This window comes from Pseudorasbora parva, chromosome 5 (assembly GCF_024679245.1).
Source record: "Pseudorasbora parva isolate DD20220531a chromosome 5, ASM2467924v1, whole genome shotgun sequence".
NCBI lineage: Eukaryota > Metazoa > Chordata > Actinopteri > Cypriniformes > Gobionidae > Pseudorasbora > Pseudorasbora parva.
In genome coordinates this window covers 28,078,685-28,140,938 of record NC_090176.1, presented here as the reverse complement: position 1 = coordinate 28,140,938, position 62,254 = coordinate 28,078,685, and the positions used below count along the sequence as shown (strand labels likewise).

The window sequence follows — 62,254 nt, the reverse complement described above, 5'->3', positions numbered from 1 at the left end:
ATTCCTCGACTCTGAATAGCCCCAAAGTCGGGGTCGACTACAGGAATCAACTCTCGGACGCGAGGTAGCTAATACACTGATACACACCGTGTCAGAGAGCTGTCGCAAAAACTTTGTCACACACATTTATTTGCTAAAAGCTAAAAGTGTGTGGTTTTAATAAGAGGGTTTTAGGACTGTGTCAGGGGAAAATAATTTAAAGGGGTCATATAATGCCATTTTTATACAAGTTAATATGATTCTTTAGTGTCTAAATGCAAACTTTGTAATATACTTTAATTAAAAATTCTCATTAGTATTGTAAGAAAAAACTCATTTTACCTGGTCAAAAACAGCTCTTTTTTCAGCAAGCCATTCTAGTGCATCAGCTTTAAATGACAATGACCCCCCCCCCCCCACTCCTCTGTTATGTGGGGCCGTGCGAGGAGTCGATGCCCATGACAACAGAGACGACGAGTCTCAGAGAGGACAGATCATAGGCCGTAAAAAAGATCAACTCTATCAATTTTAACCGGAGTCGGACTGGGACAAGATCACAGCTCCAACGAAATTCGACGTTTAAGCTAAACAGGGCGTTTCTGAATGGTTGGTTAACGTAATGTCACTTTGATCTATCTTTATCATGTACTAGCAGGGTAATGTTAGCGTTAATGCTATGTGTTTACTGATTTATAAGATAGTTCATTGACAGATTGATGTTACACCAAATGCCAATATGTCGGTTTGTCAGTGATGCATAACATTATCTATGCATTGTAATAACTGTTACAACACGATTTATTTTTAGTAACAGACCATAGACAGTAAAAGAAATGGACAGAGCGTTGCCATAGACTTCAACGGCGGAAAGTGAGGTCGATTAGAAGCACTCACTTCCTGATGGCTGAGCGAACTGCGCAGCCTCAGACTGAGCTTGACGATGTAGATGTGACGTGAGCCTCCTGTCTGACAGCTGTAGGTCTTCTAGTAGTTGTGGAAAGTGAAAGCTGAATCACGTTGTTTAAATGTTTTGTCCCGTTGCTTTTGGCTCACTATGGGCTTCTCCCTATTCTTCCCCCTTGACTTTATCAGATTTTATGTCTCCACGTTCCCCCGACTGTCTCATAGACAGTAAAAGATTGTTTCTGAGCGTCTCCTCCTGTCTGTACGGTAATTTCTCAACTGTGCGGCGGAGTCGCGTTGGTTATGACGCAATCGTTAGCCTATTTTTACAAAAACAGCTTCTACGGGGCGATAGTGTAAGATACAAGGTAATGGAGCCTTTTATGCATTGTCGTGTTTCTTTAGAAATAAACAATGGACAAATGGAGTCTTTAAACGTCTCAGATGTAAAGTTATTCACTGTCAAAGTGACTCAAAAATGAATGGGAGTCAATGGGATGCTAACAGCAGGTGATGGCTTGGTTAGCAATGGCAGCCCCTATGGGTGGAACGCTTTCCGAGTGCTAGATTACCCCCTTGTAACAGACACCCCATCTACATAATTAACCTTAGTTACCACATCCACGTTAACTTTAAAACCAGCGTACACAGTTTGTAATAACACAACCATAAGGTGATGTTCATTATAAACGTGGGATTATGAATTATATTGAGAACATCATACATAGAAAGCATGCCGTAATTTAACGTTACCCTGTAAACTTTAGCTGCAGTTCATCGTGAAGCGTTTGAACTTCTTGTGGAGGGGCAGCATAAACACGAAGAGCTGGTACAGATCTTTATTCAGGAGCAGCTGAATTAAATGTTCGGATTTAGAAACATCAGAATGACAGCTGTGTTTAACACTACAATCGGCCAGCGTCTCTACTTATACAATGGCGGACTGTAACGACCATAGACATCAAATAGATTTGAAACCTATATTGGTAATGACGACAGCTTGAGCTCGCGCAGGGCGGGTCTGAGAGGAAACGCTGCTGTCAATCAACAGTCGTGGGAGGAGTGTCCGATCGTGTGACGTCACACACCGAACGGCTTGATTTGAGACGGGAAAACATAAGGAGATTTTTTTTTTTAAAACACTTGATGGATTTTTATCATTATAGGATGGTTGTGTACAGACACTGCCAACACACATTTCCATACAATCAGCTTGTAAAAGTGCATGTACCATTATATGACCCTTTAAGTGTGTAACAACAGCAAATTTGTCTGATTTCTAAAACTGTTTTGATATAAAGTAAATGGAGTCGAGGAGTCGATTCCATAGACTCCCACAGTGGGAGTTGGGAATCAGAGTCGACTCCAAAACTAAAACCAAAGTCAAAATCTAACTCCATTTAATCATTATTTCGAATTTAGGCTAGAATGCCAAATGGTTTGGTAATTTATATTTATTAGTTTAACCACATCACATTTAATTATTCTTTTAATTAAACCCTTGTTGAAATTATTGGCTACCCGTTCATAACCAAAATAATTCCAGAGCAAGTCAGAATCAATCAAAGTGTAACAATTTATTAACAGTCAGGTAAATGTGTAATGCCAATTACATAATCAGTTCAAAGGTAGCCTAATCCATAGCCTACATAACACTCTAAAGAGTGAAATACCTGACTTCTGAAAATTACATAATGCTGGGATATCTTAAAGGTACTTCAGCACTGGAAAGATGAATCTGTATTTAAACTGGGTCATTAATGTAGTAGAAATGTAAAATTATTTTTGAATTTGGTGCCTTCTAGACTGAGAAAAGACAGAAAATGTATTTTTGTCTCATGGGGATGAAAGACTACAATTCCCAGAATGCTTCGCTGCCCTGTGAGGCCATTCCCAAAACCACCACTACTGGATTACAGTGACTAAGTTCAGAAAGTACAATTAAATACTGAACGTGTCTGTTCAATATAACGATCGAGTTGCCGCGTGAGTCTAACAGCATTTACTCAGATTAGCAGTCAGATTACATTTAATGTCATATGAGCTGATGAGCTCTCAGGCAGAGCCGGCCCAGCCACTAAGCGACCTTTGCAATTGCAAAGGGCCCCGTGGCCTGCAGAGGGCCCCCTAGAGAGCGCACGCACCTCGCCTCATCTGTTTGGGGAGGTGTTTATTACATGGGCGTAGGTTTAGGGGGGGACGCTAGGTACTAGTCCCAATCAATATTTTAAGATGGCTAAATTGTCCCCACCAATATTTTAGCAAACTCCTTCGTGCTGCTATATGGATCGATTCCGTATCTTCCCGTATTTACAAGCAAAATGACGCGTCCCGCCGTATCAAACCAATACGGGACGCGATACACAAGATTGGGTTTTAGCAGCTTTGCTGCTGCCATAGCGACGGAGTCTCGAGAACATGCGCTGTAAACTTGCGCGCTTTTTTAAAAACATGTCGAGCTCGCGTCCACCGTTTAAACGCAAGAGGATTTCCAGATATAGGGCTGAATAGAAACAAAGGTATCAGTGAGTCTGTCCAGTAACTTACGATGACCCCAAGACAAACTGCAGCCTTTGCAGAGAAGCATTTCAGTGTCTCAGACTGTCTGACTGAAAGCAGCAGCGATGACGGACACATCCGTGCTTCTAGGTAGGCCATTTAATGGATAATATATTAATATAATATTCCATACATTATCAAAGCTTGGCAGACTTATTTTTCTAGACATTAGACCGGTTAATTAATAGATTATAGCCTAATTAATGTTATTAATTTATAATTTAGCTATAGGCTATATTAATAATAAATAATCCTGTCATATAAAGTTTGACATTTAAAAAATATTTAGATAAAAATGTGACAAATAATTGCATAATAATATAGTCATAATAGTAAATTAATAAAGAAAATGTAATTTAATGTTTGAATTTCAGAACATTTTTTTCAGTAAAGTGGTTACTGGTTCAAAATGACTGCTTAAAGAGACAGTGCACCCAAAAATGAAAAATCTGTCAATTTCCTTTTTAAACCTGTATAAATTTCTTTGTTATGTTGAATTCCTACCATGGAAGTCAATGGTGCCCCCAAAGCAGCCTGGTTACAAACTTCCTTTAAAATCTTCTTTTGTGTTCAGCAGAACAAATAAACTCATACAGGTTTGGAACATCATGAGGGCGAGTAAATGATGACAGGATTTTTATTCTTGGGTGAGCCATCCCTTTAAAGTGCACCAATATAGGCTATTAAAGAGTTCTTTAGAAATAAATAAAATAATCAAATGTAAAATAATATAAAATGTGTTCTGCTGCAAGTTTGCATACTTGATTCCATGTTTATTGTTGAGCTGTTGTACTTGATTAATTGTCACTCTTATCACTACTATCACTCTTTAAATGCCAAGTTCATAAATGATTTTCAAAAACTGATTCAAAACTGGTTTGGAAAAAAAAAACTTACAAACAAAATAACTTATTATTTTCAATATAAAAAGTGATTGTGCATGATTATATAGCATTATGGCTTTAAAATCAAAAAATGTGGTTATAATGGAAGTCAATGGGGCAAAAACAGCCACGAACAGTAAATGAGGGAGAAACAAAAACTGATCCTGTACAAAAACTAACAATGCATCAAATCTAAAGTTGTTACTAATCTTTGACATGCTCAATAATGTGATAAGAGGTAAAAAAAAAAAAAAAAATCCAGTCCAAAATCATTTTTTATATTGAAAATAAGTAATTTTGTGTGCATGTTGTGTTTTTTTTTCCAAATCAGTTTTGAAAATCATTTATGAACTTGACAATTAAAGAGTATTTTGTCTTTTATTATTATTATGGTACTGGATTGGGCTGAAAAGCCTCATAAATTAATAATCGTTCATTACCAAACTATGGTGCATTTCCATACTCAGTAATAAATAATAGACTATATAATCTGGGCAAACCTGGTGGGATGTTCCCACCAAAGCTGAGACCAAACCTACGCCCTTGGTTTATTATACTCGAAGCGCAGACTGGGTGCAGGCGTGATGAGACGTCATGCTCGGCCAGATTCGCCTCGAGCTTCTTCGGTTGCGGAGCCGCACGCAAAGTTACAAAATTTGACGTGCACACCGCCAAGCGAAATTGGGTCTCGCGCACTCCTCGTTGACGCAATTTTTGCCGCGCTCGTGCGGACGCGTCAAGTATAAACAAGGCTTAAAGCTACACTGAAGTTGGCCGTGTGATAAATGCAAGTTAATTCTTCAGTTCAATATTTGTGTCTAAAAAAGGCACATAAGTTCCTGTAGAGATAGCAATACACATTGTCCTTTTTTTTGTGCCAAATAAATGAAAGCATGTCATCAATGTCTTTCTCTTGCTGTATCAAAATCTCACCTAGCTTTCCTCAGAGATGGTCAAGTTCAGTTTGTGCATGATTACATGATCTAACAATTGTGTTAATACTGTATCCTGAATTGTGGATAAGTAAGCTATATATCATATTATGCTGAAGTAAATTTCTGGAGTCTTAACAAGTAAAAGCAAAAACAACAACAACAACCGTACAGAACTTAAAAACCGTGACCCTAAATCCGTGATACGAACCGAACCGTGGCTTTTGTGAACCGTGCCACCCCTAATGTGTACCTAAAGCAGTTTTCATCAATTTTATTTATTGCTTTTGGTATTTATTCAAGTGTATTTTTTGTTAACAGACTGAGAGTCCATTGCTTTTCTTGTTTTTGGTTGTTTTGTTAATTTATTGTGGATATTTAACAATTTTTCCGTATCAGAGTCTTTAGAGATAAAAGTTTATTGATCTTTAAAAAAGGTGTACCTGCATTATTATGCCATTATCATTCTTTTAGATGAAAATGAACGAAAAATCTTATCATTTATCGCAATAATTTCTTGACCAATTTCTTGTCCAGCAAACTTTGTTATCGTGTGCTGTTTTTGCCTTTTAAACTCTGGTGTCAATTAAAAATGTTTCTTTGATGGTCAGTGAAAATCACTTTATCAGTCTTTATTCAGCAAGTTCATCCGTGTGTGTTCATTGCACTGCACTGCCATTCAGCTCAGTGGTATCATAATTTTCCTGTTAGACATCAAACATGGAACTCAACTCAAGAACTCAAGGTCTTTTATTGACGTTCTGTATCTTATGTTGCCACATAAGAACGAAATACGTACTCAGGACCAGCAGCGTAAAAAAAGATAATTATCATACAGTAGGCTACATAGAATAATTAAAACATAATTTAATAGACTACAACATTTTAAAGTAACATAGTAGATATATGTACAGTATAGTTATAAGGTAGTCATTGCTTTTCTTTAGGCCTTACTTAAATCGGTCAAGGGCCTCCAACCAAATTTTGCTTAGGGCCCCCAAAGGTCTAGGGCCGGCTCTGCTCTCAGGTAATTGCAAACACATTCACGGCATACATTCCCAACGCGAGTTGAGTCTGGCGCATTTTCAGTTCATGCCTTTGGAAGCTAACTTTCATAGAAATTAATTTGAGAAGTCAAAACACTTACATTGCTGACCATAGCTCCGTTTAAATTAATGCCTGTAGCTGAGCTGTGCTGTAAGTGTGATCTCCCATTCCCCCATGCGCGAGTTGAAAACATGTGGAAATGGCCCCCTCTGCTGGCTGTAGTCTTTAGCCTCTGGGCAAACATTTCAATGATGACGCAAACATCGTCAACTTGCGTCTCGAGAGGAATTTTCCCAGAAATAAAATGCATAAATCTCTTGTCTCAGGGGGATATGATGGGGGAAAGCACACTCATTTGAAAATACTCCGGGGTTTCCTGATTCAAAGCCATATGCTAATCGCTGAAGTAAGACGTCCTGCATTACGGGCTGACCTGATTACTGTATCGAGCACTGATCTTTTTGCAACTTCCTGTAAATACCCAGACCAAGACAGCTTTCAAATGTAAACATGAGTTTACAATGGGAATTTTCATTAAAGAAGTACTACTTATGACGAAAGACCATGGCTGAAAGCCGCGCCCATCATACTAAGGCAAGATATCTCTAAACTCTTAAAAACCTTTATTATGTTCTGGTTTACTTCTGTGGAGATGAGATATTTGTCCCAGTCATTTCAAACGATATCAAACGCATATGCTGACGACATTTTAACAAAGAAAAATTTTTGGTGTACTTTCCAGTGATCTCATCTCAGCATGAGGGGAAGCAGGAGTTTGGGGGAAGTTTGAAGTGAAAGGAAAGGCATGTAAATTAGTGTCATTCGTAGATGATTCACTCAGTGTGACGTCGTCTCGGACGGAGGCACTAGATTGAGTTCAGATGCTTATTTCCTTTTTTCCTTGCGAGATAGGCCTAGGTCCCGTATCTTACAATATTTCACTAAAATGTTTTTGATAAAACATCTTTGTCTTTCAAAGTATTTCTCAAAGTCAGTTTGTGTACACCTATGATATCTAAGTTCATACTATAAATATAAACTATAGAACTATGAATGACGTTGCTGTGCGTAATGAACTACAGTTCCCAGCAGCAACGCGTTGTGGAAAGTACGTCAAGGACGTGAATACGTTTGTGAAAATACGTGACGCTCGCTCTCTGTTCGTTTGCTGGACGGTAATGGCGGCGTGCCGGGGATCATCGTCCAAATGGTTTTTTACCCGGGAACAGCTCGAAAACACCCCGTCCCGTCGCTGCGGAGTGGAGCCAGACAGAGAGCTGTCCGGTCGACAGCAAGCCGCGAATCTTATTCAGGACATGGGCCAGAGACTAAATGTGTATCCTTCAGACGCGCTGTTCAACTGCAGGCCCATTTCTGTCTCTCGTTGCGACTGTTTGTTTTAACACACCTTCACACCTTTTATATTTGTGATTTTTGTTTATCATGAATATCTGTAATAACTATGAACTCGGCTGAAATTACTCGAGATTGTCAGTGTTACCCTGCTATGCTAGTAGGTAACGTTAGAGCTTATCTCATGCGCAGGCTCTTGCTGATTAATGTTCTACAAATTGCTGACATACAGTTTGTTTTTATAAATGTTTGCTATAACTTAGTTTGTCTATTCGTAAACTACAACTTCAATCGTGAGCTAGTAACTCGAATAATGTTTATGTTTAAGTTGCTCATGCGCGTGACAGCAGGAAGCTCACGCGTTTATCAGTGGCACGCGAGCAGGCCGGTTAACGTCAATTTCAAAGCAGCTCTCCATTACGAAACTTGTCAAAATATGAATTATTTGTTTGTTAGAAATATGTGTTGGCTTTGCGACCAACTATCGCAACAAAAGAGGAATACGTAATTGTAAGTAAATGACTGGAGTTACGTAATCCCATGTTTTCCTTGACTCTAAACATCAGTTCTCAACTCACAATAAATACTGCCATTGTTTACATGCACAGATTTTATATGTACCACTCTTTCACCAAATTCCACAGAAATGTAAGTGGGTTTCAATCCACACTGTCGCATATACTTCTCTTTCCAACCATATGAATATTCATGAGCTTCTGTGTTTCATGTGGATTGTTAGAATGTTTCCAAAGTGCTGTCAGTGCTACTGTCAATGCAGTTTTCAAAATTAAACTGTAATGGATACATTACAGAATTCTGTGTTAACTGCAGCAGTTACAATGAAACGTGAGAGACACTGTTATTGATAGATGGTCTGGTCTACCCAGCAGTGGTGACATTTTTTACTTTTTTGAAATCGCACTGGTGATGCTGATGTCTTAAAGGATTAGTGCATCCTAAAATTAACATTTTGTCATGAGTTACTCAACCCTCATGTTGATCCAAATACTTAAGACACTTATTCATCTTCAGAACATAAATAAAGATCATCATCAAGCCTGTTGAAATGTCTCTCCCTCCATTGAAAGTCCATTCATCTAAAACACAAGAACAAACCTCATTGGTCTGGCAAGTAAAGAATGTGTTTAAGCTTCCATTTACCATATTTGATATGCGTTTATACATGTTTATGCGAATAAAAGCCTAATTTAATCCATTCATATAAAGCAATTGTGTGTCTTCAGAAAAATTAACTTCTCTGTTTATATGGATTTTTTAATTTATTTTTTTTCAGTCTTTTTATGAACATTTTAAAGCATCAAAGTTTTGAGTGAATGGACTTTTAATGGAGCGACAGAAAGAAATTAGTTTAATCAAAAATGCCTTGATTTGGTTTTTGACATTATCAGGTTGTATAGGTAAATAAAATTAGGGTTAGTAATTAACAATATCAGGGAAATAACCCTTTAAAGCTAGCATATTTTAACATGACCATGTAATTTTTTCTTTCCTCTACAGACCATCTCCCCAACAACATTATTTCTGGCTGCAAAAGTTGAAGAGCAACCACGGAAACTCGAACATGTCATTAAAGTAGCACATGCGTGTTTAAACCCACAGGAGCCTCCACTGGATACAAAGAGTAATGTAAGTCCTGGGTAATATTACTGTTTTTATTTTCTTAATAAATTTCCTCCACCTTTTCATCACAATGAATAATTTCTGCTACACTTGCCTTCATATGACCTCGATCAGACAGAACGTTTTTGTTTTTCATTGTCCAATCGAATGAATGGAGAGGCGGGCCTTCCGTTTTGGTTTGACTGGACAGCTGATTCAGGGTTGCCTATCAACATAAAAAAACCTGCAGCGTACTCTTTTCTAAATTAAAAAAAGGCAGTGAGAAGTGCCTCGGCTTTTCAAAACTGAAAACCGCGTTCTGTCTGATCGGGGCCAAAGAGTGTTTAGATTCTGTCGCTACAGAACCAGGCGTCTCACTAGTCAACTCTAAACAACTCAGGGGTTTCTTACCTGCCAAATGTTTTTTTATTTTTATATTGTTCTCTTTTGTCAACTCCACTGATTAACATTAAGGGTTAGGTAATGCAAAAAAAAAAAATGTTGTCATCATTTATGTTCATCTTCAAAAAAAGATTGTGAGTGTTTTTTCTCTTCCTTGAGTATTCACCCAAAACGTGAACGAAAATCTATGACTATCTATGATCTATTCACTTTATATGATGAACCAAATTAATGTATTATTTGATTCACATATGAAGATTAGTAAGGGCTTATAAATAGACCACATCATATATGGTCAAGAGAAGCACAAGAAACCAATGAGGTTTGATTTTTCATGTCAATCACTTTTGTGCTTCCTTTAACCATATTTGTAAGTTTGGAGCCACATAGTGTGAATGATGACAGGATTTTCATGTTTGGGTAAACTATCCCTTTAACTACTGTAACTAGCTTTTTAAGAAGGACAGATTAAACAAATGCCTCTATTTCTCTACATTCCTGTTGAGTTGAAACTCGCAGACTTCTTTTGATCCTCCAGCAATGATGTAAATGAGGCTTACGACTAAACATGGACTAGTGAGACACTAACGTTAGACATCCAGTGTGTCTGTGCTGGGATGGAAATATCCCTTGAATGAGGAAAATATTGTCTTGAGGACTTAAATTTATAAAAAAAAAATTATTATTATTTATTATTTATATTATTTATTATTATTAATTGTGCAGCAAATAATTAGTGTTGCCTGTTAATTGGAAGGGGGCAAAGGATACTGTTTATTGGTTGAAGATACAGAGACACATTACAAGCCTCATGTAATGATTGTCTATTGAACTTCAGGCATACCTCCAGCAAGCTCAAGAGCTGGTGATACTTGAAACCATAGTGCTGCAGACTTTAGGTAAGTCTATGGAAGGAGGTTCCTTTGAACTGAATATTAGAGTGATCATAGAGGCTTGCTGACAGTGGTTCACCTTAAAAAAACAGAATCTTGAATTTAAAAAGCATTTCCACTCCACTAGTTTTGACTGAAAAGTGGCATCATCATTACTAAATTTACCATAATGATGATCTTAAGCTTTGTTGCAATGAAGCTAAATTGATTTTCACTTGATCTTGGATCTTCTGATTCAGCTTATTTTGCAACAGGACACATGGGCATCAATGATTCTGCATTATTTTAAAGGCTTTGTTCTAACTAATGCATGATTCTTTCATGATCCACAGGTGTTGAAATTTGTGTGGTTCATTTAGGAATGAAATTCATGTGCTTTATATTGCAGGCTTTGAAATAACAATTGAACATCCACACACTGATGTGGTGAAATGTTCCCAGCTAGTGCGAGGTATAGACTTTCCTTCATATGCTCTCTGCAAACACCATTAGAAATAAAACAGTGCTGACTTAATCTTTGAACTATTGGCTTTTGAACTATGGCTAAGCATGCAGTTCATGGAGAGGTAAACCTCACTGTATCAAGTGTAATTAGGTCTCATTCTTACTGGCATGTAGAGTTTGACTCACTCTCACCCTTTTGCCTTTCTCTTTCTCTCTGTTTACTTTCACAGCAAGCAAGGATCTGGCACAGACTTCCTATTTCATGGCTACCAACAGGTTGTTATCCAGAACCTCATTTGTTGCACTGTGACTGCACACTATAGCTTCCTTTACTGCAGGTTACCCTACCAGTGTCCAACACCCTCCTTGCACCGGTGGCTACTGGGGCGCCCCCCCTCTCAAACATGCCCTCAGATCGGGGTGGGGAGGGGGTCTGGCGGCACCGGCCCCGGTTGCAGTGCGGTGTATTGTACGGGGGATCATTGTTGGCACAGAGGGGTTGAATGCACAATGTGAAGTGTAGTGGTGCTCTTGAACCTCACGTTTGCTCGGTTACAGAAGTGCATTTGTCTAAAAAAGACACTTTGGTAGCCTGAATAGCAGCTAAAGATTACACAGATGTAAACATTACATAGAAGTTCTCACGGTAAGTACCCAGACCCCTTTGTTTTTTCCTATGATTTTGCTATTCTCAAAGTGATAATTAAACCTTTGTTTTGGTCTTTCGAACTATTTAGACGTATTTTTATTTATTTTTATTTGTTTTTGTCATTCAGTGCCTGACTTGATTTTTGAGATGAAGACATCTTTTGTGCTTCCATTGTGATATACCTGTTTTGTTGCAAACAAACCCATTAAGGACCTGTTTGAATTTGTAAATTGAAATAGTTTCATTGGCTATGTATTTTTATATGTTTTATAATCTGTAAAAGTTGTTTATATCAGATGTGTAATGCAAGGTCCTTAAAGGGTATAGTCTACTCTTCATTGTAATTTAATCAAATGAAGTTTTGATTTTGTGTGTGTTATCCCTCATTGTTTATGTATTGTCTTCATTAAATTAGGTTAGATGTCATTAGTATTTGCCCCCTTTTTTGCATAGGGACACTGCAGCACTGTATGCGATGTCTGAACATGGGAGTAGAGCAGCCTATACTTAACACATGGTCTGCATATAACATGGACATTGAGGTTTTTTATATTACTATTTTTTGCCTTTTGTTTTTCTCTTACCCAAATGACGAGGACTTTATCTGTTTTGAAGCTGAATTGAACTGAATTAATACATCTGCCCCAGGTTCATTCAGCCAAAGACAGTTGATGGACGAGCTGATCATTTTTATTCCCTTGTGTTTTTCCTTGCAATTATTTATTCTTGTGAATAAAAGTAGAGGCTGCATTGTTTTTGTCACCTATAGCTAATGCATTTTATGAATGTTGCAGTCATAATTTGTTCGTCTTTGTTGCATTTGGATTTAAAAGCTTCTCTTACCCCATGTCCAAACATTGATTCTGTTCTGTAGCACAGGGTTACCATCCAGCTTTGACTAGCTTCAGATTATTTTTATTTATTTTCAAAAATCAGAAAAGATATATATATATATATATATATATATATATATATATATATATATATATATATATATATATATATATATATATATATATATATATATATATATATATATTGTTAGCATAAGACATTTTTGATTCCTTTTGGCTTCTTTAGGGACTATTGATGCCGTTTTTCTTCTGGCATCAGAAGTAGTGAATTCAGAAATTAAAGAATAAGCTCTTAATGAGGCCAAACACCTTTATGCCTTTCATTACATGGGTTTGCATTTCTTAAGTGGTAAATATGGATGGTAACCATATGCTTGTTTGCTTCACTGTTCCCTATGATTCTGTTGACTGCAGGTCTTTGCGACTGTTATTGAATGTATAGTTTTATGTCAGTAGTATCAAGTTTACCCTTGATTATGAGTAACAAACCTGTTATTTTTTTGCTAGCACAGTTTTAATTCCACATGGTAGAATTTCTTTTATATAATCTTTTTTAGGCTTTCTACTGATATTGTAAACAAATGTAGGTATGCTACAATCGATCAGCTGCTAATCCGAATTGGCTGACTACGCTCTGAAGTTAGGCCTTTAGACCATTTTCTCATAAGTCCGTGTATCCTTGTATGGATATGTTGAGTAGGCCTACTTTTTTTGTTTTTGTTTTCCTTCTTCTTCCTCTTTCTCTTCCAACTTATCAGTATTGGATGGAAAACAGATCTTGATCGGAGCATCCCTACTGATGTTGTCTATTGCCATTCAGATTGTACCCTTTGTAAATTACTGTCTACACTTTTGTAGAGCAAAAAAATATGAACTAGATTTGGAGAAAATGCTTTTATTGTAATGTCTAAATTGTAAAATGTGACTAAATTGCATGCTGCTATCAAGTAGTTTCCAAACTGTGCAAGCAAATTTTGGAAGTATGTTGCTCAGAATTGGGGAACATCTTAGTGGCTGTAATGCTTTCTTAACTACTTTCTAGATGTTCAACATTGCATTCCATCTCTTCAGCAATTGATCGTTTTGTGCTCTCTCTTTGTTGTCTCTTTTCTTCCTCCATGACGTGCTGCTCTTGCAGTCTGCACCTCACCACCTTCTGCTTGCAGTACAAGCCCACAGTCATCGCCTGTGTCTGCATTCACCTGGCTTGCAAGTGGTCCAACTGGGAGATCCCCGTTTCCACTGATGGAAAGCACTGGTGGGAGTATGTGGATAGCTCAGTTACACTTGAACTTCTTGATGGTAAACGGACATTCCTCTAAATTACCACGTAAGGCTCATTTTGTCCTATTTGTAAGTCACCCATGATTTATATTCATTTGAACTTTGTTGTAGAACTGACCCACGAGTTTCTGCAGATATTGGAGAAGACACCTAGCAGGTTAAAGAGGATTCGTAACTGGAGGGTAAGCAGTTAGAATAAATCAGGCACTCGGTGGCTTTACATAGTTTAATTTAGTTTAATTACTGTTTTATATTTATTTCTAGGCTACGCAAGCTGCTAAGAAGCCCAAATCAGATGGTCAGGCCTCAGATAGCAGCTCTTTAGCGGGACCCTCGTTAACCCAGGACCTGTCCTTGATGGATGCCCTTCCTGGGGTTTCCACAAATACAGCATTCTCCAAAGCCTCCACGTCTTTTCCAGTGACCATGCCAGGCAACTCAAGTAGCAGTCTTTCTCTTGATTCTATTGCCAGCATGCAGGGAACCTCTTATACTTACACCGCCCCCAGTGACTGGCCTCAGGACCAAGTACGCTCAGACCTGTATTCTGTCAAACAACTTCCCCCCCACACGTCTATGCACCCACATCGTCCTGACAAAAGTACAGAGATCAACCCTGCCAAACACGAACACAAGGCCAGTGGGGCCAAGCACCAGGCGGCGGTCTATCCACCACCTGCTGCACCCTCACAGAAAATGTCTCTGGACAAGTACAGGGAGAAACACGCTGCAGAACTGGTCCAGAAACGCAGGCAAGAACAGCAGAATGTGGAGACTGAGGTCTATCAGACTCCAACACAGACAGATTACCGCAAACACCTACCCCAACTGTCTCACGGACAGCAGGGAGCAGGAGCCACCACTGCCTCACCCCTGAAGATGAAACTGACTGTCGCTGGGCAGGACAAGCTGCAGGACAAACGTGAGAAAGGCAGCTCTTTAAAACTGCGTCTTCCAGTCCCCTCCCAGAGCGAGAAGGGGGGATCAAGTAAAGAGGAGCTAAAAATGAAAATTAAGGTGTCCTCAGAGCGGCACAGCTCCTCAGATGAGGGTGCTGCGAAGAGCAAACATTCCAGTCCGCTTGTGAGTAAGGAGAAACACAGAGACCACTCAGCCCATCGTCATCATCACAAACACGGCCACTCGCATACACATACACATAGCGGCAATGGCAGGAGCAGCCTCGAAGCACCCGCAGCTGGTTCGGCCCTTAGGAGCCCGGTAGGTTCCGTTGGTGATGGTACAAGCTCAGCATCCAGCTCCTCACGCAAGAGGGTGAACCCCGACACCAGCCACAATCACCACTCCAAAAAGAACAAAAGCTCCAAAGGCGGCGCAGGTAGTTCCTCTCATTGTTCATCTGTTCAGCAGTGTGTCTCATCTCAAAACTTTGTTCTTAACCTTCCCTTCCCCCCTCCCCCTGTCACATACCAGGTGGGCTACGGACATCTCAGCACCCTAGTGAAACTGGACAGGAAACCAGTGGAGAGCCATGGCCCTGAGGGTGCCGGCCTAGCTAATGGCCAGCACACAGACTACAAAGATACTTTTGAAATGCTTGATTCGCTGTTAAGTGCCCAAAGAATGGACTCTTGAACTGATAGGAAAAGAGGATAAAATATAAAAGAAAAATCAAGCATAGATTTCTTTATTAAGAAGAGAAAAAAACAGGAATGTGAAGATTAAGAGAAAGAAAATAAAAATGCTTCCCGATCTTCTGGCAGTTCGGTTCAGTCTCGCCATCTCTGTATAACTGCTGCTTTTTTCTCAGTATTCCCTCATGAACAGTCAGAATGAACGCTTGAGCCGGTATGTGAATTTCAGGGCCATTATAGTAAAAAAAAAAATCTTTACATGATAAAAATGAGTGATGAAAGTTTTGCCACAGGGAAAATGTATAAGACTGAAAAAACCCTCTAAAATGACTGAAACTCCTCTAATTTGTTAGTTAGAAGGAATGCAGAATCAAGATTTAAGTTCTATAGTTCCTTGAATGTTTTTTTTTTCCTGATCTTATACCCTCTATACAAGCTGCATGTTTATAATGAAAGGGACGAGTTGTTTACAGAGTGTGGAGAAACATTTACATACATTCTTGTATGTTAAGAGCTGTACCATAACTTCTCAGGTTTGGAGCTGCTTGTAAAATATATAAAAATATATGGGTGGGGGGTTTTGTGACTCAGTGTTAGAATCTATCGTTGGCATTTCTAGCGCAGCCTTCCAGTGATGTGCTCTAGAACTGGTGTTCCATGTTCCAGAAGAGGGTGAACTAGCAGGCAATCCACACCCTGCCAATTACCTGGCATGTTGTCAGAGGCCATGCAATTTGTACTTTTTTTTCTTTCTTTTTTTTGACCTTCAAGATGACCTTAAGCTGGATGCCAAAGGTTGTGCCTCAAAAAGTGTAGTTCTATAAAGTTTACATAACCTTCGCTGTGAAGTGCATTTTATATATTTCTTGGCTTGATGCAGTAGCCTATTTGTGCAACTCTGCTAGTCAATAACAAATAAGAAACATAGGTGAGTAAAAGGAGATTGTTTTCATTATCACAGTGCTGACCCAAAGATAGCTGGGCTTTCACAGGCCCTCAATATTATTTCTGAATATAGATGAATGGTTTTGATTTTCATTTTTTCAGTGTGAGGCTATTGTTAATTGAGGCCAGGATTGTACAAAGCATCATTTTACTTTTAATCACTGAATTGCAGTTGGATAAGGCAAGTGCAAACCCTGGCACTTTTTCCCCCCATTAATTTTATTTAGATTTAATAAATTACATGGTTTCCACTACCTTAACCTCAGTCTTTGTGTATTTGATCATTTGTGTTAACTTGTTGGCATGTTTGTCAAGTCACTATTTACAGGTCTTTCATTTGTTTTTATAAATTGGGTTTTACATGTCAAATAATTTTGGGTCACAATGTCAATTTGCTTTGTATCACAGATTTAAAAAAAAAAGTTACTTTTTGATTTAGTGAACATGTTTTCAGTTCACTGGTCTGTTGCAGGCTTGGCTGTGATGGGAGATGAATGGATGTCCCAACAGTTCCTCTGCGGATGGTCGTTGCCTTGGGTCTCTGCAAACAGAAAAATTGGCTCACTGTTACAAAACAAAAGAAATGTGAGAAAAACAGTCTACATATATACAGTGGACTTATATATTCAAAAAAGTCAACTAAAGAACCAGAGAAAATATTTTGTACTTTTTGAGTAGAACAGCAATGTACCTGGTTAGGCAAGCCTGGACAAAGTGCTTTGCATGTGTTGTGAAGCCATCAGACAGAGAAGGCATTAAGCCCTTTCTAGCTACAATGTAAAAAAGGGCTGCCATCTTGTTCATGTGTGCAAGGGGTGGTTTTCCTGTGGCCATTTCAAACACAGTGCAGCCAATGCTCCAGATGTCTGATTTCCGTCCGTGACCTGTCTCGCTTATGACCTCTGGTGCCATCCAGTATGGAGTGCCATGCACAGACTTCAAAAGGTCACTCTTACTTCCATTTGAAGTCTGAAGACAGCTAAGACGACGAGCACAACCAAAGTCGATTAACTTAATCACTCCGGTGGGCATAAGCATGATGTTGTTCCCCTTCAGATCTCTATGGATGACCCTGTTGGCATGAAGATAGGCAACACCTTCCAGAATCTGTTGAGTGTATAGAACAAAGACGTTCTCTGGCAAGGGTCCAAACCGGCTCAGGATATTTGAGATAGAGCCCCCTGGGACATACTCCATGAATATGCTTACAGTATTCTCACAGAGAGCTGTTCCCAAGAAGCCAATGATGTTAGTGTGATGAAGGTTCTTAAGAAGTTCCACCTCTCTCTCCAGGCGATCATATTCTTTTTCTGCCATCTCTGAAGTTGAAGCATCCAGTGCCACCTGTTTCACTGCAATCAGCTGACCTTGATTGGTTAGCCCACAATACACCTTTAAGTGGGGGTATAGAACAAAATGAGAAACAAACTTTTTGTTTATGCTAGGGGAACATTTTAGCTTTAAAAAATTATTTTAAAGCTAAAATGGTGCTTTGAAATGTTTTATAATTTAAACACCTACTGTCCCATAAGCTCCTTTACCCAGAACCTCTCCTTTTGTCCATGTGATAGCATCATGTGAGCAAGATCCGATAGTGTTATGCAGTTCACCTGAGGAAACACCCTGATGGATGAAAGAAAGTCAATGTTATGAGCCATAGAATATCGACTTGAGGAATGGGGTCGTCATCCCTGCTTTTTGGAGAGCTACTGTCCTGCAGAATTCAGCTCCAACCCCAATAAAATGCACCCAATTCAGCTAATCAAGGTCTTGAGGGTTATTTGAAATTGCAGGCAGGTGTACAGAAATATGGTCGGAGCAAGTCCGCAGGAAAGTAGCTCTTCAGGAGCAGGACTGGACATAAGTAAAATATGTTTGAATGTTACCTCATTTAAAAATTTCTTCAGTTTTGAAGGCAAGATATGTTTAAACTCTGTGCCATCTTCCTTTTCAGTCTTGAGTGTTTCAACATCTCTTCTCTCGAGTGAGATCAACTCATCTGCCAAAGAGCGCAGCAGGTCATCGGTGAGAGGTCCATTACTGGCCTCATCTAGAAACCTCTGGTTTACAGGCGATACTGTTCCATCACTTGTCCAAGTATTGATCAGAGGCTGCGTTGGCAATCTGCTCACACATGATATTTCGGGTTCACTTTTGACACCTGCATCTATTGGAGTCTGTTCTTGGTGTAGTATGTCCTTAAGGAGATTTGTTTTGGACACAGTGTTGGAAAGTACTTCTTCAATCACTGACAGTATGGAGGCACATTGCCTTTCTATGACTGAAATTTCCCTCCCATCCCCTTTAATGACGGGCATTTCAGATTTCTTCTGCTGGGCAGTTCCACAAGCAGAGGTTTCAATGACATGGCATTTATTTTCTGAAGGAGATGGGTGACTTTTCATCCCTTTGGTAACATTATCCCTCCTCTTGAGATGCCTGCACTTAGCTCGACTGGATCTCTCAGATTGCGCTTGTTTCCGTCGGTTAACCTCAGCTGTTTTTTGGCCCCTCGCTCTTGGTCTTTTAACTTGAAGAGCTGTATGAACCTGCCTGGCTCGCTCCACGGAACTGTCTACTCTAAGATTTTCATAAATTGGAGTTGCAAACATTTCATAGATTGCTGGACCTTCATCTCCATGACTGATCTTCAGAAACATGTCATTGTATGTAACATAATCGACTGCAGACTTTGCTCGCTGTGCTGCTCCCGATGCAGGCTTTTTGGATGCTCTTGCACTTCTCGGATCTCTGTGAATTTGCTTACTGTTATTGCTTACTTTCTTGTCATCACTTGACCTCATGTGCTGAAAAGGTTCAGAGATCCTTGTTGTTGGGGCTTCATCTGTATTTTTTCTGCAAGCCGTTGTAGGTGCTCTTGGCAAATATTTGTTAGTAATATCCCCTGAAATTAATAGGCTTGTGGGTTTACTGTCTCTAAGTTGCAGCTTTGATTGAATTGGTGAATTTATCCTGTTCCTTGTAGTTTTAACAATACTTTGATTTATGTGTGCCAGGACATTAAATGACTGATTTGTCTGAATAGATGTTTTGCCTTTCCTGTCATTTCCTTTTGTGGTCTTAACTGGTTTGTTTTTTTCATGTGTAGTATGTTCTACTACACTTATATCCACAGTGGTGAAGTGCTTCTCACCGGCGATAAAACAAGATCCTCTGACTGAAGGTTGTATTTCTCTGACTATGTTTTTGTGTCCTTCAGAAACGGTGGAGTCGATAGTTGGCCACTTTTTCTGAAGATCCTTTGAATTTTCAGTTGTTTTGGAAGACTTGCATCTCGTTTTAGCCTCAGCCTCCCTAACAGTCAATGCTTCGATCGCTGTATAGCCTTTATTGTTGTCTGAAATTACATTGTTTTTTTCTTTTGGGGTTTTGTTAATTACAGAACTGACTAAATCCTGAAAATCCAAATAGGTCCCTAATTCCAAATTCAGTGTCTTCTCTAAGTCCTCATGCGTCTTGTGTGCATCTTGAGGCACTGTCCCATCATCTTCCTGGCTACTACTGCTGCAGGAGTTGCTCTCTTCACTGCCCGGTCTGGTGCCTCTGGATCTTCTGGAGGATTGGCTGGAGATCCTTTCCAGTCGTCTTCTGGATTGTGATGAGATGGGCAAGATGCTGCTTTGTTTTAAGAGCAGTGGGTGCTCAAGACTAGAACGTGCAGAACCATCCTTGTATCTTTTCTCCAGCGGAGCAAGATGCTTGGGTGTCCTTGAACATAAAGTAGGTGGCGTCTGGTAATCACACAGCAATAATCAAAATCAGATCTTTAACATTTATTATTTGTATTTATTTTTAAGACTTCCCTCACCTTTTGCCTGTTATTACCATCTCCTTTGTGTTGACCTCTAAGCCCTGTGGTGAATTGAGAAGTTTTATTATATGCTTTCCTTTCATGTGACAACCTTCTCAACAATATTTTTTTACATTTGTAGATAGACACAACTTAAAAGTAGAGTTACCTTAAGCCCAATTAACTAAGCAAGTGTGTCCTCATTTTAGGTCACACACCAACCACAAGGTAGGGAATATCTTGAACATCCTAATCCTCCCCCTTATTGATTGTACAAAGTATTAGTCTAGACAAGGAGTAGTTTTAAAGTAGGCCAATGGTATTGTCCATAGCATTACCCCACCACTCACATGCTATAAAACTACTCCTCGTCTGCACTAATACTGTTGCCTGACAACAAAAGTTCCCACACTCTCAGGCAATCTTTGCAGCTGATCAGAGGAGGAGACATCAAAACTCTGCAGCCTGCTGAGATCAGGCATTGGGGGTTGCACAGCAGCTGGATCATCCTGCCACAAAATCTGAAGGATGTTTTGCAAAAGATTGGCTGCCCCAAATGTCTACAGACTAGTTGCTCTCACTAATAATTTTTTTTGAGAGGCTGGTCTTCATGCTTTACCAACTCCTACCTGGATAAATGTACCTGGATCAGGATTATGTTTCCTGAGATTGTGAGTTCTCCAGTTTCTTTTAATCCATTCTGTTTTTCTAACTGTAGGACTACCTCTGGGCAATACAAGTAAATGTCTCCTAGGTCACAGACTACCCTAATACGTATTTAGCATATTTACACGTATTTACGTATATTTAGCACTTTGGGATTGTTTTTAACTATGAAAAGGGCTTTACAAATAAAATTTATTATTATTATTATTATTAATAACACAGAAACGAATAAAACTGATACTAGTTCCCTTTTTCTTCATCATATACGCAGGGCATTTATAGTTTGTGCAACCGGTAGATGTAATATAGGATTTCTTGAGCACTGGGAAGCCGATGAAACTATGTAAGAATTCTGGTCTGTTTGGGGAGCAGCATCAGCACTCTACACCAGTGATTCTGGCTTTGAACACATCCTCTCCATAGTAGTCCATGATCTGAAGCTACCTTGTGGATTACATGCAGTTTTACTAAAGGCAGACGGCAACAAAATGATCAGTTTCTGCTTAAATCACTGCTCAGACATTCTACTTGTAATCTGTCAAACCGCTTTACAGAAAAAAAACATACGTACAAATGCATAAATACACTTCCTGGAATGGGGTTTGACAGATTTAGACCTGCAAACTCCTCAGAGTAAAAATGTGACAGTGTCCGGCGGGGGGATATATATATATATATATATATATATATATATATATATATATATATGCTGCATTTATTTAATTAAAAATGCAGTAAAAAACGTAATACAGTGAAATATTCAAGCTCAGTCAGTTGACGCTGCATGTGTGCTTCAAGATTCTGACACAAGTGAGCTAAGATTCCAATTGGCCCAGAGAAATGTCAGTTATAAGAATTATCCAATAATGTTTCACATGTCGTATACATTTTCGCACATCTTCGGTTCTACGTGATTCACGTAAATGACCCAATTGACCAAGAAAACGGCGATTGTCACCGAAAAGCGACAAGTTTGCAGGTCTGCAGAATGCATTGGGGGGAAACAAGTAGAATGTCTGTATCTATTTATCGGCTTCTGTTATTTAATTTTTTTCACAATTAACAACTGTCTATACTTACTGTTATTAATGTTCTTCCGTGCTTGCAGCAGCAAATTTGCATCAAGAAGAGGGCCTGTCAGTATTGGTGCTGACTTGCTGAGCTGAGTGCCATGAGAAGCAGGAGGAACAGGTATTGAGGAGGAAGTCAAACTGAGTGATTGATGCAAAGGCCTTATTTTGCCCCAGTCTTTTCTGCTGTTCCATAGGCTGGGTAAGGATGAAGTCAGACTGAGCGAAAAATAAAATAACTTGCATTAGCATTTTTATATTTTTCAAAACACTAAAAAAAATTAGCTTTTGAAATGTGCTGAATGATTCTGAAAGGTAACCCATCTCTCGCTCTCTCTCTCTCTCTCTCTCTCTCTCTCTCTCTCTCTCTCTCTCTCTCTCTCTCTCTCTCTCTCTCTCTCTCTCTCTCTCTCTCTCTCTCTCTCTCTCTCTCTCTCTCTCTCTCTCTCTCTCTCTCTCTCTCTCTCTCTCTCTCTGGCGCACCCTGGAACCATAGACTTATGTTGACGACGGCTTGATCCTGTAACTGTACTCCTCTGTGAGGTCTTTGTCTAGAAATGAGAGGGAGCCACTGAACGGACATGGGGTTTCATGCAGGCAGATTGTTTGTGAGGGAAGTTTGTTTGTGGAGTTTATTTAGACAGCTGCTTTTGTTGGTGTTTAAGTGTGATTTGTTGGCTTGTGATTGGCTCTATTGTTTATCTGAATGCTAATTTAGTTTGTGGAAGTGATGAATAGGTGTGTATGCAGTCAGTTGGCTAACCTGCTTCGTTTCCTCTCATCTTTGCCATCTTGTGTGATGTCCATCTTTGGCTCCGTACAGTCATCTAAGAAAATCATGTTACCTGAAGAGACATCCAAACACACTCTGGGTGAAAAGGGTCAGGATCATGTAAAATGTTCCCTGTATACTGTGGAGCTAATATAAAAACTCACTTATATTACTCAAAGAGCCACTGTCCACAGGAAGCACTATAACTACACATTTTAAAATTCAACCCATCAACAGATTAAGATCTATATCATTGTACATGTATATTAAATGAAATACATTTTTCAAAATGTCCCTAGAAGCAATAATCCTTTTATCATATACACGTAAACATCACTTTTCATGTACTTATTTGAAAACAGTTAAATAATATTCAACAAACATTTAAAAAAAAAAAAACTACTAAAAATGTAGATTTGAAAACAGGAATAAATTAAAATTTAAATATATTAAATTGAAAACAGCTCTTTTAAATTGTAATACATTACAGTGTATACTATATACCTTGTGAGCACAGCCTTGTCTTTCAAACACATTTAAAACATCACTGACCCCAAAGTGTGTGTGTGTGTGTGTGTGTGTGTGTGTGTGTGTGTGTGTGTGTGTGTGTGTGTGTGTGTGTGTGTGTGTGTGTGTGTGTGTGTGTGTGTGTGTGTGTGTGTGTGTGTGTAGAGATATATATACATACTGTATACAAAATACAAAAATTACCTTTCACAAAGTCAGTCCTCTAAAGTAGCCCAAGCCTAATTGAAAAAAAAAAAATGTTTTGCAGTTCTTCTGAGTCTTACGTAATCCTTATCTGTGAATGTCAGAAGTTCTCTGCTGATTCTCTGTAGTCGGAGTCATTTGAAACAGAGGAGCAGAGTCAGACACACCCCTCTCATTGTCATGGGTCCTCTGAGGGATGGGCTGAGTCTGAGGCTGCAGTGTTTGTGTGTGTGTGTGTGTGTGTTTCAGGGGCGGTGTTTGAAAGCCCAGTGGATAGAGAATTACTGTCCTTCTGGAATGATTTTGCAGGTGTATTCTGTATTCTAGGATGAGCATAATTGATGTTTTTCAAGTCTAGTTGTTGACTCACCTTGGTGGATGTCTGCATGGTTCTGTTGTGCAATGATCATCGCAGCTGATTCTTTCTGCAAAAAATTTAAGTTGGCATGAAACAGAAGTTGCAACAATCTTTTCTTCCGTATTTTGACGTATATCCCAGTTAACAAAACAGCTTATCAAACAAGAAAAAATGTAGAACGGGACTTGATTTTGTCTGTTGGGAATTGATTGGATCATTGGATCCTTGTGGTTTGGTATTGCTATGATCTCATATGAGTGACAGCTGGGTTCTCCTGTCCTCATGCCAAAAACAACATCAGGTAGGAGATGCCATTGCAAGAGAGAGGGGAGATTATTTTGATTAACTCGTTGGCGGAATTTTTCGACAAGCCATGTTTCACAGTTATATGGTTTTCTGAGAAAGTATAAACTTTCCAGATCAAAACACAGGCAAAAAAAGAGGTAAGGGAAAGTCTTTCAAATGACACAGCTGGTATGCAGCAAGAAACAAAACTACATAAAAGCTGTGAGGTTGACTGTCCCTTACAATAACTTCTCACAGAATCACACATGACTAATGCACCTGTTAACTACTGACCATCTGGAGGTGGTCCATTCAATCACCTAACACCATCATTAGCCAGCTGTGATGCCTCTGACTAAGGCTCAGCCAAATGGAACAAAATCCATGAAGGGCTTCATTAAAACATTTACATCTAATTGGTTTTGCCTTTATAGTCCCGCTGAGACTTATTTATTATTTTATGCGGTTAATGTCATCATATTTGTCCGCTTTTGTTTACACAGTTCAAATGCGTTTCTGCGGGAGACACTGCCGAAATTCACTGCATTAATGAGTAAGTGGTGTTAAAGCACCTTACCATCATCACATCTGAAACTGGTGTGCAACAGCCAGGTGTAGCAGAGCAGCTGGAGGGTACAGCGGGACTCGGACAATAAGGCACGTCGTCCAGACACGTGTATGTTGTTTCAAACTCTAAAATGAGTCGACACATTAAGTACATAAACAGGTTTCTAAATAATTGCACTACAAATAAATGAATCTAACACTGCATAAACAAAATTCTCATTTGAGAACTGAATAAACATTAGTGCATGTATTACTTTAGTTAAAGCTAGTATTGCTGGTACCCTTATATTCACATGCCTGATAAAGTACTTTACAGAGCAAAACATTGATTGGGGCTGGAAAATATTAAATATTATATAGAAAATATTATTAAACGATTATTGTGTAGATCTCTTCCACAATTTATGGAAAGATAAGTGTTAAAGTATGCAGCGTTTTACCTGTTTGTATTGAAGGCTCCATTATTCTGAAGAGTTCTTCCTTCTTGGTGCTTTTGATCTGGGAAGCGTACCACATAGCGTTGTGACCTCTCCGATCAAGAGTCTCCATGTCACTGGAAATCAGAGCATGTGGATCGGTGTCGATTTTACATGAAAGAGGCCTGCGAAATCACATGAACTCTCCATTTATCTTTATTGCCATTTTATGTATTTTTTATATACCTTACATTTGTATTTGACGTTTATATTTAACATTTCCATTACAGATACAAGAAGTAAAATGAACCCTATTAAAATTGGATTCCTTACACCGCAAGAGACACAAGTTCTTTCACCACTTCTACAGGTTGATAGTCCCACGGCATCTCCAGCCCTTCAAACAGATCCACATCTCTTACAGCCAGCATCAGTGGGGTCAGTCCATCTCTGTTCTGTTTATTTAAGTCCATCAAGTCTGTCCGGGTCTGCAACAGAAAAACATTATTAGACTCATTCGTATTAATTCATTCCAGCAACGCTTGAGGTGAGTGCAAAAATATCTCTCGCTCAAGACAGATGGCCAATACTGATCCATCAGAGAACTCCCTGTGGAGTCTGGCCTGCTTTGTCTCAACCTAGAGTTGATATCACATTTCAAACAGTCAAATGGCAAGTGTAAGTTGAAGTCTAAGCGGCTCACCATCAGGTCCTGTAGACAGCAGAGATCTCCCAACCAGGCTGCTAGTGAGAGCTGCCTCTGGTGCTTTACGTCTCTGATCAAAGCCATCAACAGCTCCCTCTGGTGTGCTGGTTGACTAACATGAAGAGCTGTCTGGTTGTTATCATTACACAGTGTAGCATCAGCTCCTCTTTCCAGGAGGAAATGCATCACCTGTGTTCAAAATGTAGTATGTATGTAGTATGAGGAATGCACAACCAAATTGCGATATTAAGACATACATCACGATTGCAAATATTATAACAGTTCAATAAACAATTAGTTAATACTGAGTAACCTACATTTAAAACACAACATTAGCCTCTTTTTTTTCTTCTCTCCACCAGTGAAAATCGTTCCAAATGAAGCAACATCAAAATTGTTACAGTTGCGCTGTAAATGAGTCAGTAATTTTGAACCAATTGGTTGAGTAAATGATTCAATGACACACTCAAACACTTGGGTATCTGAAATTTCCTCTAGTTCACTATTCCCTACATTACTCCACTAATATAGTCCACTAAATGAGTGAATGAAAGTGAGTAAGTGAATCTGAACGTCGAGGAGCTGTTTAAACAACACCATTATCAACTAAAAATAAAAACGGGTTTCAAAATGCAAATTTTTGAAACCGATACCGTTATGATCTCTGTGTTAAAACAGAGTTTGTGGCGAGTTTGTGAAAACAGTGATGTCATGTGGTGCATATTAAGTGTTTAGTCTAGTCGTTTAGTTAGTTAGGCGTGTCGTTTTTCTTTACAAAGTGACATCTGCAACTACTGGCCTGGCATGCATAATACAGCGTTTTTAATAATGTTCATGGTTCCACATGAATGAATCGTCTGTAACGTTGTAATCTGTATGTGGAAATCGTAAAGGAAAAGCTTTGAAATGTTTAGTACAAAAATATGTGTAAACAGCAAGTACTGCAGATTCCATCTTCTGGCAGGATATGGGAATTAATTCACCTTGACCCTCAGCGCATGGGTATTATCTACTGCAGTGGTCGGCAACCTTATGACATGCAGAGGAATAATCATTGAAGTGTGTAATAATTTACACTTAAATAGCATTACATCACCTAATTTAATAAAACAGGCTGTGGGACTATGAGGAATAATCCTTAAAATGTACATCTGCATGCAAGTTCAAGGGACTATTTAAATTAAATGAATACATTTCTTTAGCTATTGTCATGTGCCAGTGATTATCCCGCCATGTGCCAAAATTGGCACACTTGCCATAGGTTGCCGACCCCTGGTTAAACTCTTTGAGGTAAAATATAAGAGCACACTTAAAACACGTCCAGTTGTTTGAGGCACTCCTACATAAATGGCCTCAAATAAATAAAGGTATAGAGGGTAAATTCAAACTGTTTTTTTTATTCCTGAATGAATTTGTAAGGTGAATGATTCACTAACTCATCGAAACACTTCACTTGTCACCACTTAGTGAGGTAAAGATGTAACCTGTAGAGAGAGTTACTGCAAAATCATTGTAACCAATGCACAGACACAAACAAAAGGACACATACAAACAATTCAATGCCCCAGTGATGTTGGACTGTATATTAGTATCCTTAACACTAACTGTTGTGCAGTCTATAGTATATCTATTAAATAAAGAAAACAGGAAGTAGTCGATAGGCTAAGTGAAATATAATGCCCATTATATTCCAATCAATACATTACACCCCATTACACAACAATATATGTTTTACACAGAAGTCTGCTATAGTTTCTGCCTTGTTTTGATCATATCACCCTAATGTCTCATACCCTAGTCAGACCCCTCCTGCAGGCACTGATAAGGGGTGTGCAGCCTTGTGAATCATGAGGCAGGTCAATTTCTTCCCAGGAGTAGATTCCCTGCTCCAGCCCCAGAGTCACAGCCTCAAGCTCTTCCTTCAACAGCTGATCCACAAAGCTGCTTCTTTCATGTTTACTCATGCTCCAGTGTTCTGGCAGATGCACAAACACTGAAATAAGCTGCAGTTCATTCACAACATGTAAAATAATATGTAAAGAGTATATAAACATGTGACTATATGTTTATGATAACAGTGCATGGTGCAGTATTGTCTTAATAGTGCAATACAATGTTAAGAACTTTTTTGACCTTTTGATGAATTCCAAATATTAGTTTACTTAACTCATTTCTCCCCTAAAGCAACTAATAATTGGCTAATAAACAAAACATACTATATGACCATGCACTTGCATATAAGAAAATTAGAAGCTCTCATAAGCCGAAATAACAGTTAATAATGCATAAAGCATAAACTCATGCATCATATACCTTCCCAAAACAAATTATTTGATGTTAAAATAATAGTAACTAAATAAGAGACCATAAAGTTTCTTGTTGTTGCTTACATAAATTAAAACCAGCAAGACTCAGCCGTGTCACTCACCCGTACTCCTCTGGACTGAAATGTTTGATTTAAATGAAGTTAAATTAGTTCCAGTGTTTACGTCCTTGTCTTTTAAGGGTCAGCCTTTGTTTTCATTGCGTCTTTGCCTGAACAGATTTGAGTTTACAGCCGGTTGCCTAGGAGACTCTGCCAAGGAAAGCTTTGGCATGAAAACAATGAACTCACCGTGAGGCCTTTGTTTTGGTTTCTAAGGGGAAGTGTGTATTTTGTATTTGTATTTCATAATTCTTAAAGACATATTGTATTATTCCAACATTTTAGACCTGTACCACAAACCTTATATAACAGTTAGCATTAAACTGTCTCTTGTAGATTTGTCTTTGCATTTGTGTTGAGCAGAAGCAATCCTCTCATTCATTCTGTGGGGATAGAATTGCATTGATTGACCTTCACTGAGACCAATGGCCTTTATAGGCAGAATTACACAGTTGTATACTGCATTAAAGGATCATAATACTATGATCTACTTAACTGATTGTGAGAACTGAATCTTTGCTATATCCTTTACAGTACTTACTGGAACACCATAACATTTTAGATTTAGGTACATTTTTAGGTGTAACATTTTATAAGTAGGCTATCAGACATGAGACATCACTTCACATACGAGACTTGAACAGCCTTACAGAACCCTCTAGTGGTCGCTGCAGGGGGGACAATTCAGTCAACCAGAAAAGTGTAAATTGTCTAGTTTCTAGAAATCATGCTTAAGTGTGTATTTTGGGGGATAGTTCGCCCAAAAAGGAAAATTAGATTTAGACCCCAATGAAATGCATTATACAAGCAACGGTTGGAGTTAAAATTCTTCATTTGTGTCCTACCAATGAAATAAACACACCTACATCTAGGATGCCCAGGGGGTAACAGATAAACATCAAATTTTCATTTTGGGGTGAACTATCCCTTTAAATTAATAATAAAAACACCATTCATTTAGTATATGTATACAGATATATTTCTTTCTTCTTCTTTGAAACAATGTCAAATGTTTTTCTGTATTTGTTTTGTAAATGTGTGATGTGATTTTGTGTAGTAGTGTGAATTTATATATGTCTCCAGTGTCAAAGATAAATTTCTGTTTACAAACAGACAAACAGAATGGACAATAAAGTTCAATAATAATAATAATAATAATAAGTATAAACACCAATCAGCCATAACATTTTGACCACTGACTGGTGAAGGTAATAACACTGATTATTCCTTCATCACAGCACCTGTTAGTGGGTTGGATATATTAGGCAGCAAGTAAACATTTTGTCCTTAAAGTTGATGCACTAGAATCAGGAAAAAGGGACACGCGTAACTATCTGAGCAAGTTTGACAAGAGCAAAGTTGTGATGGCTAGATGATGGGCAGAGCATCTCCAAAACAGCATTTTTTTGTGGTGTGTTCCAAGTCTGCAGTGGTCAGTATCAATGATCCAAGGAATGAACAGTGGTGAACCGGCGACAGGGTCATGGCCGGCCAAGGCTCAATGATGCACGTGGGGAGCTGAAGCTGGCCTGTCTGATCCATTCAAACAGACAAGCTACTGTAGCTCAAATTGCTCAATAAGTTAATGCTGGTTCTGATAGAAAGGTGTCAGAATACACAGTGCATCGCAGTTTGTTGCGTATGGGCCTGCATAGCCGCAGACCAGTCAGGGTGCTCATGCTGAGCCCTGTCCACTGCCGAAAGCGCCAACAGTGGACATGTGAGCATCAGAACTGGACCACAAATCAATGGAATAAGGTGACCTTGTCTGATGAATCACATTTTCTTTTACATCACATGGATGGCCGGGTGTATGTGTGTCGCTTACCTGAGGATCACATGGCACCAGAATCCACTGTGGGAAGAAGTTAAGCTGGTGGAGGCAGTGTGATGCTTTGGGCAATGTTTTGCTGGGAAACCTCCCTGGTGGCTGTGGCAACTTTCAGAAGGATAATGCGCCCTGCCACGAAGCAAAAATGTTTCAGAAATGGGTTCAGGAGCTAAACAGCGAGTTTAATGTAGTGACTTGGCCTCCAAATTCGCCAATCTCTCAATCCATTTGAGCATCTGTGGGATGTGCTGAATAAACAAGTCCGATCCATGGATGCCCTACCATGCAACGTGCAGGACTTAAAGGATCTGCTGCTAACATCTTGATGCCAGATACAGCACATCTTCATGGGTCTAGTAGAGTCCATGCCTCAACGGGTCAAGGCTATTTTGGCAGCAAAAAGGGGACCAACACAAAGTGTTAATAATACTATTATGCCTAATCAGTGTAGGCTTTATCACCAAATTACTAAATCATTGGGTTTTTTTTGTCCATATTTTTTTTTTTCCCCCACTTGTACGCATTTTATTATTAGGCGATGTTGTTGTTTTTTACTGTTGCATTGTTTGGCTTGCTTGTTTTGTTTACATGTTGCGCTTGTAATGTTATGTTTTTGTTTTTAAAGCACCTTTTAATGTCAGCATCATGGCGCATGTGAGTGTTTGAGGGCATCATGTATTATTTCCCCACATTCTTTTTGTTTAGTTTTATATTAGAAAAAAAAAAAAAAAAAAATTATATATATTTATATTTAATATATATATATATATATATATATATATATATATATATATATATATATATATATATATATATATATATATATATATATATATATATATATATATATATATATATATAAAACTAAACAAAAAGAATGTGGGGAAATAATACATTTAATATATATATTAAAGGCACTTTAAGGATTTCGTACAGTCCCTGTTGCAGTCATGGTCAGCTCTGCTGGGAGGCGCTGTTGGACAGCAGAAGCGCGCGTGGAAGGAGCGGCCCGTCACCGTCACACGGTCGGCCGTCAGTCAGAGCGCGTGGAGCCGCAGAAGGTGGAACTGTCCAGTGCTGATGCTCTTCGAACGCTCAAGGTGTACTCGAATTTAGCTCCTAATAGCTACCGCCAACGACGACAACATTAATGTTAAGTAATTATATGATATGTTACGTGGTATTTCAAACGGTGTTCAAGAGTTGTACATTTTATCTGAGATTGTTTTCAGTTTCAAAGCTTCTTTCGCCCAGCCAATGGGAATGGAGCGTACGGGCTGAACGGCTGGCAAGCATCGAGACATTTTGATTGTTTGATTGATGCATTCCTCTGCAGACTGACCAGATCTGCTGACCAGAGAGAAAGTTTTGTTGGATAAAATCGCTATCATACACGATGGTGGATGCATCTGAATGTTGTGTGAAGGTGATGTGCCGATTCAGGCCACTTAACGAATCGGAAATCACCAGAGGTGACAAATACATACCGAAATTCAAAGGAGAAGACACCGTGGTGATATCGGTAAGATGTCTTTACAGCTTTTATTAATACGGACAGAAAGTCCCTAAATCTTTTTCTCAGGGTCATATTTTCTTTATTTGTACAAGAGATAGATATGATGCAACTTTAGATAAATATAGCCTATCACTCTATTGTGACTCATTAATGTGACCATTTCATATCTGCCTGGGTGACTCTCATTTCAAAAGGTTAGTCCTGAAATCAATAGTACTTGACAGCACTCAGTACTTTTTTTTTTCTTTTTCTTTTTTGTCATTTAGACAGTCAAATAATTTAATTTGAAAAGCAAACTCTTTTCATTTGGAAAATTGTTTTATAAGCATTATAGCATTGAACATGCTTTCTTTTGTTTTACGAAACTGGTTTTAGTCATAATTGTCTACATAGAGATACAGAACATCCCTTTAATTCACCAGAAAAATGTACAGGACACACACTGACCCTACAATATGAGGTATGCTGTCACAATTTAACTGGTCATTAAACAACCTCCTAGATGCTTTTGAGTACATTTTGAATGGTAAAACAGTTACAGTATGAAACACACACACACACAGACATTTGAAAGATAATGTAAAAAAAAAATATTAACAAATAATACATTTAATAAATTGCACATCACATAAAAAGTGGCAGTTTGCCAAAAACCTGACATTAATGAAACCAAAAAGATCCAAAGATCAATTATATTCAAATTTTCAGTTTAAACTTATTTATATTAATCTTAATTATATAGTTTACTTCTCTGAATGTACTTTGTGTTCAAAACAGAGAAAAAAAGATATTGAGATTTTAGTTTGGAGGACAGAATTTACAACAAAAATTCTCATTCTCATTGTTTTTGTCTCACCACGAATACTTTTACTTTCATATCATAATTTTCTTAATCGCCACCAGTTGTGCCAGGTTTTTGTAATAATAATTTAGAATGACAAATATAATTTCATTTGTCTAATACAATCTCACACTTGAAAAATTCTTGCTGAATGAACTTCTTGCATTCTACTCTGTTTTAAATGCAGATGTGCTTCTCGACCATGTGCAATGCTTTCACTTTATGGGTTTGAAGTATTTTAATTTGAAAAATATATATTATCATGGGTCAGGTTTTTATTATGGGATTAATCTTTTAATAACACAATATAGTGGGATTAAATAAAGAGCATTTGATACCTGGAATGCAGAGTCTGAAGGACTGTGTTTGTGTGGGTGTGTGACGTGCTATAAATAAGCCGGAGTGTCGACACAGTAAGATACTGATGGTTTTTATGTTTTACAGTAAACCTCCAGAAATCCCTTGTGTAAACACAATAGCTCATATTATCCGACCTATTGAAATGGTAATCAGCATTACCATGCCTAATCTGCCCACAAAATCGAGCGTAGCAGGTTTTAGACTTCTGCTTCTAATGTAAATTCTCTTTAATGGTGCCCTGCAGGCTCTGTGCAGCCTGATGGTCTTAATGCCATTTCAGCTTTAGGATACAAGTGTGATTTTGAATAGGCATCTGGTTAATATATGTACATGTATTACTGTCAACGTTTAACTACCTGCATCTCATTAGTGACTGTTGTTTTGTGAACCCGTGGTGTCACAGAAAGTCTAATCTTAGCTTTAACGCAACAGATTGTAAACGGTCAATAAAATCAAATTCATTCGTGGGGGAGGGGTGTATTTCACACCTCCTCCTCCTCCCCCAGCAGCTCAGATGAACTGGAAATAAAAAGAAATATCTATCTATCTATCTATCTATCTATCTATCTATCTATCTATCTATCTATCTATCTATCTATCTTGATGAAATAAAAATTAAGTTATTAAACTAATTCTGCAAAATAACTTTATATGATACAAAAGAACATTTGGTCAATTAAGAATCTTAAATATCATCTTCCACACTATGAAATTCAATTTATTTTAAATTCCCCTCTGAATCATTGATTAAAATGTATTCATATAATATGGACTTAAGATGTCAAGAATAATTGTGTATTTGATTATAATAATTAGTAAAAATATTATAAATGTATAATCAATGGCATATTAGTATTATTATGTTATTAAAATCTTTTTTAACTCACCAATTTATCAAACAATAGCAAGTTAGCAACAATTTTGAAGAAAATAATTTATCTTATAGTATACTTATTTCTTTAAATATTTATTAATATGTATTTTTAAATAAACCAAAGTAAAGGGATTGCACGCGCTGTGTTTGCATATAAACTTCTAAAATGACTGTCCACCACAAAACAATTGCAGGGAGATGCCGTTTGTGACATTGAGAAATCACGAATCATGTCAGTATCAGACTGGACCTGATGTTTTTGCATTATGAGTGTTGTCTGGTCAGCTGTGTTTAACGTGGGTGGAAATGTCTTATATATGCGAGGCCACAAAGAGGCCCAGGGCTCCTGCGAGTAATTTCCGTTGCCGTAGTGACAGAGGTGCCATTTGAGGGGCCAGGCCTGGCAGGGAACGGTTAGGCTGATTTAGTGGAATATTTAAGCAAGTCCACAGAGGTTTGGGACAATCTTGTTTGACACGCGCATAGTCACATTCATGCTGCTTCTTGTTGCCTGTATTTGTTTTTTCTCTTTTATATTGTGACGTCACCGTATGCACCACCTGGAAACCATTTAATTTACTGCATTACCAGATGTATTTGTGATGCACAACATTTATTTGAATACTATCTGCTATTACTATTCTACAAACCCATCTAAAATGGACAGATGCATTATCCTTTCAAGCATTTGTTCAGGAAGTATAGGTTTTTGATTGAAGCTGGTGAAATCCTTTTGAAAAAGCCTTTATGGTCCCCAGATAATGTGCATAAATTATTGACTTAAAGAATGCATTGTCATGACCACACATGCTTTTATATACAGCCTGTGTTTATGAAGAATATACAGTAGTGTTCAGACGGCAGCACATGGAGCATCATATGCAGGATATTTGCTATTCACTAAATATAAATACTTTTAAGGAAATATCTGCCTTTGGACAGCAGTTTCCCATCAGTTTTAATTGTTTTATTATATGTATTCTGTATTACAAAAAAATATTACATTTGCCTGAGTGTATTTGCCTGAGAAAAGATGACCTATCTGCTGAAAGAAAGGAGAGATATGGAAGGAAGAGGTGATTGTCCTAGCAATCATGTTATTCTCCTCCACTATTGGCCAGAAGACAGGTGCTGACTATCAGCCAATCGGTGCATTTCTTTCTGGGTGAGATGTAGTTTCCGTGGTGACGGTCTGGGTTTGAACAACAGCTCTCATTTGTGTCTCAGTGGGGATTCTTGACCCCATCCTGCTTAATCAGACAGACAGACAGACAGACAGACAGACAGACTGACAGACAGACAGACAGACAGACAGAAATGATGCCGTACTGGTGTCTGCAATTGATGTCTTACCTACATAATCAACAGGGCAAATGCATGTCAGGGATGTTTCGTCTCATCCCTTTTAGGTCACCTGGTCCATATGTATATTCTCTCTCTCTCTCTCTCTCTCTCTCTCTCTCTCTCTCTCTCTCTCTCTCAACTTATATAGGTTTGAGAACAACTGCTCTAGATTATGTATTATTATGTTTACTGTTATTACCTCATAATTAAAGAGCCATGTTTGCGGTTGTGCCACCCTGACATTTGAGAATATACAAACTGCTGGACTAAAGTTTATTAGGGCTAGGTTATTATGTTAATTCGTTTTCTTAGTCTGTTCATTTTTGTTTGAATAGTTGTACCACCACTTTTAAATTATCCAGATCTTGCCAGCAGGTTCAGGCTTCAGCTCAGAGAATCAAAACAAAAGAGAGGGATTTGTTGGGACTCAATAAGATTGACTGGCAGTTGGGGGATGGGCTGTATTCATCATGAGGTTCTTCTTATTTTCTCTTTAACAATGTATACCGCTGAAATCCTCTGGGGAACTTCATAAATAGCCGTTAGTCGAATCAGTGCGGCGTCAGCAAAAGAAAGAAGCCGACGGACCTCTCGATGCAATAATTCATAAATGAATACTATATATAAGTATATCAAACCTATTTATCTGCATTTGGCTAAATAATAGATGCAATAATTCATAAATGAATACTATATATAAGTATATCAAACCTATTTATCTGCATTTGGCTAAATAATAGATGCAATAATTCATAAATGAATACTATATATAAGTATATCAAACCTATTTATCTGCATTTGGCTAAATAATAGATGCAATAATTCATAAATGAATACTATATATAAGAATTTTAAACCTATTTATCTGCATTTGGCTAAATAATAGATAAAATAATTCATAAATGAATATTATATATAAGTATATCAAACCTATTTATCTGCATTTGGCTAAATAATAGAATCTTAATAGAGAAACTTTACAATTTAAGTCTCACTGATAAACGCCTTGCTGTCTAATTGAGTTATTATTCGTAAACAGTGTGTGAATGTAGCCTTATAGTTTCTATTCAAGACATCGTTCATCCATTCTGGGTGCTGTTATGAAACATTTGTATCAGCAAAAAGGGGGTCTGATTTACTCCACATTCACAAACACATACAGTTCATCTCATCTACATGTTCATGTTTTACTGTTGCTTTTTAAAGCTTAAAACTAAATATTAATTATATTTTCTATAAGATACATTGTAAACAATGATATGATCAATAAATTATGACATGTTATGGATAAGATGAATGGATTTGAGGAGTTTTGTGGTTGAAATTAAAACGTAACAAATCCTTCCCATAATATGACCCCCATAGGAATGAATGGAATACGAGGAATGCTTCAGTACACATAGAAATAAATTAACGTTATCAAAATTCAAACTAAAACTGCTAAAACTTTAGCAAAAATGATTTTTACAAAGTCTACATGTGTATCTGAATGCATACTGAAGAAAAATTACTTTAGTAACTCATTTGCCACATAAAGAAATATAAAGCAATCCAGTGCCAAGAGTCATGAAATATCATATTATATTTTTTCCATAAGAGGTTGGCAAAGAAACAGATATTTTGAGCTGAATTTAAAGGGTTATGCATGCCATTTTTAGTTATTTTGAATTGACGTTGAAATAATTTGAAGAATGTGCTTACATTAATATTTATTGATTATTTATTAATTGATTAAAATCTAGTAATTTAAAGGTCAATAAAATAAAATACCAATTCCAAGAAAATTACATAATTTTTTTTAAATATTATTATTTAAATGAAATAAAATAAGCTTTATGGACAAAGTACAAATTAAGTACAATTTTAGTGCTTCATGTTATTTTGACCTGCGAGGGAAGGATGTGTTACAAAGTGTGGAGGATGAATGTTAACTCATCAAAAGTTAAGCAAAGATTCGACTCAATTTCTAAATCAGTTTAATGTAATTTAAGTTGAACTGACTTAAACATCCAAGTTGGTTGTACTTAAAAATTTAAGGCATAATTTTTTCTTTTCAGTGTACCTTCTGAACCATTTTACATGTTTAGACCTGTTCATTACGTGTATCTTGACTAATCTGTATATCTTTTTAGGGCAAGCCTTATATCTTTGACCGAGTCCTTCCGCCGAACACAACACAAGAACAAGTATATGATACCTGTGCCAAACAGATTGTTAAAGGTTGTATATGCATATAGTTGCATGAACAAGTATGAAATGTTAAATTATACAGACCTGGAAAGAAATGTTTGAACGTTAAAACATGAATCTTGCATTTCAGATGTGCTGGATGGCTATAATGGGACCATCTTTGCTTATGGCCAAACCTCATCAGGGAAGACTCACACTATGGAGGTAAGGCCTTATATCATATAACGATTGGTATCAAGTTCACACGTTTCTATATTTCAATAATATAGTAACCTTTCAGCACATGTACGGTGAGAAAGTCCTCAGTCACAAAAAGCTCTAGATTGATGAATATCTCTCAGCATCTTTCATGAAATGACTGAAATGCCAAACTGCTGCAACAGCTGCAAAATGCCACTTGACTGCAGGCGTTGCCCTGGAAACAGTCTGTGCTTTCAGAAGGGTTTTGAATATAAAGTCAATAAATTCAGTTATTTGAAAAATGTTTCTGAAAATGAATCGCTTTGTAACCACTGAAAGGTGCAAATTAGCATGCCAAACAGGATGTCCTCATAGATCCCTCAGACGGAATACTGATATCTTTGTTTTAAAATCACATTACACACTTATAGACCCTATGCACCAGAGAAATGTTGTGTTTCAACTTCCATTTTTGTGGTAGCTCTGTATATTTCTATGGCATTGCCTTTGAAATGTATTTAGCTGGCGAAGTGGATTTACTAACAAAAGTTATCATGAGCATTGTAATGTTTGAAACGGATGTCATAACAAATGTCAGTGGACAGGAAAGATTTTCAAGGGGTTCATTCACAAACCTGTGACATTTTACCTTCATGCTATGGAAACACAAACCTGAAGACAGAACACATCGGGCGCAGGGCTGAAAGGGGCGGGGCTACATAAGTTCTATTGGACAGTAGATGAAGGAAATTCTACAATGCTGTGCTTAGTTCTTACATAATAATAAAGTACCATCTTATCAAATATTTGCTCTAACTGTCCTCTACATCATGCACACAGGGGCAGCTTCATAACCCCCAGCTGATGGGCATCATCCCTCGCATCTCCCAGGACATCTTTGACCACATCTACTCTATGGATGAGAACCTGGAGTTCCACATCAAGGTATGAACCCTTTTCACAGACTGCGTTTCCACGGTTATTAACATGGTTTATTATATTTTCATTTGTAAAAAAAAAAAAAAAAAAAAAAAAAAAAAGTAGATACAGTAATAAGACTATGCTTTTTGTTACCTTGGCATTACACTTCAGAACAGTAGTTAACGCTGCTGTGTGAGTATTTCTAACAAAACGGCCGAGGGAGTGATGGCAAATGAGTCTCTATATTTTTTCCTCTTATAAAAAGTCATATATCGCTATCTTTGATTTTATCACTTGCTATTGAATCAAATGGGAATGCAAAAATTATGTTTATAATTTCCGTTGTAAGTTTTACTATGACAATTTCTGCTTCTGAGAACCCCGGAAATGTGAAAAGGATTCATTAAGGGCCCGAAATTATTCAACATTAAAGGGATAGTTCACTTTAAAATGAAAATTCTGTCATCCTTTACTCACCCACCCTCAATTTGTTTCAAAACTGTATGAAGAAAAAAATACTATGGAAGTGAATGGCTCCAGTTAACAGTTTGGTTAAGGACATTCTTCAAAAAAATCATCCCTTGTGTTCAGCTGAAGAAAGAAATTCATACAGTTTTGAGTTTTGTGTGTATATATATATATACATATATATAATATATCTTCTATTATAGAATATGTTAATAAAGTTTTTGACTGTTGTTTGATCCTGACCAGTAATATAGAACTGAATCAATTAATTTCAAAGTACAAATCCACTTTTTAAATGTATTCATATTTTTACTTTTTTTTCCTCAGGTCTCTTATTTTGAAATCTACCTGGACAAAATCAGAGACTTACTTGATGGTGAGATAAAAAAAACAATCACATTCTTCATAGTATTAAGATTCTTAAAAATATATATATATATTAATGTTTTTTTTCTTCATGGTGTAAATTAAATTCTTGTTGTCTTAAGTTTCCAAAACCAACCTGGCTGTACATGAGGATAAGAACAGGGTGCCCTTTGTCAAGGTAGGACAGATGCACAAAACAGTGTTTTTCAGTCACAGACATGAAGCATGAACACTTCATGATGTGTTGTGTCTTTTGATGCTGTTCTGTTGCCAGGGTTGCACAGAGCGGTTTGTGTCCAGTCCAGAGGAGGTCATGGATGTGATCGACGAGGGTAAATCCAATCGCCATGTGGCTGTCACAAGTGAGTGATGATTTAACCTCATTTCCCTGATAAAATAAATCACATTCTGAATCAAACATAACTAATATAATGTACACAGATGTTATCCTGACCTTGTTACATGTTTTTACCCTTACACATGGTCCTCTGATGTTATATTGTTACAGACATGAATGAGCACAGCTCCCGCAGTCACAGCATTTTCCTCATCAATATTAAACAGGAGAATGTGGAGACGGAGAAGAAATTGTGCGGAAAACTCTACCTGGTGGATCTTGCAGGAAGTGAAAAGGCACGCGTGTTTGTGTGTGTGTGTGTGTGTGTGCGTGTGTGTGCGTGCGTGCGTGCGCGCATGTTTGCGCGTGTTTGTTTTTTCAAGGTCTGAGACTACTAGAGACTACTAAATGCTTTTAATTTGCATCTTTCAAAATTAATACTTTTATTCATAACAAATTATATTACGAGTCTAACAATTTGAGAGAAAATAACATGGATATAAAAAGTTTACACACCCCTGTCTGTTAAAGCAGCTGTTTTTAGGGAAATTTCCCTTCAGGTGAAGGCAGTTGTGTACTATTTCACATGATTAGTTAATGATACCCAATTATAACTCTTATTTTAAGGTTTTTATTTTTATTATTTTCTTTGAAATGTTTTACTTTTCAGTGGCTTTGCAGGTTGTAATTTTTACATTTAAAGGTGCAAAAGGTCTGATATTATTTATCTTTGTTTCATTTTTTTTTACATCACAAAAATCAGCTATTTTAGCATGCGTTGACATTTTATGTAGACATTTTATGTCCACTGTAAAAAAAAAGAAGAAAAAAAAGATTATTTAATATTTCTTAATCACTTTGTCATAATGTTTGTGTTTTCTTTTCTTTTCTTTTTTTGTTTTGCTATTTATTCTAGAATAAAATGTTTTTTTTTTTGTTTGTTTTTTTAAATTAGGGTAGGAATATCATATTTTCAATATTATCACAGTCTTACAGCATTATATTTTACAAACCCTGGCCGAGTCGTACTAAACGTACAAAATAGATTTGAGTATGATATAATATCTCCATATATTATCGCCACACTTTTTCTTCACCTTTCTCTCTCACACAGGTCAGTAAAACTGGAGCAGAAGGCTCTGTGTTGGATGAAGCTAAAAATATCAATAAGTCTCTCTCTGCTCTGGGGAACGTCATCTCAGCCCTGGCCGAAGGAACCGTAAGTGCTCATCCGGTCTCATCTACCCAGACGTTTTCTTTTCTTTCTTCCTCTTCCTCTCTTTTCTCTGAAAGGCTATTTGTGCACATTTTGTGTACATAATCTAGGCCACGTATACACCTCACACAGTACAAAGCAATATATTTGCTTCATATATTATTTATCATCTTGCCTTATCTTTCTCATTACAGAAAACCCATGTGCCCTACAGAGATAGTAAAATGACCAGGATCCTTCAGGACTCTTTGGGTGGAAACTGCAGAACAACCATCGTCATCTGCTGCTCTCCCTCTGTATTTAATGAGGCTGAGACCAAATCCACTCTCATGTTCGGCCAGAGGTGAAGCCATTTTACACCCTATATTTATCCTAAAATATCTGAAATTCAGTGCTGTGGTAAATATGAAAGAAATATGCATATACAAATAATTTCCACGCGTCTTTCACGCAGGGCCAAAACCATCAAAAACACAGTTTCTGTGAACATGGAGCTCACAGCTGAGGAATGGAAGAAGAAATATGAGAAAGAGAAAGAGAAGACCAGAGGTCTGAAAATCATTATCCAGCGGCTAGAAAATGAGCTCAAACGATGGCGAAAAGGTAATAAGACACATACAGAGCACATACAGATAAATATATTAACTGACTAATATTCAACTGATTAGAAATATATTTTTATTGAGTTTAATAGTTGTATTATTATATATTCAGAGCCGATCCTGAACTCCCTGGGGCCCTAAGCAAAATTCTGCTAGGGGGCCCTCTTACCTGACCCGTAAGCTATTTAAACCATTTGCCATTTCCATGCAGTTACACCTGACACCTTAGTGCTCCCAATACAATCCTTCATCCTTTGAACAAAACAGTCAAAGAATGAGGTTCAAACAAACAATATTTATTAAAGAGTATTTTCTATATAATCTTAAGATAGTACTTGCTGAAGAAGACGGCTTTACTGTTGGTGAATCAGGCTGTACTGGGTCTGTGCTAGTACTGGCTGAGGATCATCTGGGTCTGTGCTAGTACTGGCTGAGGCTGGATGTGGATCATCTGGGTCTGTGCTAGTGCTGGATGTGGATCATCTGGGTCTGTGCTAGTACTGGCTGAGGCTGGATGTGGATCATCTGGGTCTGTGCTAGTACTGGCTGAGGCTGGATGTGGATCATCTGGGTCTGTGCTAGTACTGGCTGAGGCTGGATGTGGATCATCTGGGTCTGTGCTAGTACTGGCTGAGGCTGGATGTGGATCATCTGGGTCTGTGCTAGTACTGGCTGAGGCTGGATGTGGATCATCTGGGTCTGTGCTAGTACTGGCTGAGGCTGGATGTGGATCATCTGGGTCTGTGCTAGTACTGGCTGAGGATCATCTGGGTCTGTGCTAGTACTGGCTGAGGTTGGATGTGGATCATCTGGGTCTGTGCTAGTGCTGGATGTGGATCATCTGGGTCTGTGCTAGTACTGGCTGAGGTTGGATGTGGATCATCTGGGTCTGTGCTAGTACTGGCTGAGGCTGGATGTGGATCATCTGGGTCTGTGCTAGTACTGGCTGAGGCTGGATGTGGATCATCTGGGTCTGTGCTAGTACTGGCTGAGGCTGGATGTGGATCATCTGGGTCTGTGCTAGTACTGGCTGAGGCTGGATGTGGATCATCTGGGTCTGTGCTAGTACTGGCTGAGGCTGGATGTGGATCATCTGGGTCTGTGCTAGTACTGGCTGAGGATCATCTGGGTCTGTGCTAGTACTGGCTGAGGCTGGATGTGGATCATCTGGGTCTGTGCTAGTGCTGGATGTGGATCATCTGGGTCTGTGCTAGTACTGGCTGAGGTTGGATGTGGATCATCTGGGTCTGTGCTAGTACTGGCTGAGGCTGGATGAGGATCATCTGGGTCTGTGTTAGTACTGGCTGAGGTTGGATGTGGATCATCTAGGTCTGTGCTAGTACTGGCTGAGGCTGGATGTGGATCATCTGGGTCTGTGCTAGTACTGGCTGAGGCTGGATGTGGATCATCTGGGTCTGTGCTAGTACTGGCTGAGGCTGGATGTGGATCATCTGGGTCTGTGCTAGTGCTGGATGTGGATCATCTGGGTCTGTGCTAGTACTGGCTGAGGCTGGATGTGGATCATCTGGGTCTGTGCTAGTGCTGGATGTGGATCATCTGGGTCTGTGCTAGTACTGGCTGAGGCTGGATGTGGATCATCTGGGTCTGTGCTAGTGCTGGATGTGGATCATCTGGGTCTGTGCTAGTACTGGCTGAGACTGGATGTGGATCATCTGGGTCTGTGCTAGTACTGGCTGAGGCTGGATGTGGATCATCTGGGTCTGTGCTAGTACTGGCTGAGGCTGGATGTGGATCACCTGGGTCTGTGCTAGTACTGGCTGAGGATGGATGTGGATCATCTGGGTCTGTGCTAGTACTGGCTGAGGCTGGATGTGGATCATCTGGGTCTGTGCTAGTGCTGGATGTGGATCATCTGGGTCTGTGCTAGTACTGGCTGAGGATGGATGTGGATCATCTGGGTCTGTGCTAGTGCTGGATGTGGATCATCTGGGTCTGTGCTAGTACTGGCTGAGGATGGATGTGGATCATCTGGGTATGTGCTAGTACTGGCAGATGATCCAGCATCTCCTCTACGTACAAACTTAAGCATAGCACCTGCAAATTATAGATAAAACAATTTATAAGCAGCATCAGACCCATTAAAAACTGGCTCCCCCAGATTTCCTTTTATACATTTTCAAATATAAAATACTATTTATAGTATGGCTTGGCTCTTGTAATGTTTAACAAACTAATGATTCAGATATCAAGAATCTCTGTGAGTGATGACATTGTTGATATCAAGAATTCACTTTTGTAAAAGTTCAAGTTCATACGCATATGAACGCATGTTTATGCGCGACGCGGATCTTTTCCGAGCTGCAGTAAACAAGCCGTTTATCAAAAAAAAAAAAAAAAAAAAACTTAAATAATTTTAATTTTCAGGCACAAAGACACAGAACACAGCCCTGAAAGCGGCTGGCATTAGCTAGCTAGACAGACCAAGAGATGCATAGCTTGCCTGTCCAGCTTAGCAAGACAACAGAAGAGAGATGCACATCAACTTAACTTTAGGGTACTGTTATTTGCTGACATCAAACTTGGAGAGGAGAGAACACAAGTTTACCTGATTGCTGTTCCTGCAATTCACTCTCATGGTGGTTTTTTCCCTCTTTTCATGGCCAGAAGGATAATTCCACTTAATTTTATAATCAGTGTTTAACATTGATTGACGCGCTTTGACACAAGGGGGAGGCGGGGCCTTGAGTAAATTGCGGGGCCCTACGCAGCATGCGTAGTGAGCGTATAGGGCTGTTCGGCTCTGTATATATTATTGTTAATTGGGACACTGAGAAACATTTTATTGGAATGATGCTTGACATTTGAAAATACTGATGGTTGAGAAGATGTGTACTGTATCATTTTGTTTACTGCAGAGGCCAGTCGATTTTGATGTAATTGTCTTAACAAAAGCTTTGTTTTTTTCGATTAAAGTCCTGAAATGGCCCCCGAAATGAGAGCATTTATTTCTTCCTCTGTTTGTTTAAGACGTATTAAGGCCATAGCCAGTTTTTGTTTTTGAGTAAAATAATGATGTTTCCAAAGAGAAAATTAATTTATTCACTAGAATATGTAAATGTACTGTTATATTGATAAGAAATTGACACAAATCGGCCTTGATGTAAACCATGTGTGTGGTGATGACACACATCCACAATAATTGACCATGTTAAATACCAATTATCCCTATTTCCTCAGATTGTGGAAAGGTAAACACATAGTGACTCTAAACAGAAGGCCTGTCATTAAGTGAATGCATGTTTGCTACAAAGGACTTATTATATGGCTGAATGTATTCACCCTTCTTTAATATTTTCAGTTACATATTCAGCCCCAGACCTCGGTACGAAGCGTTGCTTTACTTTCTCATTCTATGAATCCTGGGATGTTTTTGTCATTATCTCAATGTGCATCAGTTTCTCTCCATGCATCCCCATGAATAGGTTTTTATTTCTTTGTGTTATCAGCTCCCTCCACCTCTGCTGCACAATAAAATACACAGATACTGAGTCTGTATCATCCATCTTAGATTTATAAAGCCTAGAGAATAACTGTGGCTCTGACTCATTGTACAGCGGTTCTTTCCTTTATGTCCAGTCAGTGTTTTTTATCAGGTCTGCAGAACGGTTCCTTTTATTAGTTAAAGGGATAGTTCACCCAAAAATGAAAATGTTATGTTTATCTGTTACCCCCTGGGCATCCTAGATGTAGGTGTGTTTGTTTCTTCAGTAGAACACAATTTAAGATTTTTTATCTCCAACCATTGCTCGTATAATGCTTGTCAATGGGGTGCATTTCTATGAGAGCCATAATGAGATTAAAAACCACACAGACATACGAATCCATATTAAACCATATGGCTCATGGCAGCACATTGATGTCTTAAGACACAGAACGATCGGTTTCTGCAAAAAAACGAACAGTATTGAAATGAGATTCGTCTGCTATGAGGTAAAAAATAAATCGCCATGAGCCACATGGTTTACTATGGATTTGTATGTCTGTGTGTTTTTTACTCTCATAGAAAAACACTCCATTGACATGCATTATATGGCAACGGTTGGAGTTAAAAATCTTCATTTGTGTTCTACTGAAGAAACAAAGACACCTACATCTTGTATGACCTGGGGGTAACAGATAAACATCACATTTTCATTTTTGGGTGAACTATCCCTTTAAGGAACCAGTGCCTTTGCTTTTTTTACTATTATTTTAAGTTTATTTTAGTTTTTATTTATCTAAAGTGATGTGAAAATGAATAAAAGGGTGACAAACTCTTTACTGCTGAAGTTGTGTCATATTCCACTTCTTTATCTTCAGGTGAGACTGTACCTGTTAATGAGCAGAACAGCAATAAAGAATCAAAGAATTCTGAAGCTGCTCCCATAATTGACACTTCGGCTCCACCGCCTGAGCCTCTTTCTGATTCAGAGAAAACACAGTACGAGGAGCTGATCAATGACCTGTATCAGCAGCTAGATGACAAGGTGATAAATTCCTCTCACACACTGTTAGAAATGTGCTTGAGGAAGTGCTAGCCTCACAATTCAGTCCTTTCTCTCTCTTTCCCTCTTTTACCACAGGATGATGAGATCAACCAGCACAGTCAGCTGGCAGAGAACCTAAAGCAGCAGATGGTGGATCAGGATGAGGTGAGTCCAGCTCAGTAGTGGCAATATAGAACTGAACAGTCATGCCCTCTTCAGTTTATGATGTCACGTGTGTCTGCCCATGATGCTTTGCCTGCAATGTATCTAAAATTGAAAACTAGGAGCCTTAAACAGCTTTACCTTTTTAAACATGCATAGGCAATGGAATATGTTTATCAAAACAAGTCCTTGAGGCAATTATTAGTTTAAAATCATTTAAGTTTTCTATTGAGCTCTATCATCTCACTGCCTATACTTAGAAATTCCCATCAGGTGCAAAGAGAATCTCTCAAGCGGCAGCAGAGCAAAATTGATCCTAATTATTTCATTTCCAGGTGGAAATGAAAAACTTTTAAATATAGATGTTGTTCCCATGGAAACATGGGCGTTCTGCAGCATCTCTTTTGAGTTTTTCTCCTCCCTTGAAAGACTTGGGCATTTGTATTCCCATATGTGAACCTGTACCAGTTTTGCTGATAATTCTAATGAAATCATACTGAACTTTATTACAGTGACCACATATGTTCTTCTAATAAACTGTATTCTGATACCTTTTAGTTCCGTGTGAGGAAATAATGCATTTTTCCACATGATAGTTTTGATATCACTGAGTGTACACACCATTCAAAAGATTCGGTTCAGTACGATTTTTTGTAATGTTTTGAAAGAGTCTCTTCTGCTCACCAGTGCTGCATTTATTTGATCAAATATAGTAAAACATTTATTACTGTTCTATATTTAAATATCAGAAATCATTCTAATATGCTGATTTGCTTATTATTATTAAAGGGATAGTTCACTTTGAAATTAAATGTTGATATGTTTTAGCTTACCTCATGGGCATCCGAGATGTAGGAGTATTTTTTCCCCAGTAGTTTAAATTTTGATCATTTTAATTCAAACCGTTGTATGGTCACCACCTCAAAGAGCATACACAGAGAAGTCCAAATTAAACAATCCCCCATCATAAGTACACACTGATGGCCTAAGACACGAAACGAGCGGTTTGTGTGAGAAAACGAACAGTATTTATATCGTTTTTACCTTTTGTACACCACTACGTCCGACTGATCCGAGGGTGCGTGTGCGTGTTTCCTGTTGTGACATTCGCGCGTTCTGGCTTTAGTCTGCGCAAGCGCGGAAAGCGCCGGAAGTGGATCTCTCGCGTGTGTACGTCTCTCATTGTTTACACAGAAATTTAAACATCCAGGATAAGCGCAAATTAGTACCACTTCTATTAGCCGTTTCACCTATAATCTCTGTTTTGTGTAAACAATGAGAGACGTACATGCACGAGAGATCGACTTCCGGCGCTTTCCGCGCTTGCACAGACTAAAGCCAGAACGCGCAAATTTCACAACAGGAAACACGCGCCCTCGGATCAGTCGGACGTAGTGGTGTACAAGAGGTAAAAATTATATAAATACTGTTCGTTTTCTCACACAAACCGCTCGTTTCGTGTCTTAGGCCATCAGTGTATACTTACGATGGGGGATTGTTTAATTTGGACTTCTCTGTGTATGCTCTTTGAGGTGGTGACTATAGACCTGCATTATGTGAAGCACAGACAAGAACGGATTGACCTAAAATGATCAAAATTGAAACTACTGGGGGGAAAAAATACTCCTACATCTCGGATTCCCATGAGGGAAGCTAAAACATATCAAAATTTAATTTCAAAGTGAACTATCCCTTTAATGTTGAAAACCATTAATGCTTAATATTTTTCCCTATTCTTTATCCACACAGTTACTGGCATCCACACGGCGTGACTATGAGAAGGTCCAGGAAGATTTGAGCCGTTTGCAGCACGAGAACGAGGCAGCCAAAGAGGAGGTAAAGGAGGTGCTCCAGGCCTTAGAGGAGCTAGCGGTGAACTACGACCAGAAAAGCCATGAAGTGGAGGAGAGAGCCAAGACAAACCAACAGCTCTCAGAGGAGCTTGTGCAAAAGAGTGTAAGTACAATGAAGAGAAGGTAAAGAGGAAATAAATATCATAAAAAGATCATGTGACTGAAGAATACATAGATTTTTTTCCCTGTGATTGTCTTCCAGACCGCTCTGGCTGGTGTGGAGAGGGATCTGTCTGCCCTGCAGGAACTCAGTGGTCATCACAAGAAGAGATCAGCAGAGATTCTCGGTCTGTTGCTCCGGGACCTCAATGAGATTGGCAGTGTTATTGCCTTGAATGACCAAAAGGTAAGAATACACACCTTAATAAAGAAAGCATACCTGCACAACACAAAAGCCCAAGAATAATGTGCTTATATACTTTATATATTTTTTAATCTTTTGATTGAAAACCATGCCTATTTTTTGGTGTATTCTGAGTGCATTATACTTGCTTTATGATATTATATGTGACCCATGCTGGCAAATGAGTGAATGCACACTGGCAAATTACAAGCTACTGGCAAGACAAGTGAAAATGTAAAATTTTGGTCGTATTTAGGTTTTCAGAAACATATATTCATTAAGCCCTTGTCTAGCGACCCTAATGTTCCAAAATAGCCATTAAAAATCTAAAAGTATCTTTATTTGTACGTTGTCTGAGAGGAGTACCTTTCCCTTGTTCATGAAAAAGGCAGATTGTGCTTTTCCTCAGCGTAAGTTAGGTGTTGTTTTAAAGCGCAGCATTCCAATTTGGTGAATATTCATAGCGAATTCTCAATGACATTTGTCTGAACTAATGAAATGTGATTTGCAAACTCACTGATTTAAAAAAAAAAAGATCTCACTCGCACTGACTGGCATACAACGCGTGCGCAAATACGCTTCTCGGAGAGCGTGCGATCATGATATACACACAATAACGTACACAGAATTACAGTATTTCAGAATATCTGTCTTGCGAGTAAACTTTATTCCTGCAAGCTTTATCCCTCATGTCTTTAAATGAACATTTGGTGTAATGTTGTGGCATGTTGTGCTGTGTATCCTAACATTAGATTTGTGAGGCACAGTACGTCTTAATATATATAGGTTGTCTGTTTTATTAATGTTAATCAAAAAATGGTGGTATCATTAATTTAAAAAAAAAGTTGAATAGCCTATATATTTCCTATAGATATTTGGTTTTGACTTAGTGTGTGCCAAATTTGGTGTGAGGGATTTTAAGGTATGGTTGCTTGGTGATTTTTGTTTCGGACCTTCAGAAAACTGTAACTCAATTTTACTCAAAATTGACTTTGCTGACTCTATCAACTTGAAAAAAAAATGTAGCTCAGTTAGTTTATGTCGGATTCCATCAAATCTTTAAAACAATAACGCGATAACAGATTTTTGAAAATTTACTCATTGCAACTCATTTTGCCAGCCCAGGTAACATTTGTTTGTAAATTTCGCATGGTTAAGAATACACACCTCACAAAAAACACAGTACAACAAACTCATGTGGAATATGGGGATATTTACATACAGCATTTAATATGTATATATACACTAGCATTTAAATGTTTGGGGTCAGTACTCTTATGCTTAGCAAGGCTGCATTTATTTGAACAATACATACCATGATTTTACGAAGATTATTTGATGCAGAGAAATTTCAAAAGAACAGAACTGATTTAAATTGGATTTTTTTAAACAATGCAAAAGCCTTACAGTCTCTTTTCATGACAATGCTAATTCTAATAATAAATGAATAGAAAAAGGAACCTTTTGTTTGATTTCTCTCTCTTTATTCAGATGGCAGAGATGAACGGAGGAATGGAGGAGGAATTCACCATGGCACGGCTCTTCATCAGTAAGATGAAGTCAGAAGTGAAGTCTCTGGTCAACCGCAGTAAACAGCTTGAGAGCACACAGACCGACACAGTACGCAAAATGCAGGCCAACGAGAAGGAGCTCGCTTCCTGCCAGCTCCTGATCTCTCAGGTACGCATGGCTCCCTCTAGTGGTGATTCTAGATCAGAACTCTGTATATGGGCGATCCTCCCTTTAAACTTTTATCTTTTGTAATGTCCCTTTGGACTAACTCTTTAAAAAAGGATACAATATTGCTTTAACATTTGATATGAAAACAAATGTAACGTTATGGTTTATCAGGAGGACCAAACATTGGTGTGTATGTGACGTTTCTGAGTGTGTTCTTGCTCCTAATGCACCTAGCATCAGGCAAAGATCAAATCCCTCACAGACTACATGCAGAACATGGAACAGAAAAAGAGACAGCTGGAGGAAAGCCACGACTCCGTAACGGAGGAGCTCGCTAAGCTCCACGCACAAGGTCTATGTAAAACAATGCATTGTTTTGTATTGACTACACAAAGTGCTATTGTTTCATTTCGATCCAGAAAAAGCACAGTTTAAATAATTCTTTACAAAAAAAAAAATATTTCATACAGGAAAGATGCATGAGGTGTCAGTCCTGGATAAGGAAAAGGAACACATGAGCAGGATGCAGGATGCTGAGGAGATGAAGGTGATGAGCCCAAACACATTTGTCAGATAGACTTAGGTGCCTAAAATTCGTGCCACAGGATTGACTCAAAGTTGTCAGACTCAAACAAGGCTTACTTTCAGTTGTTTCTGCATTTTAAACTAGGATTGAAGAAAGTATTTAAGGATATTTTAATCTATAGATACTCTAAGAGGCCAATTTTATATAATAAGAATTATTTTGAATGTTTTAATATCAAAATCCATTGTGTAACATTACAAAAAATTGCCCTGGAAGATTTACACATGCCATATAAGTTCCATTTATATTCATGTGAGCTGAATTTTGTATATATTCTCTGTGTATCCGTGTGCAGAAAGCCCTGGAACAGCAGATGGAAAGCCACAGAGAGGCTCATCAGAAGCAGCTCTCGCGTCTGCGAGATGAAATTGAAGAGAAACAGAGGATTTTGGATGAGCTTAAGGAGTAAGAGCTTAATCTCACTTGATTCCTGACTAACCATGGTCAATTCAAAAGTTAAATATTAATATTAAAGTATTCATTTGGAATTTTTTTCAGTTAATTTGCTTATGACTGGCATTTGTCGAATTCAACACTTTGGTCAAAAATTGAAAATGCTCAGTTTATTCAATAATATCCTGTTATCTGATGTAAGTGTGAACCAGGGTCTTCTACTTGAAAAGAAGCAGATCCTGTCTGACTATGAAAAGCTCAAACAGGAGGAAGTGAAGAAGGACGAGAGACTGCAGAAGCTTGTGTGAGTTGACTGCTTATATTGTTTAGGAGAGATTAAAGGTACAGTAAGGGATTTCTGAGGAGCTGTTGATATTTGAAATCAGCCCAAACAAGCACTCAAAATGCAATGCAAGAGTGGATGTCTCTTTGTCATCATACCTGAAGTGATGCAAAATAATGCTTCATGAACAATTATGCAAAAATCCAAAGTTGGTTGTTAGTCGCCAGCAGCAGCCCACCAGCTTCAGACAAACAATGACACTCATAATTGTCCTGTTACTATAGCTAACATTACAACAACAGCATATCTTGGTTCTGTGAAACATAACAAAACCAATGTTACTCATGTATGGAGTAGGGATGTTAACCGATGACCGTTTGACCGATGGTTGACCGTATCAACGTTAACTGATCAAAGTTGTCGGTTAAATAAAAAGTGATCTCTAAATTAGGCTATTATAGACAGTGGACTAAACGCTACTACAGTTAGCCATCTCATTCCAAAATCTTTTTGTGTGAATTGAAAAAATCTCTCACACTCAATTTTTCATAACTCGCTTGTTTGTACTTAATAAATCAATAAAAAACATTTGCCGCGAGGTCACAGCGTTTGGGTTTGCGGGCTCACAAGGTAGCGCAGCATATTTTAAACTAATCGGTTAACCGGTTTCACCTGGCTAATAAGGCTCGGTGGTCGGTCAAGAAATGTTTAGTTTTCGCCATCCCTAGTATGGAGCAGAAACAAAGCAACCTCTGTGTTAATTTTCAGGAGTTTCTGCTTAGGTCTCACCAGCGCTGTAAAGCTTTTCTAATATTCACACTGGTTCTAAAGCTCTTGCCTGGTCATAACCCTTCTTTTTCCAGAGATACTCTCTGGTCTTTTCTCTTTAGTAATGCCTCTCAGCCATCTCTCTTTTACAGTTGTTCTTGAAATCTCCCTCCTGCTCCCCCTCTCTCCTCCCCTCTCGTAAGTGTGCTACTGCTGATTGGCTACAAGTCTGTTGTGCTGCTCTGCCCTCCACTTTCAGCAGCTTTTCTCAGAAATTGCTTACTGTACCTTTAACCAATCTCTGAGCAGTTCAAATGACAAATCATTAAGTTTATGCTTGTCAGGCATTTGAAGCTATGTGCTATTTAATAAAGATGCATTTTGATCAGATTTGTTATTCATTTTGTTTTAATTAGTTGGTTAAATGAGAAGAGGGAGCAAGCCAAAGAAGATCTCAAAGGTCTGGAAGACACTGTGGTAAGATTTCAATACCAAGCATTCCCTGAGTTTGTCTTTAAGTCTCTTTCTGAGTTGTTCACCTTAAACATGCATAGCTGTTGTTATATGAAATATTTTTTTTAGATCACTGTTCATGCTTTTCTCTCTTCCAAAAGACCAAAGAGCTTCAGACTCTCCAAAACCTGCGTAAGCTGTTCATCCAGGACATCAATTGTCGCATTGGGCGAGTGAGTATCCGAAACAAAATATTGTTCTCTTCATTTATAAATTTACTTTTGTTCATCTTGACTTTGTGATATGGTATTCTCTGACCAACAGCTGCCAGCTACTGTTGTTTCAAAATAATGCAAAACTTGACAATATTAAGAAGACACATTAAGGCAAGACTCTAGAGGCAAAATCATTGTTTTGTTTTTAATGCACTAGCCAATTTTTAGATGTTGTGCTATTTAGCTTACGAAACATTCTAAATACACATTTGAGGTGTTTTTATCAATAAGGCATCTGTTGATTTCAATTACAATACATTTCTTTCTCATGCATTGAGCCAGAAATCTCCATTCAGTGGCATACTAGCTGGGTTGCCAACTCTCACGCATTTGGCGTGAAACACACTTTCAGGGTCTGTCACACGCTCACACTCTGCCCAACTTAATCTCACGCCAAATTGCCAAACCTGCTTTTGATATTAAACAAAGCTAAGCTTTTATTTATTTTAAGTTTTAATGTGAAATTCAAACAATAAATAGTGGTTCGGCGCTAATGTGGCATAATGTTACAGCCAGAGAGGCGTTGAAATACGGAGTTGCGACATGCTCTCGTCTCCCGGCGGTGCGCACGGTCACGTGGCTCATGGAGCGCTCAATACTTCTAGCGCTGTGTCAATGCATTTGAATGGCTTAAAGGGATACTTCACTGCTTTTTCATATTAAACTATGTTATTCCCTTAACTAAGACGAGTTGATACATACCTCTCTCATCTCAGTGCGTGTTCTTAATCTCTCTGACGCGCGGTGGCGATCTGATAGCATTTAGCTTAGCCCACTAAGCCCAGTTCATTCACTATGGTACCAAACAGAGATCAAGTTAGAAGCGAACAAACACCTCCACGTTTCCCTATTTAAATACAGTTACACAAATAGTTGAATGACCTAGTATGGGGACACAAAATAAAACGTGGCGCTTTTCTAAGCGGGTTTAAAAGGAGAATTATAATGTATGGCGGAATAGCACTTCTGAGAGAACTTTGAGAGGACTCAGCACAGTAAAAAGTCACGCCTAGAAAATCCTCCCTCACATCTCCCCCTCCCTCTCTCATTTCTGTCAATAGGGGTTAACAGTTTCACTATACAGATGTTTGCATTAAGTTTTGATAAACAGTACAGCATAGTGTGCATTGATTATTAAGTCAACCATATTTACAGGATAGTTTTATTATGGAGAGTGATAGAGATGCAACATTGTAATATTAATGTTGTTCTTGTATTTAGCCCTCAGGTATTCCTTACTAATTGGTCACACTCAAACTCAAATGTGACCATACACCGTAACTATTTTTCAATTAAATAAATGTTCTATATTTTAGTTCAATAATATGTATTGAATATTTTGAGGAGATATTTTGGTACTAAATACTATTTGTGTAATAATTATTGTCAATTAATGACCACTTAAAATATCTTTCTTCTATTATTTGTATTTGTTATATTACAATTAGTGTTTTAATCAAGGGGAAAAATAGAGAATTCCAATTCAAAGAGGAAAACTAGATTATTTTTGTAGCTAAAAAATAATAATGTTAATTTGTAATGCCATTACCCAGTAGGTGCCTTATGGCTCTTTAATAAATATACAAGTATCTAATCTAGTAGATATGATGAAACACTAGATTTCTTTAAATGTGACATTTTAAAATGTTAATAACTTGCATCTTAATATTTTTAATGAATAATGATACTTATATAAGCACACACACGTGAATATAAATCAATGCGAGCACATATAATTTGACCCAAGAAATGTTTAAAATAGTGCTAAAAAGACAAACAATGTTTCCTTATTATGTACAGTAGATTATACTACATATGAATTGATACTGAACCAAGATCAAAATCGATATCTTGACAAAATGCTGACAGTGTTTTTTTTAATTTTTGGAGTGAAAAAAAAAATCCAAAATCCCCTCTTTAAAGCTGCTGTCCATAACTTCTTTGTGTTCAAGATTTACAATATGAGAGTGTACAACATGAATCCATTTTCCAAACTGTGTTTTTGTCTTACCCTGAGTACAAGAATTCTAAACTTGGCTTTGTCCAATTTTCCATTTTGTTTTTGAAAATGTATGCAAATGAGTTCAAGTTTAATTTGACAATGACTCATACATGCATATTTAAACAACCTTTCAGAAAAATGTAATTTTTTGTACTTTTTTTAGTTTCTTAATGTAATTTAATGTATTTTTGTTCTTTATCTTCTTTATTGGTGATATCTATGTATTAGTTACAATTTTACACTCTTCACCTGTCCAAATAAATATAGTGTAACTGTAACCACTTCACAAATATTTACATTTCTGTTTCGTAGAGTATGGAGTTGGACTCTGATGACTCTGGGGGAAGTCTGGCACAAAAACAGAAAATTATTTTCCTGGAGAACAACTTGGAACAGCTCACTAAAGTCCACAAGCAGGTTGTTAAATAATATAATTAATATAAAACAAATGTAATTCTATATATTTACTTATCTATATTCTGTAATTTACTTGTATCTGTAGCTGGTACGTGATAATGCAGACTTAAGATGTGAGCTGCCCAAACTGGAGAAACGCCTGCGTGCAACTGCTGAGCGTGTGAAGATCTTGGAGTCTGCTCTGAGAGAGGCCAAAGAAAGCGCCATGAGAGACCGTAAGAAGTACCAGCAGGAGGTGGACCGCATCAAGGAGGTCATCCAAGCCAAGAATCAGGCCAGGAGGAACCACACCGCACAGATCGGTCAGAGCTGTTTCCTCCTCAGATTTCAATGTTGCATTACATCCAGTAGAGAGCGCCACTCACTCACTGTCTCCTGCCATATTGTCTCCTGTTACATGATGACCAAATACTCTCATGCACTGCTGCATATGTCTCCCAAATATGAAGTCAATTCACTTAACTTTAGATTTCCAAATTCATTTACTTCTATCTGTGTAAGTATTTTAAATACGTTTCATTTTGAACCACGCCGTTTCTTGTAGCTAAGCCAATTCGTGCTGGACATCATCACCCAGTGGCTTCTGCCTCACCGGGCCACAGTGTCAGAGGAGGCGTCCCAAGCCCACGACGACACCACCAACACCAATCACAGCACCAGCAGCAGTACCATCACAGGAACAAGTGAAAAACACACCACGTAAGTTTGATTTAAACAGTCATTTGCTGCTTTTCATGCAAGAACAATATGTATTGCATCATTTTTAAGTTATGGAGTCATGTCATGTTCCTTCAGATGCATGTTTTTTTCTCCTTAATTTGTCTTTGAAACAAGCTGGTGTGATTCTGTTTGTCTTAATGTCAAAATGAATAGGTCAGTGCTGAAAAATGCATCTAATTAGGTTTCAGCAGCATGTGATGCATCTGGGAAGAGCAAGTGACTAGTTGCAAAGTTGTGGTGTAACATTAGTTACTGTGCCAACTGTTTGACAAAGATGGAGCGGCATGGTTATAATAGCTACAAAAGATCTGTGCCCGAACGCTTGGGAAAGTCGGTGAACAGTGGACGGTGTCTAGAGCCATCTGGCATTCATTGAAATGTTGTCAGAGTTTATGGATCTATTTCAGGGTAGGTCACTTTTGGTCACCTAGTCATAAGGATAACTTCCTTCATGTTCTGGGTGGCAAGAAAAGCAGAATGTTTAGGGTGCTGAAATGTTTTTTACAATTTTTTTCCCACTTTCAACAGGGGACAAAAAAATGACCAGTTCGATAACTGTCTGCACATCTTTCCATTCCAGCTATGTGTGGCAACAAGATGACGTCTTTTTTCCGATGCCGTCTTTTCTGTTCGCTGAAGGGAATCACCAGGTCGTCATTTACGAAGACTTTTCAAGTTTACTTCCTGTCCTTAGAATGACCTCCACGCATTCATCCTGTTTAAGCCAACTCCCTTCTTCCCGTCGTTTATTCATCAGCCCTAAATGGAGATGTGAGATCTGTGGACTCGTCAATGAATAAACAAACCCAGACCCACACACTAAGACTAAAGGATATTGTCTTTTGAACAGATAGAAGTGCTGTTTCACTGCGGCTTTTTCTCTCTTCTTCTTTCTCTCTTTGCCTATTCTTTGCCCTGAGTCCCTTTGTATTTGAAAAAGTCTTCAGTGCTGGAATTATATTCTGATTACAGTAATTCAGCTCATCTTTCATCACAGATGCCTGGTTAGTTTCCATGGTAGGAACTAATTCTTGAAAGATGAAAAGTTGTCACAAAAATTTGAAGTTTTTACAACCTCAGGAGTAACAGAAGCTTTCCGTGGATCTTTTAATTGGCACTAATTCTTTCAGTCTTAATGGCCATTGAGAACATGCAGTGACATGACTGGAATGTAGTTCAGGAACACACACGTTGCTTCAAGCATAATTCGTCATGATTTAGAATAACTGGGATTACTGGATGCTAATTTTTGTATTAATTTATTTTTGTATACATTATGTATTGAGAATTGAGTTTGTTTTATTTGCATATTGTCTTTTGTAGATTCTTTTTCAGTTCCTCACAGATCATCATGTGTACATGTTTTTATACAGATACCGGTGCTTTGAAAATATTTGTTACTGTAATTTATACCATAAGGTGCTCTGGAGCAAACGACAACTGTAAAATATCAGTAGTAATACCGTATTAGTGGTAAAACCAGGAATCATTTGAAGATTTCTTTGTCGTTTATTCTCATTACTTACCTGTTTGAAATGCAATCATTTAAAGAAAGCCAAAGTCAGAGACATTACATATGAAAAGATCAGATACGTTTAAGATTTTACAGCTGATTGTTTTATTTGCTATTTGAGCTTAATTAATATGCATAATTTCATTATTTTTATATCATTTTATCACTGTTTATTATTCTTGATATCATTAAAATATGAATGATGAAGGATTTTTTAAAAACCTCCTTGAGAGAGATAGGCTTTTTAAGAACTATGAATATTGTTTCAACAGGTAAACCATGCTCTCATAGCTATTTACAATCCTTTGCTAATATAAAATGTTGCCTATGCTAACTGTCTGGTGTTAAGTGTCTCTGGTAAGCTTTTGAGTCTCCGTGCTCAGCTTTGGGTTTCTTATCACTTGTAACTACATCAGTACATGCAAATGTTAATATGATGAAAACAAAATCTTGTTCAGTGTACTGTAAAGGCTGACCAACTCCATAATAAGTGTTGTGAGCACTTTCTTGCAGTATATTGTGGGTATACTTTTTTTTTTTTATCACTGAAATTATTCGTTTTTCCTCGATCTAATGTAAAGTACACAAAGCCCATAACTTAACAAGGTGTAGTGTTTTGTATGTCCTTGGATGATGTTTTGCCCATGTAGCTCCATGGTGGTGAGTTACTGTACTGCACACAGAGACCTCTAAAAATCGTGTTTGTCTTCAGGTTCTTGTTCATAAGTGTTTCTAAACTTTCTGAAATGTGCTATGAACTTTACCTCAGCAGTGTATAAGGCATCTGAAAATGAGATCAGAGAGCAAGGAATGACTTGCTTTTGTAGGTGAAGGAAAGTGCCACAACATGGATATGGTTGGTTCCAAGATATAACGCTTAAAACACACGTGTTATGGATAACAGGGTTTCAGCTTCAGAGCGTGACACTCATTTATCAGATATTGATGTGGAATAAATAAAAGTTTACTAAATGTATCTTTCATCCATTTTGTCTTTTTTTCTTGGCAAACAATTGTATTGGTATATCCTTCCTCTAATTTGTGAAACATGGGGATATAACAATTAGGCTATTTGTTTGTTCCTTTTTATTTTACAAATGAGTTTTTAAAACACTTGGACCTATTTAACCAATCATTTAGATTTGTGAACTGCTGCAACTGATTTTATTAAAATATTTGACGAGTCGTATTCCCAAGAGTTGTATCTTATGCACCCAGTCGACTAATTGATTAGTCGTTCAAGTCCTTCTGCGTTGCGGTAGAGTTTCTAGTGAACGTAATCACTTAACTGTAAGTAGCCTATGCTTTGAGCTCTGCTTTTAAGTTGGACAGTTAAACTCTGGGACAAACGCACTATATCTTCTCTTTACCAACACCAAAACTTATGAACGGAACACCACACAAGCTGCCATACAGCTAGTGTGACTCCTTATAGAGGCCGGGGATGATTGTAACACGGGTCAGTTGTAACAGCTCCAATATGTCCAATCAGAAACTAGTTACAAATCATCTCAATCACTTCGCACATGCTCAGTTTAGTCCTTATTCCACATGAGAAAAAGTAGAGCTCTGTGGCAGACATAGCAGATGTTAGAGTAAAAAGAGCTATTTTGACGTAAGAAAGTTACTTTTTTTACTTTTTTATTTTTGTTACAGGAATTTCTGTTTTGTAGATAAGCACATCACATTTAAATTATGTTTATTATGTGTCTGTGTATGGAATGTCAATGCTGCCAATATTAAAAATAAATAAATACATAAATAAATACAAAGAAATGTAAAAAAGCAAAAATAAATAAATGCGTAAATAAATACATAAATATATAAATAATTATATATAGAAAACAAAAATGAATAATTATTTATACATTTATATCCATATTTATGTATTTATTTATTTATGTATTTATTCCTTTCCCCACTGCCGCGAGTGTCGTCTAGCAACTCTAAATACACTTCTGAGCTGTAAAAGCCAAACTCTGGTCAGGCCAATCACATCGTGTATAGAGTCGGTGGGCAGGGCTTAACATAGTGACGGCAGAGTTGCGCTTGCGTGCTTCTAGTAAACACAGAAACTGGTGAACGGCGGTCTTTCGAATCAGCTTTGACCGCGACTCTGGAAGACTTGGAGTTGAGCCTTTCTCTGAGAAAAGAAAGAACGGCACTGAAGTCATTCTTAAAAAGGGAAGATGTGTTCGGAGTTTTCCAGACCGGATACAGCCCTAGTTTAATCTACCAACGAGCTCCGCTTCACCTTCGTTGTTTTGGTTGGTTGTAGCGCTATCCTATCTCGTGTAGAGGGAGTTTGAAAGACGACCGTTTATCCCGCCCCTCGGATTGAGCCCTGTCAATGGTAAGTTTCCAGACCAAACATCTTGATGTGGGTCTGGCTTGGATCTGTGACCACCATTTATAAGCAATGCTTGAGAAAACCATGATTTGTGACTTAAAACCTTACAACAACAGTGACAACAAGCCCAGTTGCTAACTTAGTTGCATAAAAAGCCGGCAAGTTAAGACTATCTTCAGACCTAGTCTGACCAAATAGCAGTTAGTAAGGGCTATGCAGTCTTACTTTTTGGATTCAAATTAGACTAATTTAAAATTGTATGTAACTGACTTAAAAATAAAAAAAGTATGACCCATCTTAAGGGAATTTTTTTGACTAACTTGTATGACTAGTGGACCACTAGAAGTGGTGAGGCACCTGTTCTGCAAGCAGTTGGTGTATAACTGTAGTGGTTACACAGCTGTTGTGTGGCTATTCACAGAGCATATATTTTATATACCTCAAGACAGAGAATATCACATCTGCTACACCTCATTTTGATGGTACAAGAGGTCCAACTTGTTATTGTGATCAGAACCTCTGCATGGTGGCTCTTAATTCCACTACTTGTCCTCTGCATATCTTCCTCCATGTGTAATTTCTCATGGGGTCGAGGAGTGATCGAGAGCCCCTCCTCTCTTCTTACCTCGGCTGTCACTCATCTCTGCTCTCATGTAGAACTGGAGGACACTAGCAGATCACAGGCAGGATTGTTCTCTTTGATGTGGCCCTCAGCTCCTCTAGATATCATTGAGGCACCGTCTCTGGCTAGGAGAGAGCTTCCATTAGTCTGTCAGTGAAAGCTCAGTCATACCCGGGGATCAGATTCTGCTGTCAGCTGCCATGTATCAGTGCAATCGAGAGTCAGACTGTCATTAGTGCGCTGAGGAGCCCACGAGATAGAGATCACTGCATGAAAACCCTGGAATACGGGATTATCCGGGCATGGTAAACTCCTGTGTAATTTGAGGTTTACCGGACGTATGTGGGAAAAAGCGGATCAGAGTAACACGGAACAGTATATTTCAAGATACACCCGGAAACCTCACATATGCGGACATATAGAGGCATCCGTGACATTTCACGGAAATATACAGCTGAAACACTGCTGGGTGCTAGGACTGGTGACTGTTAGGTGTGAAGAAGGCCTTTCATATGTTAATGACACTAAGGTGTTGGCTGTTCTCAGAGGGAGGGGTGGCAGGGGAGGACTTCAGGATTGAGAATTATGACTCTTAATCAAAGTTTTTATAAAAACACTACAAAATAAACACCCCGAAGATATAGTCACAAAAACTTTAAATTAAGGAATTGAATGGAACAAATAAAGGAAAATTAACCAACCATTTTAGAACAACCCACATTTATTGTGGAGTTTTACAAAATGCAGTTAATAACATTTAATAAAAAGGAATGTACATTAATATGAAATAATGAAAACATGGCTTTAAAAACACACACAAAAAAAACAGATATGCTCAAAATAAAATTAAAGGAATAAAAAGAAGGTCGTTGGAAATCGCATGGGGCTAAATCTCAAACATTGTGCGAATGGGAATCATGACTGATACCTTTTCTTTTGTTTGACTTAACTGCACAATGCATGTACTTAGTACACATCTCCCTGCAATACGTTCCACAGGTAGGAACGCTCCTAAACAATCAGTCTGTGTCCCACACCTCCACAGGGTTCCCAAAGAAACATCTGTCTGGATGAGGGTGCAACCACGAAACCTTTGCAACAACATGGCGTATAGGACGTGTGTTAGTTCTCTTTCATCATCTCGTTTCGAGATCCACCTATGGGAAGGGCATCCGTACCTGACCTCTGCAGAAGCATCCAATTGCACCAAGTCTGACAAGACAGGCAGGAGCGCGCAGCCAATGCCCAGTAAGGCCCCACCCCTTACCAGCGGGCATATATGGGCTGCATACGCTACTGTACATCAGTTGACATTCGCTTCTCGCGATCTCTGCACTGACACAGTTCGGTTAGATTTGCGCTGCTCACTTATTGTCTGCAGGAGGAAATATCGCCAGATCAGCCTCCACCGGGCGTGACAGTTCTATTCTGCCACATTCTGTGTCTGCATTCGGAGCCGCTCGCGCTCTCGTCCGTCTTCCTGTTCCACGGCTGCCGCCACGGACCTTTCTGAGTTTTTCGCGGGTATGTCGCTCTCTCAGTCTTCTCCTTCTGTGTCTAGCCTATTACGGGCCTGCCCGGCCGCGTGTGGGTCTCTTATCGCCGCTAAGGATTTTCACCCTTTCTGTGTGGTCTGCTTGGGCCTCAAGCACGCAGAGGAGGCAATAGAGAACCCGGAGAACTGCAGTTACTGCCTGGTACTGCCTAAGAAACTCCTGCGACACCGCCTTAAAGTTGCCGCTACTCAGTGTGGCGAGCTCGACTTGTCGTACTCGGATATGGAACACGGTGACGATAGCGCGCTACCGGGGACCTCCCGGGGCGCGACGGCTCTTGTTTTGGCTGACCAGCCCAATCCTGAGTTCCCCGAAGAGGACATCTTCACGGGTAACCTCCCGCTCGCCGACGATCTTGCCGGGTCCGGTGATTACGACGACGCGGGCCTTCTTGGAATTTCGGAGGACGAGGAGGCCATCCCGCCCTCTGTTATTCCCCAGGCTAGCGCCCCCGCGGCCTTGCCTGAATCCATCCTCCTGGATGTGTGTGAACGAGCGGCCGCTCGTCTCAACATTAAATGGCCGGCTCCACAGAGCGCCACCGACCAGGAGAGGGATATTTATGACGGTAAAGTGTTGGGAGCCCCCCCCGGCCCGAGGAAAGAACTCTTTCCC

The 62,254-nt window shown here is 38.4% G+C and overlaps 4 protein-coding genes across 11 annotated transcripts; 2 read left to right on the top strand and 2 right to left on the bottom strand.

Annotated features, from left to right (window-relative positions):
* Window positions 1–7,422: 7,422 nt before the first annotated feature.
* Window positions 7,423–16,603, top strand: ccnt2a (cyclin T2a). Of its 3 annotated transcripts, XM_067443759.1 has the most exons (10): window positions 7,435–7,640; window positions 8,224–8,305; window positions 9,176–9,304; window positions 10,518–10,578; window positions 10,961–11,023; window positions 11,247–11,292; window positions 13,658–13,821; window positions 13,915–13,985; window positions 14,068–15,142; window positions 15,238–16,603. In XM_067443759.1, exons 1-10 carry the CDS (start codon window positions 7,483–7,485, stop codon window positions 15,303–15,305), a joined length of 1,917 nt encoding a protein of 638 aa, XP_067299860.1. In that variant the 5' UTR covers window positions 7,435–7,482; the 3' UTR covers window positions 15,306–16,603. The 3 variants fall into 3 exon arrangements, 2 of the variants coding, with proteins under 2 accessions (XP_067299858.1, XP_067299860.1); XM_067443757.1 differs by having other exon boundaries at window positions 7,434–7,640; window positions 14,068–16,603; XR_010905025.1 differs by lacking the exons at window positions 13,915–13,985; window positions 14,068–15,142; window positions 15,238–16,603 and having other exon boundaries at window positions 7,423–7,640; window positions 11,247–11,662; window positions 13,658–13,796.
* A 145-nt stretch (window positions 16,604–16,748) lies between these two features.
* On the bottom strand, window positions 16,749–23,793 carry map3k19 (mitogen-activated protein kinase kinase kinase 19). Of its 4 annotated transcripts, none has more exons than XM_067443755.1 (9): window positions 23,744–23,793; window positions 22,654–22,735; window positions 21,901–22,109; window positions 20,173–20,216; window positions 18,230–20,095; window positions 17,865–17,966; window positions 17,553–17,735; window positions 17,035–17,450; window positions 16,749–16,884 (listed from the first exon to the last, which is right to left on the bottom strand). In XM_067443755.1, exons 1-9 carry the CDS (start codon window positions 23,781–23,783, stop codon window positions 16,794–16,796), a joined length of 3,033 nt encoding a protein of 1,010 aa, XP_067299856.1. In that variant the 5' UTR covers window positions 23,784–23,793; the 3' UTR covers window positions 16,749–16,793. The 4 variants fall into 4 exon arrangements, with proteins under 4 accessions (XP_067299856.1, XP_067299855.1, XP_067299854.1 ...); XM_067443754.1 differs by adding an exon at window positions 23,374–23,408 and having other exon boundaries at window positions 17,035–17,735; window positions 23,744–23,783; XM_067443753.1 differs by having other exon boundaries at window positions 17,035–17,735.
* A 727-nt stretch (window positions 23,794–24,520) lies between these two features.
* Window positions 24,521–28,241, bottom strand: LOC137075860 (ankyrin repeat domain-containing protein 35). Its single transcript, XM_067444811.1, has 7 exons — window positions 28,134–28,241; window positions 27,499–27,680; window positions 25,703–25,894; window positions 25,333–25,487; window positions 25,024–25,136; window positions 24,594–24,709; window positions 24,521–24,532 (listed from the first exon to the last, which is right to left on the bottom strand). The coding sequence occupies exons 2-7, from the start codon at window positions 27,667–27,669 to the stop codon at window positions 24,521–24,523; spliced, it is 759 nt and encodes a 252-aa protein (XP_067300912.1). The 5' UTR covers window positions 27,670–27,680; window positions 28,134–28,241.
* Window positions 28,242–30,991: 2,750 nt separating this feature from the next.
* On the top strand, window positions 30,992–61,114 carry kif5c (kinesin family member 5C). 3 transcript variants are annotated; one of them, XM_067443750.1, is made up of 27 exons: window positions 31,096–31,114; window positions 31,298–31,483; window positions 37,029–37,116; window positions 37,217–37,290; window positions 38,107–38,211; window positions 38,983–39,031; window positions 39,144–39,199; window positions 39,296–39,383; window positions 39,530–39,654; window positions 40,473–40,577; window positions 40,769–40,917; window positions 41,029–41,177; window positions 45,497–45,663; window positions 45,760–45,828; window positions 47,575–47,781; window positions 47,881–48,024; window positions 49,513–49,701; window positions 49,936–50,053; window positions 50,172–50,248; window positions 50,583–50,692; window positions 50,883–50,984; window positions 52,148–52,208; window positions 52,346–52,417; window positions 54,774–54,878; window positions 54,964–55,180; window positions 55,423–55,577; window positions 56,179–58,087. In XM_067443750.1, the coding sequence occupies exons 2-26, from the start codon at window positions 31,358–31,360 to the stop codon at window positions 55,563–55,565; spliced, it is 2,895 nt and encodes a 964-aa protein (XP_067299851.1). In that variant the 5' UTR covers window positions 31,096–31,114; window positions 31,298–31,357; the 3' UTR covers window positions 55,566–55,577; window positions 56,179–58,087. The 3 variants fall into 3 exon arrangements, with proteins under 3 accessions (XP_067299853.1, XP_067299852.1, XP_067299851.1); XM_067443752.1 differs by lacking the exon at window positions 56,179–58,087 and adding an exon at window positions 60,587–61,114 and having other exon boundaries at window positions 30,992–31,483; window positions 55,423–55,491; XM_067443751.1 differs by having other exon boundaries at window positions 30,993–31,483; window positions 56,127–58,087.
* Window positions 61,115–62,254: the final 1,140 nt, after the last annotated feature.

What these genes read in the sequence shown, in the direction of transcription:
- map3k19 (XM_067443753.1), bottom strand. Translation starts at nt 23,783, where the DNA reads ATGATCATTGCACAACAGAACCATGCAGACATCCACCAAG. An exon ending in CCATGCAGACATCCACCAAG is followed by an intron (nt 22,736 to 23,743) that starts GTGAGTCAACAA and finishes ATGTCTCTTCAG; the next exon opens with GTAACATGATTTTCTTAGAT. An exon ending in ACGGAAGAACATTAATAACA is followed by an intron (nt 20,217 to 21,900) that starts GTAAGTATAGAC and finishes AATTCACCACAG; the next exon opens with GGCTTAGAGGTCAACACAAA.
- LOC137075860 (XM_067444811.1), bottom strand. Translation starts at nt 27,669, where the DNA reads ATGAGTAAACATGAAAGAAGCAGCTTTGTGGATCAGCTGTTGAAGGAA. An exon ending in GCAGGAGGGGTCTGACTAGG is followed by an intron (nt 25,895 to 27,498) that starts GTATGAGACATT and finishes TTTTGAACACAG; the next exon opens with GTGATGCATTTCCTCCTGGA. An exon ending in GGAGCCTTCAATACAAACAG is followed by an intron (nt 24,710 to 25,023) that starts GTAAAACGCTGC and finishes GACTCATTTTAG; the next exon opens with AGTTTGAAACAACATACACG.
- ccnt2a (XM_067443757.1), top strand. Translation starts at nt 7,483, where the DNA reads ATGGCGGCGTGCCGGGGATCATCGTCCAAATGGTTTTTTACCCGGGAA. An exon ending in CATAGTGCTGCAGACTTTAG is followed by an intron (nt 10,579 to 10,960) that starts GTAAGTCTATGG and finishes TTTATATTGCAG; the next exon opens with GCTTTGAAATAACAATTGAA. An exon ending in TACACTTGAACTTCTTGATG is followed by an intron (nt 13,822 to 13,914) that starts GTAAACGGACAT and finishes ACTTTGTTGTAG; the next exon opens with AACTGACCCACGAGTTTCTG.
- kif5c (XM_067443752.1), top strand. Translation starts at nt 31,358, where the DNA reads ATGGTGGATGCATCTGAATGTTGTGTGAAGGTGATGTGCCGATTCAGG. An exon ending in CGCTAAGCTCCACGCACAAG is followed by an intron (nt 50,054 to 50,171) that starts GTCTATGTAAAA and finishes TATTTCATACAG; the next exon opens with GAAAGATGCATGAGGTGTCA. An exon ending in AGGATGCTGAGGAGATGAAG is followed by an intron (nt 50,249 to 50,582) that starts GTGATGAGCCCA and finishes ATCCGTGTGCAG; the next exon opens with AAAGCCCTGGAACAGCAGAT.